This window comes from Peromyscus maniculatus, chromosome 20 (assembly GCF_049852395.1).
Source record: "Peromyscus maniculatus bairdii isolate BWxNUB_F1_BW_parent chromosome 20, HU_Pman_BW_mat_3.1, whole genome shotgun sequence".
Classification (NCBI taxonomy): Eukaryota; Metazoa; Chordata; class Mammalia; order Rodentia; family Cricetidae; genus Peromyscus; species Peromyscus maniculatus.
Window position 1 is genome coordinate 48029798 of NC_134871.1, and position 66232 is coordinate 48096029.

At 55.4% G+C, this 66232-nt stretch overlaps 2 protein-coding genes across 3 annotated transcripts; both read right to left on the minus strand.

Annotated features, from left to right (window-relative positions):
- Positions 1–11974: 11974 nt before the first annotated feature.
- On the minus strand, positions 11975–30653 carry Mfng (MFNG O-fucosylpeptide 3-beta-N-acetylglucosaminyltransferase). Of its 2 annotated transcripts, XR_013046491.1 has the most exons (9): positions 30172–30653; positions 24095–24143; positions 23707–23809; positions 21084–21237; positions 17253–17338; positions 15573–15738; positions 13487–13572; positions 12969–13329; positions 11975–12637 (listed from the first exon to the last, which is right to left on the minus strand). XR_013046491.1 is itself a non-coding variant. In XM_006979119.4 (8 exons), exons 1-8 carry the CDS (start codon positions 30424–30426, stop codon positions 12571–12573), a joined length of 966 nt encoding a protein of 321 aa, XP_006979181.1. In that variant the 5' UTR covers positions 30427–30653; the 3' UTR covers positions 11975–12570. The 2 variants fall into 2 exon arrangements, 1 of the variants encoding a protein (XP_006979181.1); XM_006979119.4 differs by lacking the exon at positions 12969–13329.
- Positions 30654–32328: 1675 nt separating this feature from the next.
- Card10 (caspase recruitment domain family member 10) lies at positions 32329–59727 on the minus strand. Its single transcript, XM_006979120.4, has 21 exons — positions 59574–59727; positions 59048–59299; positions 58289–58426; positions 56011–56336; positions 52479–52670; positions 51229–51384; positions 49918–50043; positions 48368–48559; positions 47211–47339; positions 45982–46097; positions 45111–45139; positions 44640–44763; positions 38640–38799; positions 38295–38406; positions 37628–37871; positions 37415–37484; positions 36295–36388; positions 34792–34950; positions 34563–34678; positions 34078–34190; positions 32329–33480 (listed from the first exon to the last, which is right to left on the minus strand). The coding sequence occupies exons 1-21, from the start codon at positions 59701–59703 to the stop codon at positions 33243–33245; spliced, it is 3216 nt and encodes a 1071-aa protein (XP_006979182.2). The 5' UTR covers positions 59704–59727; the 3' UTR covers positions 32329–33242.
- Between the last annotated feature and the right edge of the window lie 6505 nt (positions 59728–66232).

Consider the following 66232-nt stretch of genomic DNA (forward strand, 5'->3'; position numbering starts at 1 on the left):
CTACTTCAGTAGCCAGGAGTGTGGCTATGGGCGGCAGGCACCGGGGTAGCCAGGAGATGCCAAGTAGGGTCAAGCAAGAGGGCAGAAATAAACAGCCAGTGTGGCACGTGGACCATTGGAGGGACCAGGAAGTGTGGCATGGGCAAATGAAGGAAAACCTGCTTTTTTCTAGAGGGTGGAGTGGACGACACTAGAGGTCTAATGTGATCTGGGAAGAATGGTAATGTTCTTTTGTTCTGTGTTTGAGGATATTAGACATAATGTAGCTGGCCCATCACATCCATGATATTTAAAAGCAAGGGTTTTATGTACAAGGGGCCATCATGATAATGTAGCAACTGCACACAGACCACACAACCAGCGGAAAAATCCCATAAATGCTGTCCATGGACGAATAAACAAACAGGAAATGAACGAAGGTGCGGAGAGGACGATTACGGATGTATTTACAGAACAGTGGGGTCCACAGATAGCTAGCTGACCTATGAAGTCACTTGGTTAAATCAGTGTCCTTGATTCCCAGGGGGCTGCAGATGTGTGTCCCACGCAAAGCTCCAAGGACACAGATGCCCAATTTAGAACAGCCCTGGATTCACTTTTGAGAGAGCGAAACGTCTATCGCTGGAGGAGCCACTCTGCCTTGGTGACAAGAGACTCCTCTAAAGCCTCATGCAGAAATGGGGACAAGAGCTGACACTGTCCCAGCTCCCATGACAAAGCATGGCTGGCCTTGAACTCATGGTTCAAGTGCTGGGACCACAGGCATGTGCCCCGCCCCACCCCCAGCTGGCATAGGTTTTTGGTTTTTTTTGCTATTAGTTTATTTTGTGTGTGTGCCTGAATGCATGTATGTCTGTGTACTCCATGTATGCGGTGCCTGCAAAGGCCTGAATGGGGCGCTGTATCTCCTGGGACTGGAATTACAGATGGCTGTGAGGCACCATGTGAGTGCTGGGAATTGAACCCCAATTTCTCTAGAAGATCAACCAATGCTCTTAACCACTAAGCCATCTCTCCTGCCTCTGGTATATGTCTTTATTACCAGCAGATATAAATATTACATCAGCCACTGTGCAGAGCACAGTGCACTTGTCATACCGAGTTTATTTATAAGTTAGTTCATTCATGAGATTTTCCTCCCTGGGGGCGGGGGAGGGGGTAGGGGAAAAAAAAACCTTCCATGACTGGCTAATTACAAACATGTATTAGTGTAATGTAGTTAAATGTGGTTATGATCCGTGCATCTCTCCTAAGTGTGGTCCTGATTCACTCATAACAATTTTCTTTCTTCCTTGATTAAAGTAGGAAGAGTGTGTGGTTCTGTGTGGGTTTGGAAGAATAATTGCCACTCATGTCTTTGAGCCCACAGGTAGGACAGAGCGGGTGAGTCAGGACAGCGTTTGCTACCAGAGCTGTTCCATTATCTTGCCAGACTCTCCTGATAAGAGAAAGGGAAATTCCAGCCTTGGAGTCTCATGGCTGTAGCCCTGGGAGAGAACCGAGAAAAAAATAGGAATATTGAACTCTTTGGGAAGACTGACAGATGTTAAATTTATTTATGTGTATGTGTGTGCCGACATGAGCATGTGTGTAGCACTCGTGTACTTGAAGGTCAGAAAAGGGAGTCGGATCCCCTGGAACTGGTTTCAGGTAGTCTGTGAGCCGCCTGATGTAGACGCTTGGGACCTCTGGAAGAGCAGCAAGTGCTCTTAACTGCTGAGGCAAATCTCCAGCCTGATTCTGCCTCTTCGGGGATGGGGGCATGGGCTGAGACAGGGTTTTTTGTCTCTGTATAACAGCCCTGGCTGTCCTGGAATTCACAGAGATCCCCCTGCCTCTGCCTCCCGAGTGCCGGGATTAAAGGCATGCACCACCACTGCCTGGCTCAAGAGGATTTTAAAACATAAATAGTTTTACCACAACACCAGGTCAGGGCCGGGCGGTGGTGGCGCATGCCTTTAATCCCAGCACTCGGGAGGCAGAGCCAGGTGGATCTCTGTGAGTACAAGGCCAGCCTGGGCTACCAAGTGAGTTCCAGGAAAGGCACAAAGCTACACAGAGAAACCCTGTCTCGAAAAAACCAAAAAAAAAAAAAAAAAAAAAAAAAACCAACACCAGGTCAGAACTAGTTCTGTTGATAGCAAAGTATTCGATATCTCATATGGTCTACAAACAAATGTAATTAAGTGGCACAGGATGTCGTGATAGGCCGCTTTTGACTGGTATTAGGAAATGTCAGATCTGTGTCCCTGAGGAAGACAAAAATCTTTGGCACACTGTGAAGAACCTATGTGCTCGGCTTCATACGTCTTCTCTTCGAGGCTCAGCCTCCCTCCTCAAAACCTACCCACCAGTGTGCTCGCCTGAAATCCACAGGGCAGGAAAACTCACAGGAGCCTGGCTTGAGGGGTGCGTGATTGGAAATAACTCCATTGTTCCCCAGGAGAGAACTGATTGGCAGAAAACCAGGAACGGTGATAGGGACACCTTGGAACTGTGTAAAAGAACCAGGGCTCAGCAGCAAAGCAGGCAAAGGACCAGAAGAGACAGACATTCCTGCAGAGGAGACCCACAGACAACCAATAGCAGGAGGGCAGGTCCTCGGCGTCACTGGTCACTAGGGAAATGCCATTCCACAACCCCAGTGAGGCACTACATTGTAGCCACAAAAGGTTACACTATCAAATACACGGACATGCAAAAGGTTACTGTATCAAATACACAGCCATAAAAAGGTTACTGTATCAAATACACGGACATGCAAAAGGTTACTGTATCAAATACACGGACATGCGTAAGAGAAGGGAATGACAGTGTCAGTGGGCTGTGGAGAAATGGGTGTGGCAGTCCGTCCTGGTAATCATAGCACTGGGGAGGTAGAGACAGAAGGATCGGGAGTTCAAGGCCAGCCTCAGCAACATAAGTTTGAGGTCAGCCTGAGCTATAAAAGGTTCTAACTCAAAACTACATTTAAAAAAAAAAAAGGGAACCGTGGTGCATTTCTGGTGGGAATATAAACTGTGTGGCTGCTATAGAAAACAATATGATGGTTCCTTTCAAAACTTTAGTGCTTGGGCCAACAAGATGGCTCAGAAGGCAATGGTACTTGTCACCAAACCTGACGACCTGAGTTCAATTCCCAGGACCTACATGGTGGAAGGAGAGAACCGGACCTCACAGGCTATCTGCTAACCTCTGCATACACTTCATGGTGTGCTTACAAACATAAAAAGTGTTCTTTTAAAAAAAATAAACACAAAATTATGATATGGCCCAGCAGTTCCACTGTTGGAACTGAAAGCAGAGATGCGGGTATTTGGGAATCCACCTTTATAGCATCATTATCCACAACTGTCAAAAGATGAAGGCAGGCAGGGTGTGGTGGCTCACATATTTAACCACAGACTCAAGAGGCAGAGGCAGGCGGATCTCTGTGAGTTGGAGGCCAGCCTGGTCTCCAAAGCGAGTTCCAGGAAAGGCGCAAAGCTACACAGAGAAACCCTGTCTCGAAAAGAAAAAAAAAAAACGAAAAGAAAAAAGGAAGTAACCCAAATGTCTGTCAACAAATGAATAGTTGAACAAGACACAGTCCATACCTATAGCAGAATACCATGCTGTCATAAAAAGAAATGGACTTTTGATATATGCTCCAACATGGAGGAACTGTGCAGATATTATGCCTTAATATTATGAAAATGTTTTGGTGAGGCTGCACACTGTAAATAAAACCAATGCTGCTGAGCTGTACGCTCAAATATGATTAAAATAGCAAATTTATATGATACATATATGAATCTAATTTTCAGAAATTAATAACGGAGAAACAGAGGGTGTGGCTCAGTGATCGAGTGCATCCTGGCGTGTACAGAGCTTGAAAGCTTTAATTCTCCTGTGTCTAATCTCCCCAGAGACACAAAGCTACTCTCAATCGAGTGCTGGGTGAAGCTTAGACCCAGGGGCTAGAGATAAAGGACAGATTTCCAATGACATTTCAGGGCTTCTGGTCAGAGGACTTCAAAATAAAGCACAGAGCGTGGAGTGTTAGGTGAGCCATCCCCCACCCCCACCCCCACCCCCATCAGAGCAGAGACTTCAAGAAACTTGGGTGGGCATGATTTGGCCAGAACAAGAGGAACACAGAGAGAGGATCCTTGAGGGTTTGGGGGCTTGTTTGGATTTCAGGTCTTATATGTACATACGTACGTGGGGGGTGGTGCGCATATGCACCCATGCAGGCTGAAGGTGGACACCGAGCATCCCTCAGTCACTTTCCACCTCATTTTTTGAGACAGGGTCTCTGTCTGAACATGAAGATCTGGCTGGCTGGGCCGGTGGCAAGCAAGCCCCAGCAATTCTCCTGTCTCTGCTTCCCCTGCACTGGGATCACGTTGCAGTCCCATGCTGCTGACCCGTGGGTCTGAGGGATCAAACTCAAGTCCTCATGCTCGGACGGCAAGCCCCTACTCACTGCTGAGCCATCACCCCAGCTGTGGCTCTAGCTTTATTAGTGAGGCTTTGGAGACTCTGAAAGTAAGCACACAGTGTGCCTCTCCCAGCCCTTGCAGGGCCCTTCTGATGCTCACCTCCTTACCCAGCCCCTCGCCCTCCAAATCACTGCTTGATTTCAGCTACTCGTGACCTGTCTGTCCCTTTGGTCCTAGAGTGCCAAATGCCAAGCTCCCCCTGAGCCAGCCCAACTCAACACAGTCTCTTTCTGGTGACTACAGCAGTTCGGAACCACCCTGTTGGTGTTTGGTGGGCAAGCCTCTTCTGAGGACCCTGGGATGGGGCCACACCCACCTCCAGGCTCTGCACCTCTAGCTTCTCCCCTCCATCCTAAGGGCATGAGGACAAGATGGATCTGTGTTTGACATATGGCAGCCACCAAGGGAGTGGAAACGTCGTCCTTCTGGGGGCCAGGAGGAAGAGAGAAAAGGCCATGTCTGCCTTCCTCCCGAGGTAAAACTCACCCTTATTCAGGTATGGAAGTGAGAGGTGAGAGCAGAGGGCCCCTGGGCAGAGTCCTAGGCGCTGAGCTGAGTGGGCACTTTACTCTTAGGTGCCCTGTGGGGGTCAGAGGATGGATGTCATCATCTCCAGTTCTCAATTAGGAGACTTGATGCTAAGTAGTATGTTCAAGGCCACATGTTCCCTCAGGGCAGGTTCTGATCCTGAGTCAGGAAGCCCCTGCCTCAGAGTCCCTGTGCCTTCCTGTCCCCAGGCTGCCTCTCCTTCACACACTTCCTGAATATCTCAGCCTGAAGATATTCAAAGCCACTCTCCTTTCTACCAATCAATGAGCCAGGCTTTGGACTCGGAGAAGCAGCATCTCAATCTCTCCCATCCCTCCAGGGTCCTTGGCTACCAACAATGCCCTTGAACACAGTAGGTGCTCAAACCATGTCTGGGGGATTAATTTGTTCAGACAGGCTCAGGCATCTCGCTGTGCTGTTTGCCCAGTGTGGGGCCGCATACAAGTTATGAAAGATATCAAGGGGAGATACTTGTAATAGGGCCCCTCCCTGTGTGGAGTCAGAGCTGTCGTCCCTGCAGCAGGACTGGTGGCCTCCCCCAAAGTCATTTCTGAAGCAGAGACAAGGATGGAGTCACGTGGGGGGACCCAGGGGGCCCGTTAGGCTGGACTGTGAATATTTGCCTCACTCACACATGATCTTCCCCAGATCCAGGGAGTCTGGAAAATAGCTGTGGTGGCCGGTGAGCGGGGCTCTGTCCATAGTGCTGAACTCGCCAATGCCTCTCCTACCTTGTTTCCTCCAAGCCTTCTGAACCTTCTGGAGGCTGGGCTCCTGAGAGTCCACTATGAACCCTGAGCTTTTTTTTTTTTTTTTTTTTTTTCTAAGACAGACTCTCACATAGCTCGCATTGCTTTGAATCTACTATGTTGCCAAGGATGACTTTGAACTTCGGATCTTCCTGCCTCCACTTTCTGGGACGGCAGACAGGTACCACCACCCCCTACACACACCCCAGCTGTATGCAGTATGGAGGCTCTAACCCAGGGCCTCACGCACTCTGGGTTAGCACACTAGCAACCGGGCACTCCCAGCCACCGGAGCGCTCCATCAGGCACCTGTGGTTGGCCCTTGAACGCCTGCTTCAGAAATCACCTGGTCCTCATGCCTGCTAGGAGCCTGGCACTATGCCACCGAGTAACACTGAGGGACAGAGACGGAGTCAGTCAGCACCTGGACAGGACGGGCCTATCTCGTGAGCGTGGGCGATGCACCAGACACATCAGACTTGTTTTCTCTTACGAGCATGTGTGTGAGGGCAGGGGTGGCTGCACGCAGCTGATGCTAACACTTCTCTCTTCCTCCCGGGTCTCCGCAGCCCTGTCTCTGTGACGTACTCCACTCCCTCAGATCTCCTCTTGGCTGAAGGACCCACATCTGACACCATGTCCTACAGCAGGTGTCCGGGTTCCTGCTACCTCCACACCCCTCCTCCACGCCACCCCAGCTACATTCTATTATCACTTGCATGCCACACCATTGTCATGCTGTCCCCTCCGGGATGCGAGCTCCCTGTTCAGAGCAAGGCTTTGCACCTGGCTCCTCTGGGGAGGATCTAACACAGATTCCATCTGCCCACCCCAGGAGGTGAGCAGTAAAATCGAATTAGTGGGTGAACGGTGGAGGAGACAGGCGTGAGGTCAGGCTGTGCCCAGGGAAAGCGCCACTGGGCTACAAGGCACCTGGCACCAGTGCTCAGAACCAAAAGAAATCAGGGTGAACCTCGGGGAGACCAGGCAAGGAGCCAAATGCAGAGCAGGAGGGGCTGGCCCCAGCAAGCCTGCCTCCCCAGCAGTGGGTGTCAGGACAGATGTGCCCATGGAAAACAGATGTTCTCTGGGCCTGAATGTGGGGCAGGAGGGGGAGGGAGCTGGGGAGGGAGGAAGGGGAGGGGGAAGAGCCTCAGCTGGGAAACGGAATGTCCATAGATGTTCTTTTATTATTTAGTATTCTTTGTATTGTAGAAAGTTTCAAATGGGAGCAAATTGGGGGAGGGGAGCGACGTAATGAATCCAGCACGCTGATGCGCGGCTCCAGCCCCTCCTTGCTCTGCCATTCTTATTTTATGCCTTCCCTCAGGCCTCTTTGTAACAAAAATTCCAGACATATTCCACCCATAAATATTTCAGAATGTATCTCTCACATATTAGAACATTTCTCAAAAAAAAAACTCCATACCACTGTCTTGTGTAGAGACGTTAATGCCATCTAATGCGCAGTCCCCGCTCAAATTTCCTCATTTTCCTCAAAAGCGTCTTTTTAGGGCCCATTGATTTGAATCAAGATCAAAACCAGTTTCGAGCACTGAGTCTCTTTCGTCTCCCTCTTCTGCCCTCGTGGTTAGCTTCCCTTGTTGAAGACACCGGGTCCTCCGTCCTGTACGATTGTCCCCGTGGAGCCCTTGATGAGCTGGTCCTTATGATGCCATTTAACCCCAGGGCCAGCTGCCAAGGTGAGTGACATCTGAACAACGCTGGGACTCCTACCTGCTCAGCCAGAACACGCTTTGGCGGGATGCCAGCACTGATCAGCGGGTTCTGGTGTGGTCAGCCCGAGCCATTAGAAAGCCCTGCCCCAGCCGGGCGGTGGTGGCGCACGCCTGTAATCCCAGCACTTGGGAGGCAGAGCCAGGTGGATCTCTGTGAGTTCGAGGCCAGCCTGGGCTACAGAGTGAGATCCAGGAAGAAGAAGAAGAAGAAAGAAAGCAAGCCCTGCCCCAGCACATGCCTGTACTGGTGTCAACCCTCCAGAACCCCAAGGGATGGGGAAATCCCACTTCCTCCTTTGGCTATCCATCCCTCAGACATTCCTAGAGATCTACAAGGTGTGAGCTGCAGGGAACAGGCTGCCAGGACCCCTGAACGCTGGGACCACTTAAAGTCAAGGGTCAGCGGGCCGGGCGGTGGTGGCGCACGCCTTTAATCCCAGCACTCGGGAGGCAGAGGCAGGCGGATCTCTGTGAGTTCGAGGCCAGCCTGGGCTACCAAGTGAGTTCCAGGAAAAGGCGCAAAGCTACACAGAGAAACCCTGTCTCAAAAAACCAAAAAAAAAAAAAAAAAAAGTCAAGGGTCAGCAAACAAACCCTGAAGCGAGCCAATGCCAGCGGGAGACATGAGGCAGGGGAGACATCTTAGCTGGTCAAGTGCTGGCCTTGCAAGAACAAGGATCTGAGTTCAAACCCAGCATCCCCATAAAGAGTGGTGGCGGCATTCACTTTCATCACAGTGTCAGGAAGGCAGAGACAGGGGGCTCCCTGGGCCCCAATGGCCAGACTGTCTAGTCAAATCAATGAGTTCCAGGCCAGTGAGAGACCCTGTTACCAAAAAAAGAAAAAGGCACACACACACACATACACATTGAATGTACACATAGACACATACACACTCACACACATGCCCACACACTGAATGTACACACAGACATATACACACACACATGCACCACATGAATATACATACACATATACATATACTCACATACACCCACATGTACCACATACATATACACATACATATATACACACACATAAGTACACACATATACACACACATACACCTACATACACCTACATGCACACACATACTCATACACCACCATATACACATACATACACACATACCTATATACACTACAGACACATACATACATATCTACACATGCATGCACACACATACACATATACACACACATACACACACACCACACACACACACACACACACACACACAAGACTAAAGGGTGCAGTCCTCAGGAGCTGAGGGACTCAGAGCAAGCAGATCCTGACCTCACTGGGGACTAGGGGGACCTCTCTATGTGGGGACAGAGGAGCCCTGAGCAGTAAGAAAGGTCAGGAGCCTTCAGAGTGGCAGGCATGAGCTTGGGACCCATGGGGAGGGCAGGACCACGGCCATCTCAGTCCTCCAACCCTTCACTACTGAGAGAATGAGCTCAGCGGGGAACCACTGAGTAGCTACCCACAGGCAGCTTCCTGTGAGGGGTCCCACTTAGCTCATCTGGAGGGACATCACTGCACCCATCTCACCAAGGAGCCCAAGGAAGGCAAGAGGATGAGGCCCAGGCCTGCAGAGGCTCCCCAGCCCTCCAAGATCATCCCACACTGGGCTGGAGAGATGGCTCAGAGGTTAAGAGCACTGACTGCTCTTCCAGAGGTCCTGAGTTCAATTCCCAGCAACCACATGGTGGCTCACAACCATCTGTAATGAGATCTGGTACCCTCTTCTGGCCTGCAATCATGCATGCTGTATGCATAATAAATAAATAAATCTTTTAAAAAAAGATTATCCCATACGGAGACAACTGACACAGGCCAGCCACCTCACAAGCAGGTCTGAGCCATGCTCCCATGCCTCAGTTTCCCAATCTAAGAAATAGGAATAATGACGCCCCGGCTTCAAACAGGTGAACTTGAAGTGACCTGGTTCATGTGAAAGGCTTAGAATTGGGAGCAGGACCAGGGGCGTGGCTCAGTTGGTAGCAATGGCCTAGCGTGCACAAAGCCCTGGGTTCGACGCTGCCACACACACACACACACACACACACACACACACACACACACACACACACCAGCTTCACATAAACTGGGTGTGGTGGCACATGCCTATAAGCCCAGCAGTAGCAGAAAGTTGGAATGTTCAAGTCCATCCTCAGCTACCTAGGGAGCTTACATACAGCGGGCCGCACTACACGAGACAAAACAGAGAACTGGAGCCCGGCCAGCAGTGTGTCCTCTGCTCGGGTTTGTGTGGCTGGCGGCCTCTGTCCACAACAGGGCGACACTGAGACACCCCATCACTAGCTCCCTAAATGCTGTGTCATCCACGGGCCGGCTCATGGAAGGTGTGGGTGGTGTGGGAGGGGAACAGGATCACTTGGCCCCCTGCTGGCTCCTGGCTAGGGCTGGGGGCCGGCTGGAGAAACCCAGGCCCCTTCCAGCCCTGCCAGTCCCGGTTTGCTTTCTGTTGTGGTGATAAACACCCACATCCAAGCGACTTGTGCAAGAGAGGGCTTATTTCCGCTTACAGTTCCACCTCACACTCCATGAGGGAAGTCGGCACAGGAACTTGAGGCAGAAACCGAAGCAGAGACCATGGAGCGACATTGTTTACTGGCTAGCTCAGCTTTCTTTCTTTCTTTTTCTTTTTCTTTTTTTTTGGTTTTTCGAGACAGGGTTTCTCTGTGTAGTTTTGGCGCTTGTCCTGGATCTCGCTCTGTAGACCAGGCTGGCCTCGAACTCACAGAGATCCACCTGGCTCTGCCTCCCGAATGCTGGGATTAAAGGCGTGCGCCACCACCGCCGCCGCTGCCACCACCACCCCAGCTTGCTACTTTCTTGCCCAGGGATGGCACAGCCCACAGTGAGCTAGGCCCTGGTCTATCAATTAGCCATCCAGGAAATGCCCTACCGACATCACCACAGGCCAGTCTGATGGAGGCGGTTCTAGAGCTGAGGTTCCCTCTTCCAAGCATGTCAAGTTGACCACCGAGATTAGCCACCAAGCTGCCCCAGACCACGACCTCGACCTCCCCTCTAGCCCCCCCCCTTGTCATGGGCCACCTCGGTTGCCCAGCCCAAGGGACAGCTGCCACCCACAGCCCTCAGCTCATCCCAGCTATGAGCACCCTGCAGACTTGACTCAGCAGTCCAGGCCACAGACAGGGAGTGGGGGGGTGGGGGGCGGGGGTGGGGGAGGGGACGGAGACCTAAGGGTCAAACAAGGCTTCTACAGGAGTCTCACCCTGTCCGCTCCGGGTTCCTGCCTCTGGCCTCAAAATGTGTCCCTCAGTAGCTCGGGGGCCGAAGAGCTTGAGAACCAGCCCCGCAGATGCCAGAGGGTAAAGCCCCACTCCCCTGTCCTCCCTCCTGGCCCAGGCTCTGCTGAGTCAGCTCCCTTCCCTACCCAGCTATTCTGGGACAATGGAGGCAGCAGATGGTAGGAGCTCTCTTCTCACCACCCGACCCTCGGGATCTGAGAATAACCCGAAAACCTGCTGCAGCTTCTGAGAGGGGCCCGTGGCTGTGGACAGGGCCACTCCTCTCACCACACCCGGCTCTGGGCTACCGGGCCCTCCCTCTGCCAGCATCCCACTCACGCGCGACATCAGCCAGGATGACGGCAGCTTTGGAGGTGTGTACCAGCTCACCAGGCATGCACCAAGTCCTCTCAGAGACTGAGACACGGGCATCTGGTGGTCCCCAACATGTCAGACACAGACGTGCTGGGGGCATTCTGGTCCTTCAAGGACAGAGGACATGTCCAAAGGAGTTGTGGGCCCTGGCAGCCTAGGTCAGGGCCCCTCTAACTACCTCTCCCAGAGCCCAGGCCTGGCCCCAACTCCCAGTATCACTGGGCTGTGTGCAGGGCGAGAGCATGCTGGCCCCTCGTTCCTCATCCTCTTACGTGCCCCCTTCCCTGAAGGCCCCTACCATCCTGGTCCTCTTTATTCACACACCCAGCCTCCCTGGAGCCACAGATGTGAAAGGCCATTGTGCTGACGTGGCCTCTACTTTGGATGTCAGTTGATCCTGTCACCTTCAGCTGACACCCAAGGCAAAGCCTCAGCTCAGAGTCACCATGCTGATGTCTCAGATACCATGGGGTCTCCAGTCCATGCCCTGGGGGCAGGGAAAGGAGGCAGGCTCCCAGCTCTGCAACTCATACCCACACAGGTGCGTGCCACAGCCACAAATACATCCCCACATACACATCATACATGCATAACCTTATATTGCATCATACACACACACACACACACACACACACACACCCTCATAGTCCTCATTCACCAAGCCCTCCCTCTCCCTGTACCAGGGTCTGAGCCACACACCACATCTGACCACCAAATGTGGCCATCACCACTGATCAGAGACCTTGTTCCAGCCAGAAACACTGGCTGCCCACAGCAGGAGACTGACAGAGAGAGACTTAAATAAAGGTTTAATTTCTCACAGATCAGATGTCCGAAAGAACAGCTTTAGATGATTGTCTTGGCCTTTCTCTCATGGTGGCAAAGTAGCTTCCCAAGATCCAGCCATCACACGCACATTTCACAGTAGGAAAAATGGGTCTTGGGCTGCGAAACTTACTCCTGAGTTTCCAAAGTCCACGTCCATTGGCCAGGTGAGGAGAGCCAGGGGCAGCTGAGACCAGTCCCACAGCTACAGATCACAGCCCTGGCTTTGTCCCAGTGGTCCTGGTCCTCAAGGAATAACTGAAGCCAGAGCCAGAGGCCAGACCCCAGTCAGGGCACGTGTCACTCTCAGGAGAGTAAGGAGACTGAGCACCCCACACACAACTCAAATGCCCCCGAAGTCTCTGCAGTATGACCAGGTCCCTGGGCCCGAGACACCTTCAGCACCAACCACAGTCCAGATCCTGGCCTTTCCTGTCACCCAGAGGCCCTACCGGGGACCATCTGCCAGTGGGCACTCGACCAGGAGCCCCCAGGACCGCGTAGGAGGTGGGGGGGGGGGGTGTTCAGGCAGAAGTGTCCGTCAACCTCTGCAGCAGTTCAGAGTTCACAGTGCCACCAGCAGGGGACACCAGGGTGTGTCCGGGTAGAGGAGACAATGGAGGGATCGAAACCTGGGAAGAGGCCATCAAGGGAAGACAGTTACCCCAATCTCGCTGACCCTTGGCCACTGTGAACACTCGGCCCAGGTAGCTCTGTCACATGGGGCTATCCCATGCCTGGCAGGACAGTGATGTCCCCAGCCTCTTCCCAAAGGCTAGCAAGCACCCCCAGGATGGAGCAATCAGAACTGTCTCCAGACATGGGCAAAATCACCCCCAGTTTGAGAGCCTCTCCTTTGAGACTCCTTGAAAGCCAGAGGAGACACCGAGAGCTCCCTGGCTGAGTTCTAGAACCTTCAAGCTCACAAAAAAAAAAAAAAAAAAAAAGTTAGCATCAACTCACTGAGGCTATGGCTTGCATGCCTCTGCTGATGGGCAGCTCACTCTGTTAAAAGGCAGTGGTGGTGCACACCTTTAATCCCAGCACTTGGCAGATCTCTGAGTTCGAGGCCAGCCTGGTCTACAGAGTGAGTAGGTCAGCCAGGGCTACACAGAGAAACCCTGTCTCAAAACAAACAAACAAACAAACAAGGCCGCTCTTTTCCTCTTGGAACTTTGAATTTCTTCCCTACACTGAGTCAAATTCTATCTCCTCGAAACAAGGCTGTGCTTACCATAACCCTGGCCAGAGGGCTCTCGGAGCAGCCATGAACCCCAGTGCTACAGATGGAGAGACAGAAGCCCAGAGAGGACAAGGCATTTACCTAAGGTCACACAGAAAGCAGCCGATAAGAACGTTAACCTATTCTCTCTATTTCCAGTTCTGTGTGCTCAGCCATGACCTGTGGCACTGCTCTTCCTTCATCTTTGGGTGCCGAGGTCCGGTCCCCACCTCCACCCTGCACCTCAGCCCATACCCACCTGGAGGGGTCCTCTTCATGGGAAAAGGGGCCCGGTAACTTGATGATGTTCAGTTTCCCCTCAAAGACACCGTAGCTGAGGGTGACCTGGGGGGAGATGGAAGGGTATTTGAGGGGTGCCCATCGGGGGGGGGGGTCATAAAGGTAGTGTTTTGGGACCAGCAGAGAAGACTCTGGGCCTTCCGAGAGGCCTGATGATGGGGCCTCCTATACTGGTGGAGCCCAGCGTCTCCCCAAAGGCCCTGCAGCCCAAGGGCATGCTCTCGACTGCATCTCTTTGGCCCTGGCAGCCACGCTTACCCAGGCAGCTGGTGATTCCCTCCTCCTATGGGTTTGGACACCACACTCATCGAGAAGGGATCATTCCCCTCAGCTGAGTGCCTGGACTAGCTAGGAGATTTCCACAGCCCCATGCAGGCCTCAGCCAGTCCTGGACTGTCCCATGTCAGTAAGACACGGGACAGAGACTTTAGCTGAGAAGCGAACACACGCCATGACTAAAGGCTGATGGCTTTGTGGCCACCAGGGCTCATAATCCCTCCTCTGGCTACACCAGCTGTGTGCCACAATTAGCTTAGTTTTCTGGGCCTCAGTTTTCCCATCTGTAGAATGGGGATAATATTTGTGGTTGGCCTTCAGAGATTTTAATTATTTATATTTAGACAGGGGCTAAAACTTCTTCTGATCCTCCCGCCTCTACTTCTAAGTGCTGGGATTAAAGGTCTGCACCACCAGACCTGGTTTCTGAAGACCTAGGGATCAAACTCAGGGCTTCATGCACACTACATAAGCGCTCTAACCACTAAGCTACATCCCAGCCCTGAAGTCCCGCCCTCTGTATCTACAGCTTCTACATCATGGATTCAACCAAGCATGGGTTGAAAATATCGCAGCGACTGCATCTGTGCTGTGCACTTTTTTCCCCCACTTCTCATTTATTCCCTAAACAACACAGCATGACATTTTACTGAGTCTTTCTATCCTATTAGGAACGGAAAATAACCCAGAGCTGATTAAACGCGTGTGGAGGAGGGGTGTGGGCCCTGCCAAACACCGCAGCCCTCCACAGAAGGGACTGAAGCTGAGGGTTTGGGGGGGTCCCTGGGGTCCTGGCAGCAATTCCCGTGGGTGCTGAAGGAGGCCTGTGTGGGCACAAGGCGATGACTGGCAGACACAGACAGTGAAGGAGGCAGGGCCCTCATACTGCCAAGTGTACCAAAAAGCGATGACAGACGTTCCATTTCTGGCCATCCCAAACTTGTCCACATTCACATTTCCTGGCTTCCTAATGGGTGGACCCTACACCCTGGTTCCCTGCCTAGCCAATCTCCTCACTCCAGGTGCTGACCCAAGCTAGGCCATCAGACCATGGGGTCTTAGGGTCCGCTGAGGGTCTGTGGACTCTCTCTCCATGGTGACTACAGACCTAGGGCTGAGATCCTGCCATCCCAAGGACCCAGTCCCCTGAGGATAAGGCCAGTGAGGAGAGAATAGATGGGACAGGGGAGAACAGTCCCTTCTGAATGCCAGGTCCTGTCCCTCCTCGTTACTCGATTGCACACAAGCTTTCTGTCACGTGTACCCCAAATTCTAGGACAGAAGACCTCAGGCCCTCTGGCCAGGCAGTGGGGCTGGCAGGCAGGTCTACAAGCCAAGCCAGTCTGTCCCAAGAGCAGTTATGGCCCACCAGGCACAGGTTATTCATGTGTTCATCACTCATAATGGGCTGGGAGGACCAGTGAGCAGGACCAGGAGCCTGTGATGGAGGGGACTCCAGACAGGAGTCGGAAGGGTCACATGGCTCCTCCAGCGGGCTCCTGGGGCGGGGGGGAGGGGGGGCCAGGGGGGGAATGTGGAGGGTGGAGGATTCAGAGTGGAAAGAGAAACAAGGGGGTTCTGGGGGTGCCACCCATGCCTGTAAAGTCTCTGGAAGGGGTACGCTGCTCCCTGGGCCTCTGTTTCCCCGTCAGCCAAGTCCCGTAAGCTCAAGTTCCAGGTTGATTTCCAGTACCCCAACCTTCCCCTGGGGAGCCTTTCCCCAGCCCTCACCATCGCCCGCCCTCGGCTCGGCTCGGCAGCTGGCTCACCTGCTCCAGAAGCTGGGCAGCCCCCAGCAGCTGCAGGGTCTCCAAATGTGAGTGGAAAAGGGGACTGGGCTGCAGGTGACCCCCCAGCTTGCACTCAATGATGTAGCCCACAGTGCAGTCGTCAGGGAGCCGGATAAGAGCTGAAGTGTCCACGAAGTGGGAGCCGCTGAAGGACAGAGCTGGATGGTGGCCACTGACCCAGGCCCTGCACACCTGCGCCCCCTCCCACCGCCCAGCAGGGCCTCTGCTGGGCCAGCACACTGCACAAGGACACTGGGCAAGTCTAGAACTTGGGGAGTCTCAGGCTCCTCCCCTAAGGAATGGGTGGGCAGCAGCCCTACCTCCCCAAGGTCCTGGAAGGAAGGACTGGGTGGGGGAATGTTGAGGAGCTCTATTAAATGGATCCTTTCTTCTCCCCGTTTTCTCTCATTCATTTGTTCATGGATTCACCATTCAGCTTGACATCCCCTGGCTCCTTATACCTCACTATCAATAAGGACCTAGACGTGAGAAAGAGGTGCTTCCTGCCTGCCACAGACTGGGATACTGAGGCTGGGGCCAAGTCAGAGGGAAACGTGGTTTGGGGGAGCTGGGGAGAAAAGGTGGACTTCCCAGAGGTGGCAGCAGGTTTCCAGTGGCATCGGCAGGGAACATCTCCTGACTACCCCTCAATGTCCTTTCCCCAGCTTGCCTGGCCAGGGGTGGGGTAGGCACAGAAATCCAGGCTGAGAGCATCTCAGCTGCACATTTAGATGGGGATGGGTACCACAGAGGTGGGCAGAGCACAGTGGGGCACCCTAATCACAGAGGTGACCTTTGGTCACAGGTGCGTGCCTGCTCTGGGCTTGCTCTAGGGTCAGCATGCCCTCTGACATACTGAATCCTCTAGGAAACAATGGGCAGATAGAGACAGAAACACTCAGAGCAGCTAAGCGACCTTGAACCTGGGTAACCTAAGGCTTGTCAACCTCTCATACGGGTTCTGGGAGGGGCACTGTCCTCCTGTTATGGTCCTGAAGTACAAGCTAACTCAGGGCAGAGATCCATGCAAGCTCATGGCCACTGACACCAACCTGGGAAAAGGCCAGGGTCAGCCACTTCCAGAATGTCAGTATTCCTTCCCCCCCCACCATCCACCATGCTCCTGGGATCCCCCTCTTGTGGGGGCCTACAGGGATGTCTCAGATAAAAATGCCACCTCTTCCAGGAAGCCTTCCTCCTGTCCTCTCCTCCATCTCTGAGGGCTCCAGTGCTTAACCCGCATGACGTCAACGGTCAGAAGATAAGGATAAGGCTGCCAAGGCCCCTGACCCACAGTCAGGAGGGTGTCCACCCGGACATCTTCCCACTAAGCCCTTACAATGCCATTGGCCACTTTATTTTTCAGTTCCATTTATACACGGGGAAACGAAGGCAGAGTGTACTGAACCACACTCCCTAGAAGTTGACAGAAATGTTCCCCACAGGCCTGGGCTGCCCTGACACAACTAAATAAGAAGCCATTTGCCCTGGGTACCCTCTTGTCCCTCCTGCCTCAAAGGTCCCTCCCGTTCCCAGCCCCTCCCTCCCGCCCCCACTCCCAGGCCCCTCCCATTCCCAGCCCCACCCCCCACCCCCCACCCCCCACCCCCCACCCCCCACCCCACCCCCCACCCCACCCCCGCCCAGGCCTCTGGTTACCTGGCCCATGGCTCCATCTTCAAAGCCAGCTGGCGGCTAATGCAGAAGCCAGCACCCCCTGTGGCAAACCAGAACCGTACCAGCCTCTGGAAAGGAGATGACAGAGATGTGCAGTGAGCCCAGGGCACTCATAGGCACCAGCTAGACCACTCCTTCCCCAAACCACCATGACCCCAAAGCTCTGAGCTTCACACCTCGCTGGAGGCTGAAGCCTGGCCTTAACCTGCCCACTTCACAGCGAGGGAGCCGAGGCCCAATGCCACACAGCTAATTATGAGTGGTGAGGCCACAGGGGAATCCCAAACCCAGCCAGCGTCTGGAAGAGGAGGCATTTGGTCTGAGACATCCCTGTTGGCCCTCACAGGAGAGAGATCCTAAGGGTGATAGGTTGGCATGTGCCATTTTACCCTCTTCCTTTGAGGGGAACCCAGCACCTGCTCCCCTAGGTCACAGAGGTGGCCAGGTGCTTCTGGAATGAAGTGCAGGGCTGGTGCCCTTGACCCAGCAAAAGGCACATGACTCAGACCAGTCCACCAGAGCCCTTCCCAGAATGCTCCAGGAAGACCATAGGGGAGAGGCCCCCATACAGGGTCACTAGCCTGGGGAGCAGGACTCCCCAACACCACCGACACCAGGCCCCCAGCTCTCACTTTTCCCGCCCCCCGATTTCTGAGGCCGAGAAAGGTTTTCCACAGATGAAGAGCAGGAGGCCACTCCTGTTGACAGGCAGCCCCTTAACATCATCACCCCAGTAATGGGGAGCACCCCATCTGCTATTTTCTGACCCATCTACCACCATCCCCTCAGCCCAGGCCTCTTCCTGGCTCTCTTGTGAGGACCCCAAATTCGCCTGTGGGTTCTCTTTTTTGGAGAACTTTTCCTTTCTGCCATTTCATCTCTTGGTCTAACAATAACACACACACACACACACACACACACACACACACACACACACACACACCACATACCTTCCCTAAAGTCCACAGTTAATGCTTAATAAATGTATCTTGCATTGGGCTGTGTTTTCCCCCATGATGCTTTTGTAGAAAGATCCCTAGGCAGACAATGAGGAGGCCCAGGCCTCCATCTCCCCACTTTGCCCAGCTGCGGGACCTCAAGGGAGCCACTTCTGGGCCCTGGGCCTTAAATTGGGCCTGGGAGCCCAGCTGCCCCCGTTCCGCCACCTGACAGCCTTCCTTCCTAATCCACTTCCACAAACGTCCTTTAGAGAAGGTCCGGGGTTCCAAGAGGCAGAGTGGATGTCTCTTGAGGACCCAGCATTCAGGAAGTGCTCCATAAATGCGTGTTTTGTTGAAATTAACACGTGTGCGGCTTCCACTCCCGAGTAATTACAGCAACCGCAACATCCCTGACAGGAACTCAGCCTGAGCCATCCCTGTGCCCGGCCCTGTGTGGAGGGTTGTGCTAAGGGCCGTACCCCAAACACGGTGACCAAGACACAGAGGACTGAGGTCACCTGCCTCAGGGCACAGAGCAGGAATCGATGCCAGGTCAGAGCTCCTTTGCCTTTGCTGCCCGACCCCGAAGAACTCTGGGCTCTGCACCGGCCTGGGCACTCTGGGATTCTGGAACATTCCAAGACAGAATAGGGGGTGGGGGCATTCCCTTTGGTGGTGTATGCCAAGGAGAGCATCGTGCATGTTGTGGGTGTGCTGGTTAATTTGACACAAATTAGCGAAACCCGGGAAGAGGGACCCTCCATTGAGACAATGCCTCCATCGGATTGGCTTGCAAGCAAGTCTGTGAGGCTTTTTCTTTTCTTTTCTTTTCTTTTCTTTTCTTTTCTTTTCTTTTCTTTTCTTTTCTTTTTTCTTTTCTTTTCTTTTCTTTTCCTTTTCTTTTTGGTTTACTGAGACAGGGTTTCTCTGTGTAACAGCCCTGACTATCCTGGAACTCACTCTGTAGACCAGGCTGGCCTCAAACTCACAGAGATCCACCTGCCTCTGCCTCTTGGGTTCTGGTATTAAAGGCGTGCGCCACCACCGTCCAACTCTGAGGCATTTTCTTGCCTGATGATTGATGTGAGAGGACCACCAGCCCACTATGGGTGGTGCCAGCCCTAGGAAGTGGTCCCGGGTTATATAAGCAAGAAAATGAAGCAAGCCATGAGGAACAAGCCAGGAAGCAGCACTCCTGCATGGGTTCCTGTCTCTGTTCCCGCCTGCGTGCCTGCCTTGACTTCCCTCGATGATGGACTGCAATCCAAACACATCAGCCAAGCAGGCCCTTCCCGCCCCATGTCTCTTTTGGTGTTTATGACAGCAACAGAAAGCTGACCAGGACAGTGGGACACAGGTCTGGGTGTACCCAGTCAGGCCTTGAACTAGCCAGGCAGGATGTGGCTACAAATGAATCCCATAATATCCATCCAGTCCCCAGTCCAGGAACTCTGACAAGTGGCCCCACTTGATTCTTTGGCTCAAAACCATGAGTAAGGGCTGTTACCACCTGCTCCACAGATGAGAAACCGAGGCACAAAGAGGTTGACCAACGTCAATCAGGGTCACCAAGCCAGGAGTGACAGGACTGCCCTATGAACCCAGGGAGGCCTGCGCTGGCCTGGAGAGGGAGGGGCTCGGGCTGGATGGGAGGTCAGAGAGGGGGCTGGGGACACCCCTCGGCTCACCTGAGGTGGCACATGCATGCACACCCTGGGGCTCAGGAGGATTTAATTAGGGCTCAGCGGCTGATGAGCCACTGATAATTAAGGCTCCCGTTTCCCCAGAGCAGCAGATGGTGGCCTGGGGAGGGAGGGAAGCCCCAAGCATCAGCTCCTGCTCCAAGGAGGGCCTCCCGAGAGGGGGCCTCCTCCTTTCTGCCTTCTCCATACCCCGGGGTTACTACCCAAGCTCCAGAAACTAGTCAGACGGGGGGGGGGGGGGGGGGGACAGGGAAGAACCATGCAATTAGGGGGACACAGGCAAAACCTCGTTATTCATCTGGTGTCTGGTTGAAGCACGGCCCAGCTCTCCAGGCTTTGTTTTCTAACCTGGCCATGGTGACGTCCTCGGACTGTCACTTGGGTCTACAGTGTAGTTGATTCTGGGCCCCCCCAGCTCCCTGTGTCCATCCACACTTCAGTGGCTGGGCAGTGAAGAAGTTAGGGGGGTCTGCAGCTCTAAGCACCCACAATTTATCACCTGGCCCAGCAATAGTTGGGTATATTTCCAGCTTTGAGACAGTTTCACTCCATAGCCCAGGCTGGCCTGGGAATTCGCTATTTAATTCTGGCTGGCCTTGAACCAGTGATAGCTGCCTCAGCCTCCCCAAGTGGTGGGATTACAGGCATGCACCCCCATGGTAACGGGGACCAAAACTAGAGCTTTATACATGCTAGGCAAGCACCTTACCAACTGCACTCCAGCTCCAGCCCAGGAGTGTTTAAGATTCTATACAAATCCGGGGCTGGAGAGATGGCTCAGTGGTGAAGAGCACCGACTGCTCTTCCAGAGGACCCGGGTTCAATTCCCAGCACCCACATGGCAGCTCACAACTGTCTCTAACTCCAAGATCTGACACCCTCACATAGACATGCATGCAGGCAAAGCACCAATGCAAATAAAATAAAAATAAATTAAAAAAAAAAAAGATTCTGTACAAATTCATGGTGAAACCAGGTGCCTGGGGGCTTGGTCATGGATGGAGTCAGGAAAGCCTTCTTGCCAAACCAGAGCTCCTGGATGACCCAGGCCTGACTAAACAATCAGGTCCCGCCTCCGGGTCAGGCCCCGCCTCCGGGTCAGGCCCCGCCCCTCGTCTCAGCCCACCCCTGAGAGCAACAACCAACTGGAAGAGGAGGAAGGGACGCACCGTGCGGTTTTTTGATTGCCCCTCAGAGGCGTGGATGGGCCGGTTCAGGCTGGGCTTGCCCACGTAGATGTCACGGTCCTGCGGGAATGTTTTCAACAGCTGTAGCAGTGCCCTGGGGTTCACGTAGTTGTCATCGTCCACGTGGCAGAACCACCTGTGGGGATGGCGCCCCCCAGCAATGAGCGCGTGGAGATGCTGTGTTCCAGACCCCCACGGTCAAGAGCTAGCAGCTATAGGCTGGGTGGCTGTCAGGGTAGACTGACCGGTGAAGGATAGACAACCGGGAAGAATGGAACTCGGGGCTGTCTTTGTAGGCACTGGGTCCAGAAGTTCCAGAGTCTGACCTCGTGGATTATTCTACTCACACATTTAAGCATAGTAAAACTTGGGGGGAAAGATTTCCAAGTGACATTCATCACAACAAAGCTTTAGGCAGAGATACATCAAAACTCTCACAAAGTGGCAGAACACTCGTGACCTTTACAAGAAGAATGAATGCTAGTGGCTGATCCACAGGGCTCAGGACCGGGGCCTAGAGCAGTGGTTCTCAACCTATGGGTTGTGACCCCTCTGCAGGTTGAACAGCTCCTTCAATGGGGTCGCCTAAAGACCATCAGAAATATCAGACGTTTACGTTATGGTTCATAACCGTAGAATAATTTCAGCTATGAAGTAGCAACAAAAATAATTTTATGGTGGGGGGCGGGTGGCTACCACAACATGAGGAACTGTATTAAAGGGTCGCGGCATCAGGAAGGTTGAGAACCACTGGCCTAGAGGAAGGATCTGTGATGAGCATAAGGTGGATTCTATTGGTGGAGGATGCAAAGTACACAGGGCCTCTTTCATGGGGATGAGTTCTAGACACTGAGAGACAAAGCTGAGGATTGGGGCCTAAATGATTCTCAGGATATTGGGGGATTCAGGTGCAGGCTAGCTCCTACTAGAATAGTTTGGCCACTTTCACGGATATTCCTGGTGACCAGGGGTCATTCATGTCCTTCCGTCGAAGAAAATCAGACAATCCCGGTTTCTCCGACGCTGACTCTAAGCTGTGCTTCCTACAGGTAGCTACTAGCCAACCCCTGTGTTTGGGGTCCTCTGGGTACCCTCAGAGGAAGAGACAGCTACAGAACAGATGAAGACAGACTTCAAGGCCACGCAGCCAGGGAGTGACAGGATTTGACTCCAGGTGGTCCATCTGCTAGGTGGGAAAGGGTGAGTCAGACCCCCCGGAGGCCCCAGGATCCCTTCACTGGACCCAGGTCCCTCCATTTAGGGCGGGGGAACTTGGATGTGCATATCTGTGTATGTGCAGGTACCGAGATGTGCGTGCATCCAGAGGCCGGAAGCCAGCCTTTGGTGGTGTTCCTCCTGTTAGCATCCACCTTGCTTTTTAACAGGATCTCTCACTGGGACCAGGAGCTTAGCATGTGATGACAAGCCAGCGAGCCCCAGAACCTGCCTGTCTCCACCACCTTGCACTGGGTTTAGAAGCGTGTGCACATTCTTTTGGGGTAGGTGTTGGGGATCGAACTCGGGTCCTTGGGTTTGCACAGTGTGTACTTTACCCACTGAACCATCACCTCCCCAGCCCCGTCACTCCACACTCAATTCAAAAGGGGGCCTGAGGCCAGCGAGATGACTCAGGAGGTAAAGGCACCTGCCAGAAATATGACGGAAAGAAAGAGCTAAGTCCCAAAAGTTGTCCTCTGATATGGAGACCCACAGAGGCTTCCTAGTGAGAACTTAGGATCTGAGAATCTGGGCTTGCTTTACCTACCCAGCAGGGCTGCATAAGGGGGTGATCTGACCACGGACGTGGTTACCAGGTGTTTGGAAGGGTCTACACTTGGCTGTGCGGTGTGCTTTGATCTAGCAAGGGGGAGGTCTTTTGCCCCGCCCCTTGGCATTGTTATAAAAAGCCCTTTTCAATAAATGGGAAAGGCCATTGGGTAAGTGATCCAGGCCCTCCGGAAGCTGTTCTGTGTTTCTGTCTTTCCTTTCTTGTCTAGCTCTCTTTTTTTTTTTTTTTTTTTTTTTTGGTTTTTCGAGACAGGGTTTCTCTATGTAGCTTTGCGCCTTTCCTGGAGCTCACTTGGTAGCCCAGGCTGGCCTCGAACTCACAGAGATCCGCCTGCCTCTGCCTCCCGAGTGCTGGGATTAAAGGCATGCGCCACCACCGCCCGGCTGTCTAGCTCTCTTTCTATCTAATATGTTCTTACTCTTCTCTCCTCTTCATAAGAACCCTTGGAGAGGCGGGAGCTGGCCTCCCACACTCTGACCTTCACACAATACCACGGCACACATACACCTACACATGTATACACGCAGAGACACACACATAGATAGATAAATAAATAAATGATAAGCACACAAACGTAATTTTAAAAACCTAAGCCAGCCACGCCTTTAGTCCCAGCCCTCAGGAGGCAGAGGCAGGCAGATCTCTGTGAGTTTGAGGCCAGCCTGGTCTACATAGTAGTTCCAGGACAGCCAGAGCTACATAGTGAGTGAGACCCTGTCTCAGAAAAAAAAAAAAAAAAAAAGAACAAAAAACATTAAAGAGATGGCCTGAGGCAAAAGTCACTTGGGGGGGGGGCAATGACCTAGCAACACTCACCTGAGCCCACTGGCCAAGAAGGCATCGAACTCTGCAGCCATTTTGCAGGACAGAGCAGGATGGCTGTGCTCTGCAGAACAGTTGGTGACCACCAGGTGGGAGCCTGGAGATGGGAAGCAGTCAGGGGGCCTGCCCAGCCCCTCCCCCTAACTGGGACTCCTAAGACTGAGATGGAACTCAGAGAGCCTGGGGGGCTCATCCCCTCCCAGGAGAACCGAGGCAACAGACGGAGTGGGCCTTCTCCAGCAGCCTCTTACACCTGCTGTTCCTGGGAACAAGGTAGTCACCAAAGCCAGAGGCAGGAGACATAATTCCCGGGGACCCCAAGGCTCCATCACAGCCACCCTGTGCCCACGGTGGAGGACCACCCCCCCAGCTGAGGAGTTACCCAGTCTCTCCTGGAGGTTTTCGTCTGGGCTGTCAGTGAAGACGAACGTCTGTGGAGAGAGGGAGGCATCGGGGTAGGTTGGTGGAGGGAAGCCCGCAGCCCACCAAGGCCACACCCAGGGGGATATGTAAGAGGACACAGACCCTGCAGACGTCTGTCCTCAGACACACTGTCCTCACACACACATGCAAGTAAACTCTCCAGGACACGCAACTCCAGGGTGAACCAACCCAGCTGTGTGTGTCTGCTCTCCAGGGCCGCACATGCTTAGCCAATTCATCCCCCTTCTGCACACGATGTCACAGCCACACTTGGCCACCGTACTGATTAGGTTTTGTCAACTTGACACAAGCTAGAGCCATCTGGGAAAGCTCAACTGAGAAATTGCCTCCATCAGAATGACCTGCAAGCAAGCCTGTAAGGCATTTAGTTATTAGATATTGATGGGAGAGGGCCCAGGCCACTGTGGGTGGTCCCACCCCTGGGCAGGTAGTTCTGGATTGTATAAGAAAGCAGGCTGGGGCGGGGAGCACTCACCAACCTAAGACAGAGTGCCTGTGTGGCCTAGGCAGGTGTCTCCATGACGGGTAAGGTGACCTGCTGACGTCCCACGCAACCTAAGTCAGAATCTCGTTTTCTAGTAAAAGGGGGACCTGTAGGGTCCTGGCCCCTGTTTTGGGTAACTGTTGCCTTGCTTGCTGACCTTGACCTTGATATCCTCCCTATGCTAATTCCCTTCTGGGTTCTACCCTCCTGAATGCTTAAGGGAAGTTCCTTGTCTATGTATCCTGCATGTCTATGTATCCTGTAGCAAACGTCTGTCCTCTGGGGTTCTACCATTGTGCTGTAAGCCTGTATTTAAGACCTCCTCCCTCCTTCAATAAATGGCATTTGGCAAAAAGGAAGGAAGGAAGGAAGGAAGGAAGGAAGGAAGGAAGGAAGGAAGGAAGAAAGGAAGAAAAAAGAAAGAAAGCGGGCTGTAAACCAGGTAGTGGTGGCAGTGCACACCTTTAATCCCAGCACTCTGGAGACAGAGACAGGCGGATCTCTGAGTTTGAAGCCAGCCTGGACTACAGAGTGAGTTCCAGGGCAGCCAAGACTATACAGAGAAACTCTGTCTCAAAAAAACAAATGAAATTGAAGAAGAGGAGGAGGAGAAGAGAAATAAAGCAGACTGGGTAAGCCGTGGGGAGCAAGCCTGTAAGCAGCACCCCTCCATGACCTCCGCTCTCTGGGTTCCTGCCTTGACTTCCTGCCCTGACTTCCTTCATGATGGACTGTAACCTGTAAGCTGAAATAAACCCTTTGCTCCCCAGTTGCTTTTGGTCATGGTGTTTACCACAGCATTGAAAGCAAAGTCCCTCGAACCCTAACCCACGGGAGTGTGCAGACTGAAGGGCTTCCCCCACCCATTCCCTCACACGCCACACCATCCAACCATGAACCATCGTCCAAGTTCAGAGGCCCCTAAGCGCCTCAGAAACCTCACACGCTGGCACGATCCTGCTTTCTCAGCTTGGGTACCTCCTCCCCAGTGACCATCTCAAGATGAGGCTAAGCAGGGATTCCAACCCACAGACCTGCGCTGTGTTCTTATTTTGTTTATTTGTTGAAACGAAGTCTCACACTGTAGACCAGGCTAGCCCGGAACTCAACTATGTCACCCCAAACTGGCCTGCAACCGGTGGCGATCCTGCATTGGCTTCTCGTGTGCTGGGATTACAGGTACATCCTGGTGCCACCCCCGTAGGTGGGTGAGAATCAGTCTCTTAGTCAACCAAATACCAACTCCACACCAGACATCTTCAAACCCTCCAGAATCCGCCTGTGGGCAAGTCAGGGTCACAGCAGGCAGGCAATACGTCACGCCCACCCCAGAGCTGGCCCAGGGTATACAGAGCTTCCCTTCTGCGTAAACAACACACACTATCACAGAACATCTGGAAGGCCTTTGGCGGTGTCCCTGACCCTTGGGCTGCTCTGCCAGAATATGGAACAATTTTGCACCCCCGATGGACCCAGGCCTGTGTGACCTCCTCTATCGTCCTTCCCAGACCAGGGCTCCAGCTTCAGCGAGCTGCCTTCTGCTTTACCCACAATGTCTTGACACCACAAACCCTCCCAGACCAAAACAGCCCCTGTCTTGAGCCTCAGTTTACCTATCCGTGAAGTAGGAGAGCGAGGCAGCTGTATTCGTGGAAGACAGGGAAGTTAGGGAAGGCAGAGCGTCCAGGGAAGGCAGGCTCTACTTCTTCTATCTCACAGGGAACAGGGGCACAGGGGGCCAGAAGCCAGGGGTAGGGCACTGGGAAAGGGGGGCATGAGGGAGCCACATCGCTCCCCCAAGGCCTGTGACCACAAGCTTACTTCTGAGCCACGGTCATCCTCTGCCTTGATCCTCAAACCTACTGCCCCCTCAGGATCAGATGGATAGCACCCGTTAATGTCATTCACAACACCCTGTTTACCTTACGGTACGTGTAGTCTGGACTGAAGAGATGGCTCAGTGATTAAGAGCACTGTCTTCTCTTCCAGAGGACCCAGGTTCGACTCCCTGCACCCACATGGTAGCTCACAACCGTAACTCCAATCCTAGGGGAATTCCAGTGCCCCCTTCTGGCCTCTACGGGTACTGCATGCACATAATGCACAGACATACGTGCAGGCCCAAACACCCATATACATAAAATAAACACTTTTTTTAAAAAAGTTAAGTATGGTCAAGGAAGAGACATCTGCTCTTTGCCACCTGAAGTGACTTTACCTCAGCCCTTCCTGCCCTACCCCTGGGGCTTCTTGACTCAGAGTCCTTGACTCAGTCACCCCAACACATTACAGACACACCTTCCGCATATACTGAGCTCTTTAAATCTCAAATTGCCAACTCTAGCACCTCCCCTCAAGAGACCCTCCCTGACACCTGTCGCTACTCCAGAGGCCCTCTGCGCTCTTCTTGCATCCCACCTTCTCCTCAGTCCCTCCCAACGTGATCTGTCTGTCCCCAGTGTCCCAGCACCTGGCTCTCTCAGGGCCTTTGAGCCCTCTTCCTGGGGTCTGCTTGTGCCTGTCACATCGAGCTGGAGCCCTGGACGTTCTGGGGAGCCCAAGTGGCCTAACCTGGTATCTTCCTCTCCACCCCTCCACCACACACAGCATTACCACCTGAACCCTGGGACCCCTCTCCACACCTGCTTCTCGGCCTCCTACTGAGCCCCAGCCTCTCAAATCCCTCAGGACTGAGGCCCTAAGAAATACAAGCAAAGGCCAGCAATGGAGCTGTAGCCTAGCACTTGCCCAGCATGCTCAGGCCTTGGGTTCAATCTCTAACACTGGGGAAGAGGGGGCAACCCCCCCACACCACCACCAAAAAAAAGGCAAGAGCTAGGGTTCATCAATAGAGCAATCACCTGCACTTGCCTTGCGAGGCCCTAGATTCCATGACCAGCATCAAGAGTGAGCCCCCCCCGCCCCGCCCCTCCCCCACAGCAATTCTCTTCCCACTTGCTAGGTCTCCGAGCCTTGCAGTCCGGGTACCTGTTCCCTTCCCCTGTACCTCCTGTGGTCCGTCCATTCCTCTCACCCTCCACATTATCCTGGCTTCTGGCTTCCTCTGCTCCCAAGGCTAGTCCTGGCCCAAGCCTTCTCCTGGGCCCCCAGGCTGTCTTCCTTGGCCTCTGGCAGCCTTCTGCCCTCACCCAAGCCTCCTCACAACAGATCTCTAGAGGGAGCCAGCCGGATGGCCAAGGAGTTGGGCCCTTCCCTCCTGACCGTCTGGCAGATGTTTGCCCCCAAACGGCCACGGCCACGGGGTAGCAGAAGTCACGCAAGTTCAGAGCATGAGACCAACAGGCCTGAGGATGTTTGCTGAGGTGGGGTGGGAGGTGGGGCGGAGTTTGGGAAAGGACTGAGGTCCAGGCCCAGAGTCTGGGGCCAGAGAAGGCCCGGGAGCCCACGGGTTTGGCCCTTGGGAGCACAGGGTGGTGGGTAGGAGCAGCAGGCTGCGTTTGATTTATTGAAGCAAGAGACCCAGACAATAGTTAGTTACAGCTTCACAGGCTGGGAAACAAAGAGACTGGCAGCCTGCTGGGGCAGGGGAGGGGGTGGCCGGGGACCATCTGCTGCCGTGAAGGGGAGAGTGGGCTAAAGCCATCTCCCCCCGCCCAGCCCCCACCCCGGAGCGGGGGACCAGAGGGAGAAAGGCTCCTTGAAGCTCAAAACACACAAAACAGCCTTCCCCGCCCACCCCCTCTGCCACACAAAGGCCATACACGAGTCCCTCCAGGCACACTAAGCTGGGGCCACCTGTCACCCCATCACCTTTAACCAGCTGGGAGCCCAGCACCGGAGTTAACCAGCTGGGGCTGTTTCCAGACACATTGGTGATGTGCAAATGTGGACACTGAGAGAGCCCAGAGCCAAGATCACAGGAAGAAAGAAGCCTGGAAGTGAGGAACGGATCTCCCTGTCTTCCCATAGTCCTTCTACACCTGACCACCCTTCCAGAACCTTTTCCCTTGCTCGGTCGGGGTTCCAACACCTCACCTGCCTCCGCCTGAGCTCATTGTGGATTGGAAATCAGTATCTGCCATGCACACAGTCGGCAGGATTAAGCAGCATGACGCCTCTGACTGCAGCCCCTTAGAGAAGCTGGCAGGTGCCCCTTGACCTGGTCAGCCTCTGGGAGAACCTGGGGCATGCAGTGATGCCAATCTGTTCTGCCAGGCACCAGCACCCCAGCTGATGACCCAGAACCAGCACTCCAGTAACCCTGGCAGCTCTGATTTGGGGGGGTCCCCAGCAGAAAAGAAAAGGGCCCCGATGAGGAGTCCCACTGTGCTCTGCCCGACAGGCCCTCTGGGTGACTCTGGCCAGCCTAAGCTCATCTGCAGCCTTATTTGAGGCGAGGGCACCATCATGGTGAGCAAGACAGGAAAGCGCCAGGGACCACATGAGGCCTTGCTCCCTGGTACACACAGACGCAGCTCCATAAACAGGAAGGTCTGTGCGGAGGGCCAGCCCTGCTGGCTTCCGAGGAGGAACCATACTCTCTCCACAAGACAAAAAACTGTATAGGGTGGGGGAACAGGGCGGGGGAGGGGGGTGCACAGAACTCTATGGGAATGGAGCTCACGCCTGCACTGGACACTGTGCCAGGAAACAGGGGAGGGGGGGCATCCTTTTCAGGTACCTCCACCTCTCCTCCCTCACTGAACTGCCTCCTCTCCTCGGCCTCCCCGGCAAGGGCTCAGCCACTTCCTCCCACAGAGCCAGCAGCCACAATGAGGACGGGAGTATGTGTGTGTACAAATGCATGAGACCACTTCTGCCTCCCCTGAGGGGGTCTCCAGCGCACCCCCATCCCTGGCTTTGATTGACAGGGTCTTGAGTATGGGGAGGAGGGCTCTGCTTTCAGGAACCACACTTATGGCCCGCACTTTATTAACTTTCTTATTGTTGTGTATAGCATACATACACACACACACACACACACACACACACACACACACACACACACAGAGGTACTCCACATGACAGGCAGATCTCCACCTCACCTTGACCTCCTGCCCACTCTGCCTGAGCCACTGTCTGCCAGAGGCCGCACAGGAAACCAGGAGGCTAGACACTGCCCTCACACAGCACAGTGGGGCAGGAACTGAGAGGAAGCCTCCTTCAAGCAGGCCCCACCTCAATGTCTCCCCAGCATCCACACCACACCTCTGCTACGCGCAGCCTCATCCATGCTCAGAGCCGAGGACTCATCTGGTGGGTTGCACCTTTCCTGCGGGCTAACATCCACCGGTGACCCTGAGGCAAGTTAGGGCCAAAAATCTAGGAAAAGAGGGGGACCCACAAGGGGACGGGGGGAGGGGGGGAGCCTGGAGCAGGGTTACCACGCTGAACCCAATAGATGTAGACAAGTGAATCTGAGGAGCCCCTGGAGCGTGGGGGTGGGCATGGAGGAAGGAGCAGTAGAGAGAGACCCCAGAAGGACCCCCCAGTGGGCAGCTTCTCCCAAGACCGTTAGGAAGACCCCTGTGAGCCCCTCGGCCAGGAGCTCTCTCTGGCCCGCCTGTCACCTGTTGCCTGGTCCTGGAGACCCACGTGTCAAGTAGCAGGTCCAGGCGAGAGCGGTGGAAGGCCCAGGTAGTCTTGACTGCGATGAAGATGTCGCCCAGCTGCAGCTCCAGGGGCCCTGGGTCCGGCTGGGTCAGCCTGAGCGTGTCCTGAGCCATCCGCAGCGACAAGCTCGAGTGATACCGTAGAGACAGGAGTCCCACGCACAGGAGGGTAAAGAGGGCTCCTGCCAGGCCCCGAAAGGCCCTGAAGTGCATTGGTACAGGGGGACCCCCCAGACAGTTCAGCCCCTGACTCCCCAACCAGTCAGTCTGGGGTGGGAGGCTGGTCAGGCGGAGGCCCTGGTGTGGGCAAAAGTCGGGCAGGCATCGGGGGCAGGCACTGACGGGGAAGGAGGAAGCTGAGTCTCCAGACCCAGAGGCTGAGCCACCACGGTCCCGCCAGCCGGCAGAGGCCACCAGCCCGCCACCTGCTCCTGCGCCCTCCCTCCCGCCCTCCCTCCGGGCGGGGCCGCTTGGCTCCTGGCCCCGCCCCTGCTTCAGCCCGAGGGGCGGGGCCAGGCCTGGGAAGCCCCAGAGGCGGCTGCAGGGAGTCACCCACTCCAGACGGGGCCCAGCTCTGCCTGCTGCGGCTGCAGCCACACCAGATCCCCCACGAGGTGGGAAGAAGCCCCTCAGCCTTCCCACGCTCACAGCCACGCTCACGCTCTGGCTCCTACAATACCCACTATTGCAGAGTCCACAGAGTCCTAGTCGACCCAGCCTCGGGTCCTGGCTCCCTCCCTCCCGTCTACCCTCGCCATCACCCACCACACATCAGGCCTCTATGTACCACAGGACTGCGCCCACCCTACCACGATCCCTAGCAATCACTTCTTGCTTTCTCTGAATCTTTACCCAAACGTTATTTCCGCCATGCGGCTTTCCCCGTCCTCTTTATTTAAACAGCCCTCCTTCCCTTGGGGAAGCCTAGACCCCCTTCCTTCTCTTCCTGTCTTCCAGCTGCCCAGTGTATTTTACATATTTATTGTCTTGCTGGTCAGACTGCTGGGGCAGGGAGTTTCTTGTCTTTTGTTGACCATCCAGAGCCCTGTACAGTGCCTGGCACAGGCTAGGCAACTATATCAATACTTGTTAATTAAGCACAGGAAAGGGCTTGGTGGCTGTGAATGGATCTAGGCCCGGACCAGGACCATGAGGCAAGCTTTTTGTCAGCCCCAGCCTTTCCCCTTCACAGCCCGCCTCCTCAAAACGGTGCCACCAGGGAAAAGCATAGGCTTGGTGCTGGGTTCAGATCCCCGACAGGGCCACTACCTGGCTTTACGGCATCAGGCAAGATCGTTCTATCGTTTATCAAGGATAGAGACCTGGCAAGATGGTTCAGTGGGTAAGGGCGCTTGCCACCAAGCCTCTGGACCCGAGTTCAGTTCCCAGGTCCATGCACACAGATGCCCACTCCTGAAAGTTGTCCTCTGACCTCCACACAGGTGTGCATTACCACGGCAAATTCCTTAAAGGAAGGAATCTCAGGGCAGGTGAGAAGGCTCGGCAGGTAAATTAGCTAACTGACAAGGCTGGTGACCCAGGTTTGATCCCCAGGACCCACAGGATGAAAGCAGAGAACCGACTCCTGAAAGCTGTACACACGCTCGGCACTCTCCCTCCCGCGGGCACACACCATAAACATCTTGTAAGTGAAATCCTAGCCCCCAAAGCCAAGGGGCACCTCTTCCAGTCAGTCTGCCTGGACTGCTCCCGCTGGGGGTGACCATCCTCCTTCCTGGGGCGGAGGGGGGGGGGCTGTCTCGGGGACATCCACACACCCACGATGTGTTCTGGGTCTCCCGAACAGACTCCTGAAGCCACTCCTACCCCGCTGGCTTCCGTGACCTGCACCAGAGGACACTCTGCGGACGAAGCAAGGCAGGGCTGAGGCCCCCCACCCGGCACTGTGACAGGTAAGGTGACGCCTGCACAGATGGCAGCATCTCTGGGAGGAGTCACGGGAAATGTGACCCTGGCCACAGACCGAGCAAGCTGGCAGGGACCTGAAAAGGTGGAATTTGCCAGTGCTGAGGATGGAGACAAAGAGGTGGGGGGGGGGGGGGAGTGGAGCAGGGGCCCCAGGCCAGGGATGGAAGCAAGCAGGAGGCCACCAACTTCTATGACAAACTTTAATGACTCATTCTGTGCAGCTTGAGTGAAAGGCCCTGGGGGTCACCCCCAAGCCAAACATTCGGGCGGCCTAGCAGCACCGCCACCCCGGCCTCCTCGAGGCAGGTGGGGAACAGGAAACCAGCCAAGAGAACATATCCTGGTGTGCTGCAGAGAACACACATTTGTTAGTGCCCAGTGTCACGGGGAGAGTGTGATGTACACACACACACACACACACACACACACACACACACACACACACACGGAGAGATGACGCACACAAGGAGACGTAAGGGTTCAAGCTGACCAGGGCAGCCATGGTATCCGCATGACAGCACACACGAGAACAGCCAGTGAACTGTGGGGGCCACACGATGGTGGCAAGGCAGGCTGAGGACCCCGGGGACCTTGTGCACCCAGGTGGAGAGACAGCATCAGAGGTCCATGAGGACATGAGTGTGCAAAGTTAGACAACAGTGTGAGAACTCTATTCCAAGGTGAGTGTGTAGGGAGAGGGCCCAGGCACACACGAAGACCCACAAACGGAAATGTTGGGGGTAAACAGGGGGACGCAGGAGTCGGTGAGGAGACAGAGCAGCAAGTCAGGGGCAGGCACAAGGTCTGCCCCGGGGGCAAAGGTCTGCCCTGCCGGCCTCCACAGCCTGTGCAAAGCCAATGGCTGAATCTGGCAAGAACCCAGGACTATCGTCCCACACTGGAGAGTCCATGGGACAAGGAAGGCCCCAAATGGGGAGGTCTGACTCCACCACAGACACAGGATCGCGTCAGTCTCTCTAGCACAGGCGGAAGCCCAGGCCTAAGTGGAGAGTGTCCGGGCACCGGATGGGGGAGGCCCAGGCATCTGATGGAAGAGGTCTGGAGAGTGGCTGGAAGAGTCCCGGGCACAGGCTGGGTCCTCAGGCCTCACTGCTGCTGCCGCTGCCTCCTCGGCTGCTGCCTCGCTCCACCCACACGAGGCGAGCCTGTTCCTGCAAGATGCGGCCACGCACCACCTTGGCCAGCTCCTCCGCGTGGCCCCAGGCATGGGCAGGCACCTGTACCCAGGAACACGGCAGTCCCCAGAGCCACTGTTCTGAGCCCCGGCACTGACGAAGCAGCTCTGAATCCCGCCAACCTGGCCGGCCCAGCAGGCCCCTGCAGAGGAAGGTGGCGATCAGAGCAGGCTGCACAGGCACACGCACAATGCATATGTGATACATGCAGATGATGCATATTATTTGTGCGCACATATGACAAACAGCACACATAACACACACCAATACACACTGACTGATACACAATACACACATACAACTACAATACACACAATACCTCAAAAGCACAATATACATATGGCACATGATATGGATGTATATAATACATAATTGTATGAGGTTTACACATGACACATGATAATGCATGATACACAGACAAGATACATATACAATGCATGAACACATAATACACACCCAGAACATATACACATGATACACATGACACATATACCACACACGTATGATGTATGCATTACCTATGAGACACACAGTACATATACCTATGATACATACATGCACATGATACACAAAATATGGACCTACCTGTGTTACAGACCTAACCCTCTCTAAAGATAAATACCCACAACACACATACACGATACAAGCATGCACACACTGATGGACAGACAGATGGACAGTCAGAAACAGAGGCTTCCATGGGGTGGGGGTGGGGCACACACACATGGCCACCACTCACCTGATCTCACGGACATTCTTCTCAGTCACCTCCACATGGATGACGATGGGGTAGACCTCACTCTGCACCAACTCCCGCACGCCCCGGGCACCCAGCTCCAACAGACAGTGCTTCTTCTCGGACAGACAGACAGCTTACTCCTGGGACCACCTCCCCGGCCGCACCCACCCTGTCACCACCACCCAGGACAAAGTCCTGCTTCATCAGCAAAGAACCCAAGCAGACTGGAGACCCAGGCTCGAGAGGGGCCTGGATCTCAGCGGTCACACCCCACGGCCACCTCCCCCAGCCCCAGTCAGCAAGCAGGACAGTGGAAGTTCAGAAACAAGGAGCGTCCGGTAAGAAATACTAGTCCACACCTCAGGGTGACCCCAGGAGCCACGGTCCCAACCCAACCCGCACAGGGAAGACACCGAGGAGCCCAGGAGATGGCCCAGATGCTGGTTCTGGGTCCCAAGTGCCAACCTAGCCCCTCCAGTACCTACCTTCCCAACAGACTCTTGGATGGTCCGGATCCTGTTGCCCAGCCCAGGGGTGGCAGGCCAGGCCTTGGGAGCTCCAGGAGCTGAGGATGCGCCCTGTTCCTCTCCAGAGAAGCTTTCTACGGAGAACAAGGACATGCTGGACGAGGGACCACAGGCTTGGCTGTCCAATGCCACCCAGTGTCCCTTCAGCCCACGCCAATCCACCTACCCACCCTAGTGGTAGACTCACCTGCGGGGCACACTTGGAAATCCAGCCTGGAGTTGGGCAGATCCAGCAGATTGCGGATGAGCCGGGGTGCCAGGCACTCTGGCAGGAGCACCACAGGCCGCAGGGCAGACACTAGTAGAGGCCGCACCAGGCTGTAGGGTTTAAGGCTTCGCTCTGGCTCTGCAGAGGGGGCGGGGCGTGGATGAGATGAGGGCTCCACAGGATAGATACTTAAAACCACCGTCATCCTCTGCTACCTAGTTTCCCTTCCTGAGTCCTGTTGTGCTCAGACAGACACACAGACACAGAGAGAGAGAGAGAGAGAGAGAGAGAGAGAGAGAGAGAGAGAGAGAGAGAGAGAGAGAGAGAGAGAGAGAGAGAGAGAGAGAGAGAAGCTGGACTCGAGCAGAAGGCATCTTTCTGATCCTGTCTCAGATCTGCCCCCTACAGGCCACTCCCCACTCAGCACTTAGGGAGAGGCTTCCAGCCGCCAACCAGATCTTGTGACTCCCTGCTTTCAATGCACAGCTGACTTCCCAACATCCCAGGGCAAAGGGCACATCCTCCCAGCGGTGACAAAAGAATTGCCTGAGGGCCTGGGGAGAACACAGCATCGGCCCGGGTGCGTGCAACGCCGGAGCTTTCCCCTGTCGCCCAAAGCCATGCACCTGCCACCAGTCTGCCCACTGGCCACCCCAAGCGCACCTTCCTAGGTCCCCAGCACACGCTCCAGGGCACCTCACTCTTTTGTTTGTTTGTTTGTTTTCCGAGACAGGGTTTCTCTGTGTAGCTTTGAGCCTCTCCTAGATCTCGCTCTGTAGCCCAGGCTGGCCTCGAACTCACAGAGATCCCCCTGCCTCTGCCTCCCGATTAAAGGCTGGGATTAAAGGCTGGGATTAAAGGCGTGCGCCACCACCGCCCGGCAGGGCACCTCACTCTTAACTACGCTCACTGTTTCACCTGACAGACAGGAAACCCCCTGAGCAAGGAAGGGGTTGCTGAGTCTCCTGGACTTCAGCCCGGCTCTCCACACCCATCTCCTGTCCCATCATCCTCCAAAGTCACAACCCACACTGTGTTCAGGTGACTCTGCATGAGCCATGCCTTCTGTCAGGGGTAGGCTCCCCGCTCGCCTTGGAGGCTCTGGTAGAAAGGGCCTCTGACTCCCTGGTTTCCCTCAGAAGTGCCACTTCCTCATCTGGCTCCTCCCCAAGTCCCTGCCGGTGTGGTAGATGGTGCTGGTATTAACCCTCATCAGAGGTACGAGCACAGGTGCACACGTGCACACACACACACACACACACACACACACACGCGCGCGCACACACACGTACATGCACACACATGTACATGCGCACACACGTACACACGCACACACCAGCACCTGCCAACAGGCTACCTCCAATCCATCCCACCATCAGGGAGCCTTGTCCCTCAAGACGGTCCCACTTCTAAACCAGCAGCTGCCCAGAGGCACCCTGGGCACGTGAGTAGTGGAAATGCTCCCCATGCGCTCAGATTCACCTGAGCAGGGCTCTGCCAGCAGCTGTTCCGCTGAGTCTCCTGCAGCGCCCCCTGCAGGCTTGGGCCTCACCAGCCCCAGGGCGCGCTTCTTCAGCTGGGAGCACAAGAAGGAAGATCATCATCACACAAAGTACAATCCATCCTAAGGGGGGGGAGGCGCCCATCCCACGGGGGAATGCCCATTCCAAGGGGGACACCCATCCCACGGGGGAATGCCCATCCCAAGGGGGACACCCATCCCACGGGGGAATGCCCATCCCAAGGGGGACACCCATCCTAAGGAGGATGCCCATCCCACAGGGGAATGCCCATCCCAAGGGGGACGCCCATCCTAAGGAGGATGCCCATCCCATAGGGGACACCCATCCCACAGGGGACACCCATCCCATGGGGGGGACACCCATCCCAAGGGGACGCCCATCCCAAGAAGGACACCCATCCCAAAGGGGGCATCCTGACACTGCTGTCCTGGCTCAATTGGTCCATGCGAAACTCTCCCCCCAAGCCCAGCCCAGCCCAGCCCCCAGCAGCCTCTCCTCCAATGAACTAGCAGCAAGACCTTGGGTAGGAACGTCAATGACACCCACACTATTTAGCTCAAGCCTGATAACTATGGGGGGCGAGCACTGGTCCCAGATACGTGGGGACTCATGGCCACTGCTTGCTGTCCAGGAGGCAGGACATGGCTAGCATGTCCTCTGGTAGCCGAAGAAGCAGCCACGTGACTGCAGGCTCTTCACAGTCTGCCTGATATACACACCCCCTGCCAACTCTCCAGCAATGGGGTCTCCCGGGGACCTAATCAGGGAAACATTTTTGCTGTGGGCACAGTGGTGCCCCAGTCTAGGGACTGAGAATATGGCTGTTCTCGGGTGCCCACGGTGTAATAGCCACAGGGCACATTCCATTACATTTCATCTCTCCACCACCCTGCATGAGGAAACTAATGTTCTCGGTTCCCCCGGTGTCTAGTAGATCAATTAAATCCTAAATCAGAAAGCGGGTCTCCCCTTCTCTCTCCTCAGGATGACAGAATACTCAGCCTGCCCCTCCCTCTGGACTCCCCCCACCCCCATTGGTCCGTCTCCAATGCCTCTCCCTGCCCACCATCTCTGCTTACATTGCTTCGAGGACTTCGGTGCCTGCTGGAGAGCAGGCATTTTTCCTGGACTTCCAGAAGCTGTTGTGCTCTGTAGGGGGAAGTTGAGTCACACACTTTGGAAGAAACGCAAGCCCCAACTTCTCCTCCTCCAACTCATCCCGCCCCAGGGGAAAGAGGGCTACGTCCCCGTACCAGATCCCATGGGCTGCCACCCTAGGCCGCCAGGATCACCTCTGATAATTGGGCACAGTGCCCTTGTCCAGGTCCCGCAAGGTGAGGGGGTCGACCCGAGTGCAGAACCATTCCTGCCTCCGCTTGTATGCCGGGTCCACCAGCCGCAGGATCTCTTGGGCTTTGACGCAAAGGGCGTGGGGATCTGCCCGCTCAGGCAGGGAGAGGTTGGCTCGAATGTAGAAGGGCTCTGTACCCGATCCCTTTGCCCAGGCATCCAGGGCCTCGTGGAAGGACTGGCAGGCTGGGTTTGGGCAGGACAGGGAGGACACGGGAGGTCAGGGAGCCCAGCGACCGGCTTCGAGGGACCTCACTGGCCAGCGATACGGCCCTCGGTAGGGCTGCAAGGACCTCCTTCAAGTGAGGAGCTTAGGTGAAGAAGAGGGTTTGCTCGAAGCTGCCTAGTCCCTAGCAAATGGCGCCAGGACTCAAAGCCAGGCCTCTGGATTCTTAATGCAGTGTTCTGTTCGCAGTTAGTGCCTATCAAACACAGAGGAAGGACACAGGAACACACACAAAAAAGAGGCCACCGCCCTGCTGGGCACCGGGACGTGGGCTTCTGCATCTGCGTCTGGGCCCTTCTCTGCCTACCCCCATCCTAGACTGAAGGAGCCCTGACTGGCTGGGTCTCATGAGCTCACCAGGTCCACCCACAGGCCAGGCTTACCCTTTGAGTCCAGCAGGAAGGGGAGTGTAGAGCCCTGGTTCCAGGGCAAGGTCCTCTGCTGGGCCTCAGCTTCCAGGCCTGCCCCCTCCAGGCCAGTGCCTTCTGCTCTAGGCTGAATAACCCGGGCAGTGAACGATGTTAGGGATGTAACTCTGTCAAGATGCTGTCATCCTGTCCCACCTCCCACTCTACCCAAACAGATTTTATTCACGGCAGGCTGAGGGCAGAGCAACGACTACTTCAGCCAGCCCCCAGGAGCCCCACCCATGGATGCCCCTTCCCCAACCAACGCCCACCCTTGTTAAAGCAGGGCACTCGTGCCCAGTTCAGGGAGAGGGACCTCACCTCTTTCTGTTCGGTCCTGGCTGAACCAGGCCCAGACAGTACCCTTCGCACCACGGCCCCAGACCCTCTGTCCCCAAGGACTGGCAGGCTATCTGGACTCCTATCCTGGGGCTCCAGGCCCCCAGAAGGACTCCAACCGGATACTCGGATGGCCAGAGACCTTAACGGGGAGGAAGACGGGAATAAGAGTCCAGTCAGGCCAAGCGGTGGTGGTGCACGCCTTTAATCCCAGCACTCGGGAGGCAGAGGTAGGCGGATCTTTGTGAGTTCGAGGCCAGCCTGGGCTACCAAGTGAGTCCCAGGAAAGGTGCAAAGCTACACAGAAAAACCCTGTCTCAAAAAAAAAAGAGTCCAGTGCACCTGGAAAGCTGCCATGATCCTGCTGCCTGAAACAGGCCACGGGTCTCACCCAGGGCCAGTGCCCCTAGAGCGCCCTCACCTGCAACATCCTTTCCCCAGCCTGGTCACACTGCGGCTGCTTCAAAGCTCAACTCAGACACAGCCTCTCCTCCCATCACCCTGAAGAAAGACACACCCACCCACCCAACCCCACCCCTACCCCGGCTTCAAGTCTACCCCACTAGCGCCAGCGCCCCTGCCCCCCAGGCCAGGTTTCACATTTTCTCCCCAGAACCCTTCAGATGTCCCCAGACATCTGTGAAATCCAGCCTATGCCCCAACACCCAGGCCGATGTCTTGACACACTGAGGATGGAGCAAGCAAAGGTTGTCCAAGGAGAGAGGCGCCATTAGAATCTAATCTGGAAGCAGCTGCAGGAGGAGCAGAGGATAGGAAGAGGTTTCAGGGAAAGATCCACCGGGGTCACTGCTCGGTAAGGAACAGGGGTACAGTGACAGACCGAGAGGAGTCGGGCTCCAGGGTGATGGGAAGCTTGGGGCACAGATCACGGGATTTACAGACGGTTCAATGCCAACAGCCACACCAGAGGCAGCAGGAAATGGCAGGCGCCACACGTACCTCCCAGCAGCACCCTAGCTTAGTACCTCGATTACCAACTTAGAATCCCGAGCAATGGCTCCCAGGAAAGCCAGCTGGAACCAGCCAACTGTCTGAGCCACAGGAAGGCATCTGTCTGCCCTACACCCTGATGCAGCGGGGGGGCCCTGACTGTGAAGCCAAAGAGATGCTGGGGTCCCCCACGGTGGCAGAGTCCTGCCCACCCCGGGTGAAAACTACTGGGGCCCAGCGGCCAATCTCAGACAAACTGACCCCAAGTCTCTCCCATGAGCCCAGGGCTAGGCTAGCTGCAGAGGGGCACCCTCTCTTTCAGCAGAGCCTACCCTACCCGACAGCAGTCACACTGCCCCCTGCAGGTGGCACCTGTCCCCTCAGTCAAGCCAGAAAGCCAGGCCCAGGGGGCCTGCCCTGCTTCATGGAGGCCATGTGGACAGACCGAGGCAGAATGGGGAACTCTGAGACTCGTCCAGTTAGAGCAGAATATTCAGAAGACTCCACTAAATATGTCCAACTCATGGCACACAGGCCACCCCGACAGCACTCAGTGCAACCCAACACACAATCATAAATGACTTAAAACATGAGATTTTTTTTTTGTGTGTGACCTAGATGCACAGAGTGAAAACCGCATAAATGACAACCTCATGTTGAGATGTCCAAAGTCTGGACACGCCTGCACTAAACCTTACCTAAACCATGTCCTGAACTCGCAAGAATGAACCTGCTGCTTGTCCATAAAGCGAGGATGACCGTGGCCACCCTCTGCCCCTGTGGGTGTGGGGGTCAAGGCAAGCAGCTGTGAAGCCACCCTGGGCTGAGGAATTCCCCAGACGAGACTTGATTAATTCTGTTCTCAGCAGAACTGGATACAAAACGCAATCCTGACTCCTCTCAAGTAAATTGGACCATACTCCATCTCTCTTAAGGCAGGGTCTCATGTACCCCAGGCTGGCTCTCTATGTAGCTGAGGATGACCCTGAACTTCCGTTCCTCCTGCCTCGGCCTCCCGAGTGCTGGGATGACAGATGAGCATCACCATATCCCGTGTATCCAGTTCACGCTAGGCAAGTACTCTATCAATGGAGCCACACCCCCAAGCCTGGACCACTGTCTCATGGGCCGTTGATTTCAGGTCCTTCCCAGGCTTTTCTTACCAAGCCGTGAGGACAGAAAAGCAGAGAGAGGAAAGTGCCATAGAGAGAAACAGTATGGCCTGACTAATGCCTGCAACCCACCCCTCAACCCTAACTCGTCCCGACGTGTCCAGCCATGAGTGGAAATGTAGCGCGCTCTCAGCACAATTCCAGCATCTGTGTCCTTAAGGGGCATGCTGAAGAAACGCTGGCCAGGCTGATGAAATGACTCAGAAGGTAAAGGTGCCTGCTGTCAAGTCTGGTGGCCTGAGTTCCATTTCTGAGAGCCACATGATGAGAGAGAGAGAGAGAGAGACAGAGACAGAGACAGAGACAGAGACAGAGAGAGACAGACAGAGAGACAGAGAGACAGAGAGAGAGAGAGAGAGAATCAAATCCCACAAATCCCACAAGTTGTCCTCGAACCTCCACACTTGCTCTATGGCACACACACATACACAATCACACACACACACATACACAATCACACACACACACACACACATATACACACGCACATACACCGACCCACACACATACATGCACATGCACACACATATACACACATAATAAACGAACAAAATACAATTTAAGAAAAACACTTGGGCAACTTCCTGTCATCAGGTGGGACTGAGGACAATCCCATCAGCCCAATGTCCCCAGCTGTTGCAAAGGCACAGACTACAGTCGTTATTCGTCACTGCGTCAGAACAGCTCCTCTCAGATTCCTCCCGTGCCTCCGTGGACCCCACGACCTAAAGACTCAGCTCTGGCACCCCCCTCCTCGGGAGCACTGTAGACAACTACCCCTCTCAGGGTCACCGAAGGACCCTGTGGCTCCTCTGAGCCTCCACGAGCAAGCAGCCTGCTCTGAGCACTTGCCGGAGTTCTGGGAATGGCCTAGGGCTGGGTGGGGACAGTGTGCAGAGACCCCCTTGTTTGGGACCTTGGCAGATTCAGAGGAGGGGAGAGAGCAGGACGGACTAGCTGACCCTGAGCCTGTCTGAGACTAAGGCACCGGGGCTGAGAGGGCCTCCCAGGCGCAGCCCTGTCTTGTCAGAGAACCGGCCCTTTCTACCAGCCATGAGTGGCAATGGGCCCTGTGGCCTGTGAGGGTCCCTGTCCCAGGGCACCGGGGGAAGATCTCCAGGCTGTGTATGCAACTGATCTGCATCAGTGAGGGATCTGGGATGCTGAAGGCTTCTGACAACCCTCCGGGAGGTCGCAATGGCGCTACCATGGTAGGGACGCGGGAAACGTGAGGTACAAAGAAGTTACCACTTACCAAGGGCGGCACCAGCAGTGGGTAGGGGACGTGGACAAAGACGTTGTTAGAACTTTCTCTGCATGGTCAGAAGGTTCTAGAGATCTCTAGGACCACATGAGTGAGTATAGACCGGTGCAGGGTTCTGCTGAGAGACAGCAGACCGACGTTCTCCAACGTTCTCCCAGTCCCCAGCTCTCACACCATTCTTGGACTCCTCCTCACCCCCTCCCCCACACCGCCATCCATCCACTCACCTTCTAGCTCTACTCCACCCAGGCCTACCCTGTCCCCTAACCGAGGAGTGGAGAGAGGTCGGAGGGGGTGGCAGAGTTGGCACCTAAAAAGGCTCAGAATTATGTGCGTGGCACCCAACAGGTGCATCTGACAGACGGCAGGTGTGCCCAAACCACAGCCTCCAGTGGCTTTGCATTTAGAACCGTTCCTGGCTGGGTTCCTGGCTGGGGAGGTAGTTCAGTAAGTGAGGCGCTTGCCGCAGAAGCTCAGGACCTGGCTTTGGGTGCCCAGTACCCATGTGAAAGCCAGGTACAGCGCCTGTAACATCGGCGCCGGAGAAGCAGAGAATGAAGGCCGTCTAGCCAAAACAGGGAACCCCAGGGGCAGGGAATTAAGGTAGACAGCTATGTGGGACTAATGTCAACTCTGGCCTCCACACCTGCACACACAAGCCAGCACACTTGTGCACGCATACCCTCCCACATACTACTACACAGACATGTTTGCTTGCGCGCGCACACACACACACACACACACACACACACACACACAGCCATATGGGCTCTGCAAAGCCTTAGCACTAGCTAGAATACCCAAGAGTGAACCAGGTACTATTTAAATCAGGAACCTTGAAGAAAAAGGGAAAAAAAAAAAAAAAGGACTCGAGACCTGCATCGCCCAGATTGAGGCCTAGGATGTTAAGTGGCCTGCACAGGCTCCCAGGGTAGCATTAAACAGCAAGATTTGAACCCAAGCCTCTGGGTGCAAAGCCAGCTCTTCCCCAAGTGGGTCACCCCGGCCTGATGTTAGGGGAGGCCCTGTCCCCTTCCCCTTTCAGCCACCTCTGCGCCCAGCCCGATATGGGCTCTTCCTCCAACTCCTTCCCCAGAACAGCAGGGGCAGCAGGGGTGACCCCGGTGATTACAGCCCAAGCCCAGGAGGGGTGAGCCAGAGCCTTGCTCCCGGTTCTGCATCCTGGAGTCCCCTGGAACACAGCCAGGACCCCGCTGCAAGCCGGGCTGGAGGAAGGGCCACCGCAGGCAGGAAGGGAGGCACCTCCGCCCCTTCCCCTAGAAGCACATCCTGCACAGGCCGAGACAATGTCACACTGGGCTCCAGGATTGGGATTGCAAGAGGAGCAGGGGTGGGGGCAGATGGGTGGGGTGCTGGAGGCCTGGCCAAGCTGCCTCTAGGAGGCAGGAGGCCTCCGGTCCTGCTCTGGCCTCATCTGTTTGACTGGACATTCATTCCCCTGCCCCAACCCCATCTCACACTGGCTAGCATTCAGTGGTTCCTAAGGCCTTCCTAAAACCCAAGTGTGATGGGGTCCCTGAAGATGGCCCTGGTACTTTTCAGCTCCACGGTCTTAAGCAAATTCACTAATGCCTCTGAATTTTATATTTTATGAAACTGGGACACAACATGTAAACCGGACAGGGATGGCACACGCCTTTAATCCCAGCAACTCAGGAGGCAGAGGCAAGTGAGTTCAAGGCCAGCCTGGTCTACACAGCAAGTTCCAGGACAGCCAAGGCTACAAAGAGAAACCCTGTCTCTGAAAAAACTAAAACAAAACAAAACAAGAACCCCACCTAGTCCCAGGAGCAAAGCAGCAGGCTAGCAGCTGCCTTGGCATTGAACAGCAGCCGACCCCTCCCAGGCATCCAATTCACACAAGCAAAAACCCACATGTCCCTGGCCTGAGTCACGGAGCCCACTGGGACTCATCTGGCCTGAACTTTCACCTTCCTTCCCCGCTCCTACCCCGTCACGGACTCCAGGCCCTTCCCGGGCTAACCTTTCTTACTTTCTCCAGCAGCTCTGAGTTCAAAGGTCATGTGGCACTGGGGAGGTTGGGGGGGGCTCCTTCCCCCATGGACTGAGTGGGTCACTGTCAGGGCATCCTGCCCTTAATGTTTTGTAACTTCTGTTTGGGGTTTTGTGGCCACAGCAGCGACAGGGGTTCCTGTGGTGGCCCCAGCCCTGGCAGCGGCCATTTGTAAGTGGCTCAGCGGGATACCGCTTGCCCACAAAGCGCTCAGGGCAGGGATGCCTAGTCAGGAGGAAGCTGGCGTGAGGGTGGCATGGGCAGCCTGTCACTGTGCCTGTCAGAACTCCGTTCACAGGAGCCAGAAATTCCCTGACACCCACGCGCGCGTGGGAGAGATCACTGTTGCCTTTAGTCGGCGAGGAAACTGAGGCCCAGGGACCCGTGGGGCTCACACAGCACAGGATCTGAACCCCAAGGCTGCCGCTGTTGGAAGACCTGACTGTTTCACAGAGGCCTGAAGTAGAGGTGTGCCCTGCTGCCTCCCTGCAGAGCCTGGACCGGCTGCAAACACGGGGTGACATCCAAACCCTTCTCCACCATCCTGAAGAACTGCATACCTATTGAGAAGGTCCAGGCCACAGCCCCGGGCCAGGAGGCCCTCCGGCTTTCCCAAAGGCCACACGCTGTCAGATGAGGATGATGAAGAGAGGCCAGGGGACCAGGGCTTAAGGGTCACACTCCCTAGGAAGGAAGAGGGACGTCAGGAGTTTTAGAAAATGGGGTCAGCTGAAGGCGATGAAAGGGGCCTTGGCAGGCGAGTGGCCCCAGGAGCCCAGAGCTGGGTCAGGGCCACAGGGTGAGCCCTCCAGTTTCCTAGAGGAGGAAGGGGTGGGAAGGAAATGAGGGGCCCCCACATGGCACACCCAGACGCAGGTGTGCAAGCCAGACCCGAATCCGCGGGCGTCTCCCATGCAGCCTCTCTGCCTGGACAGGGGCAGGGACAGGCCAAGGGGAAGGGAACACACAGGATCCAGGCCAGTGGCAAGGAACTCCCCAAAGTGAGCCTCCCCGAGGGCCCTGGGAGTTACCTGTGATGTCGGACATGCTGCTGAAAGACCTGAAGGGAGAGAGACCAGGGTGGCAGCTGAGACCTGTGACACTCTGCCTTTCCTCCTGTCTCATTCCCCCAGAAAACACTGACCAGGCCCCAGGCCCAGGCCCCCCAGGTTACCCAGCCCCCTAAAGCCACAAGGCAAGGGATGTTAATCGCTTTGATCCACAGCTGGCTTGTCCTTCCATACCACTTCCCCTGACCTTTCACCCTGCCATTGTCCTCCCCTGCTACCTTTAGCCCTGGGCTCCTACTTTCTGAGTTAGAGCCCCCCCTTCCCTCACACCCACCCTGTGAGAGCAGGTCACTTCACAACAAGCCCGTGGGCACCACAGCCTCCCCCAGCCTAGCCTCCCATCAGGAGGCCACTTAGAGGGGGAAGGTGGTGATGGGAAGGACCAGGAGACAGGAAATCCCACATCCTGCGCTGGCCATGACGGATGTGGCCTGAGCTTTCTGACCTGCTTGCTACTGCTGCTGACTGAAGCTGGGGCCTGGCCTTCTTGCTTTGAGTACCTGGGCCCTGGAAACCTTCTCTGCACCCCCAACCTGAGCCAACTGGGTTTCTAAGGTTGAGAATCTGAGCTCTCGGGCTGCCTGCGGTGACTTCCTCACCGGGCTGCAGCTGAGCGCTCTCTGCCCTTTGACCTTACCCTGACCTGACTTGGTTCCTCTTTGGACCTCATTGTTTCTAGAGCCCTGACCGATCCAGCCAGTCAAGCCAGGGGACTGTTGGTCCTGACTGACTCCGGCTGTCTGTCGAACTCCAAGGATGTGGCTGTTCGGGACCCAGCAACCCTTCTTCATGGGGGGGTGGGGGGGGGCTCCTGCTGCCTCCAGCAGGTTACCTCTTAGGGGGCTCCGGGTCCTCCTCACGCTGCCTGCGGAGAATGGAGCCCGCGCTGGGTGGAAAGGGCAAGATGGACAGCCGGTTGATCTCCTTCTCGCTGTCTGTGGCTTCCTCCTGCAACCCCGGGATAAAGCCTGTCACCTCCAGCCCAGCCATCCCGGCCCTCAGCTCACAGAGAAGGCCCAGGGCCCAGGACGAAAGGAAAGGCATAAAAGACTGCAGTGTATGAAGGCTCCCCGCACCTGCGCGCTCTGGGAGAAGCTTAGCCAGAGAAGTCTCTGCTGAGCAAATGTGGGAACCTGAGCTGGATCCTCAGCTCAAAAAAAAAGCCAGGGATAACAGCACACACTTGTAACCCCAGGGATGGGGAGGCAAGGATGAGAGGATCCCTGTGGGTTGCTAGTCACCTAGCCTATTCAGACAGCTTCAGGTCCCAGGGAGAAAGTCAGTCTCAAAAACAAAAACAAACAACAACAACAAAAAACCCAACAAAGTAGAGCCAGAGAGATTGCTTGATGGTTAAGACCTTCTATTGCCCTCAGAGGACCTAAGTTCATTTCCAGCACCCACAGTGGACTTTCACAACTACCTGTAATTGTAGCTCCAAAGGGACCAGACATCTTTGGCTTCAGAGGGTACCCATATTTGCGCACACACACACACACACACACACACACACACAGATATGCACCCATACATATAATTAATATAAAAATAATAAAATAATTGAAAGAAACAACAGGGTGGACAGCTCCTGAAGAATGACTCCCCCCCCCTCCCCCCAAGGTTGACCTCCGATCTCCACACGCATACACACTCCTGTACCTGCACACACATGGACATGCAGAAACAGCTGCACATAGAAACACACATGGAGCCGGGCGGTGGTGGTGCACGCCTTTAATCCCAGCACTTGGGAGGCAGAGCCAGGTGGATCTCTGTGAGTTCGAGGCCAGCCTGGGCTACCAAGTGAGTTCCAGGAAAGGCACAAAGCTACACAGAGAAACCCTGTCTCGAAAAACCAAAAAAAGAAAAAAAAAAAAAAAGAAAAAGAAAAAAAAAAGAAACACACATGGTTCTCAGCCTCCCTGGGCCTCGACGACGACGACGACGACGACGTGCTTGTCTGTGGCATGCAATGGTTGGCAAAGTGGAGACAGTGTGCACGTTGGAAATACAGGAAAGTCCCACCCAGGCTTCCCTTGTTTGAGGTGGGTGGCAGCTTACCGAGGTATGGGCCTCAGATCCCCCGGCTTCTCCTGTAGCTTCGGGGGGGCCTCCCACTGGGGATGGGAACTCGCTGAGGCTCCAAGTGCTGCTGAGGTTGGAGCACAAGGAATGGGAAGAGGCGCAGGCCTGCCAGAGGGTGAGGAAGGGAGGAGGTGAGCATGAGCCCAGGCTGGCCAGGGTCAGTACTGCATACCGGCCACAGGCTAGGCAGAGGGAAGATCCAGGCACAGGGTGCCAGATCTGGGCCTTCATGGTGCCCATGCCACAAAATGGGAGACTACAGCCAGCAGAGGAACAAAATCACCCCAGAGGCGAGGGCTAGAGAAGGAACATGCCCTGGGCACAGAGCACAGCAGAGGCCCCGCCTTGCCTGGCATATCCACACTCTCTAGGCAAAGTGGGATTTGAGCTGAGGACTCAGGATATGGGAATTACTAATAGGTACCGTTGGAAAGGAAGATCTGGGCAGACGCATGCGCAAAGGTCCCTGAGGCAGGACCATGACAGAGTCTAGGATTTGCAATACTGAGGCCCATAGGACCAGACAAGGGGGTGGAGAGGCCCAGCCCTAACGGGCCTGGGGGCAGAACTGGTCTGTTTTTAGCTCAGCGTGAAAGCCACCAAGGTTCTGACACATAAGAGATCACATACTCATGCATCTTCCCTCTACCCCTCCAGGCCCATGAGCTCATCACAAGCGACCAAAAACAGGAAACAGCAGAGCTCCTGGCCGAGCCCAAGGGTCACTGTCTGATTTCCCAAGGGTCCAGGCCCTGTATCAATGCCACCTGACTGTGTGATCTCCGCAGACCCCTGACCCTCTCTGGGCCCCCGTTTAACAGCTGCTCTCTCGTGGAACTTCAAGGCCTATGCTGGACTAGCCTAGCTGCCCCTGAGGGTTCTGCTCACAGGCCCTCCCGCATCCAGGCTTGCAGTCAGCTCATATATGATCCAGCGTCCCCCAGAGCAGTGGCAGAAACCTAGAGGTCAGCCCACAACCGCTCGGCTGCAAGCTATTGCTAATCTCAACCACGTTCCCGCCCGGCCGGGGTCCCCCTACTCAAGACCTCCATGTTCCCAGCCCCGGCCGAGAGGTTCCTCAAGTCCACAGCACCCCGGCCCCAGGGCACTACTCTACTTCTGCCCCCACTCACCTTAAGACAGGAGCCCCCCTGGGACCGCTGCAACTGGGCCTCCAGCATGGCCTTGGCGCCCTCCAGGCTGGTGACGGTAGTGAGCAGCTCATCCCGCTCCGCCTCTAGTCCCCGCACCTGCTTGCGGTACTGATCCTTCTCGATGAGGCTCTGAGAATACTGTAACTGGATCCGGTCTCGACTCTGGATGGCCTGGAGAGAGCAGGGTAGCCAGCCTCTGAGGGAGGCACGCTGGCTCAGTGGGCTGGACAGGACAAGAATGGCACTGTCGCCTGTGGGCACTTCTTTTATTGGGGGGGGAGGGGCTGTGCTCAGCATCAGCTCTTTTCGTCTACACACAGACCGACTCAGAGGACTGATCGCGGGCCTCACTTACAGGGGAAGAAACACCACCACCAGGGCTACAGGATAGCTCTAACCGGAAAGGCCAGAGTCCTGGAACATCACACCCCTCGGTTGAAAATGCTTCCGAGCCGGGCGGTGGCAGCACATGCCTTTGATCCCAACACTTGGGATGTGGATCTCTTGAGTTTGGGGTCAGCCTGGTCTACAGCCAGGGCTACCCAGAAAAAACCCTGTCTCAAAAAATTTTTAAAAAATGCTTCCAAGAGACCCCACTGTGTACCTAACTTTAACCACAGCACAGGAGCCACGAGTCTAACCCAGCCTAGTGCTCTTTCCTCCCGTGAGGATGAAGTCCCTGAGAGCTAGCCCCAGGCCCAGACTTGCCCGCACTGCTTCTCAGGGGGGAGCTAAAAGCAGAGGCCGGGGGGCTGAGAATAGCCTGATGGCCCCAAAGCACCAGACTCACAATGCCAGGGATGACACCCCAAACCTACGTTCCCAGGGGATTCAGAGGACCATCCTAACAGGTGTGGCGGGACAAAAGCCTCCCGGCCTGCCCACAGGGGGGGCCCTCCCACACAGTGGACAGGGGCATAAAGGAACTGGTCTGAAGTCCTCAGCTGCCCTGCCGCCTTCACGGGAGACAGGCCTGGGTGACGCCCAGGAACACAAAGCCAAAACCTTGGGGAATTTCTCCATCAGCAAATATTTGCAGGTCCCTCCTCCAGGCTGAGAACTGAGATGCAGGAGGATCTTGGAGGGCAGGGGGAGCTCGGGGTCTAGGGCAGATCTCTCAAGTGCTCATAGGAAAAGGGCAGCGATCCTGGCTGCAATGCAAGAACCCCTGGGTGACTTCCCAAGGGAATGGCCCCTGCTCCAGTGCCGCCTGCCTGTGATCATCGGCAAGGCTGGCCCTCTTTGGGCCCTGCGCAATGAGAGGATTGGAGCAGAGTCTCTGGGGGACTGTGCGGCCCATACTGGACCAGCGGGCATCCGAGGCCCACGCTTCACCATCCAGCACACTCACAGGCTTGCCTGGGTACGTGGGAAGATGCTTACCTGTCTCCCTGGCCTGCCAACTTCATCTCAGTGCCCTTATAATGTCTCTTCCTGCAGTGCCCATCCTGCCTCTGCTTCCTCCTTCTCCTCCCTAAACCAGAACCAGCGATGGGACGAGGGATGCCACACGGCAGGCCGCAGCTCACCTGGTCCCGCTCTTTCTCAATCTCCTCCAGCTGGGCCAGCACCGTGGCCATGCGGTGCTTATAGAGGTCACAGTCCTTCAGCAGCGTCCGGTGTTTGAGCCGCAGATCCTCCATCTCTTGCAGGTACTGTGGGCAAGGCAAGGGGGCCAGGCTCAGAACCCCAAAAACCCAGGAACAAGCGCCCACCTCTCCCATGGGACATCCTCAGCCATCGCCTTTGTCTTGCTGGGCCTCAACTGCCTACGTCATAAAACGGGCTTGATAATCCCAAAGCACCCTCCATGCCACGGTCTCGCATGGAAACTTCGGCCCACGACCCCCTTACCCTTCTCAGCTTCTTTCCCAGCATGACCTTGGGCAGGTGGGCAGGTGTGCACCCTGTGCACCCGCCTGCTAGAAACACCCTCTTCAGAAGTGCGAGCCTTGGTTTATTTTTTATTTTATTTTTAAGCATGTGTATATGTTAGGGGGGGGGGTATGTGCACATGAGTGCAGATGTTGACAGAGGGCAACCAACAGATCCCCTGGTACCGCTTAGGAGCAACCAGACATAGTTGCTCAGAACCGAACTTGGGTCCAAACCCAAGTGCTTTTGTTTGCTAGGCAAGCACTCTACCACTGAGCTAGATCCCCAAATCCTGTGGGATGTTTTTTTGGGTTTTTTTTTTTTTTTTTAAGATTTATTTCTTCATTTTAGGTAGTCTTAGACGTGTTTTCTAATGGACCTGCAATGCATAAAAAGGCCCTACACAAGGGTGAATGAGTGTGCATGGATGAGCCATGCCTGCTGAAGATGCCAAAGGAAGGCTACCGGGATACACCTGCTGTGGGATGTCTTTCTGTACGCTGTGAGTATGTATGTGTGGCTCAGATTGGTTGATAAATAAAGCCGCACTGGCCTATGGCAAGGCAGCTTAGAGGCAGGTGGGAAATCCAAGCAGAGACATGGAGAGAAGAAAGGAGAGGAGAGGAGAGAGAGAGATGCCAGCTGCCGCCTGAGGAACAGCAAGATGCCAGCAGACCAGTAATGCCACGGTCACATGGCAACTTATAGATCAATAGAAATGGGTTAAGTTGTAAGAGCTAGCTAGCTAGCAAGAAGCCTGCCATAGGCCATACAATTGGCAATTAATATTAAGCCTCCGAATGATTATTTTATAAGCGGCCGAGGGACCACAGGGCCGGGTGGGACCTGAGAACACTTATGGCTGCATACACTGCCAATGCCTGCCAGTATCCCACGCCTAGAGCAGGGCATGAGCAGACAGTGGGGGAGCAGGGTGGGGGTGAGAGGCGGGCAGTAGTCCCTACCTTGTCCCGGAGTTCCTCAGCCCACTGTAGCTCGCCTTGGACAGCGTGCAGCTTCTGACACAGCTCCTGCCTGCTGTCCTGGGCCTCTCTCCAATCATGCTCCAGGATGTCCAGCAGGATGCGCTCAGAGCCTGCAGCCTCTGGCCGGCTCACCTCCTGCAGGGTAAAGTCAGGGGCCACCTCAACCCCTGGGCCTCCAAGCCGCCCCCCTGGGGCATACAGAGACACACAGCCCTCAACCCTCCAAATCAGCCAAGCCTGCTGCTACCCCAGGCTTGGCACCTAGACCTCGGTTTCTGCATGTGGAGATCGGTGTGGCCCCTGGGGCCCCACTGTCTTCCAGAAGACATGTTCGGCTCAGGGAGGAGAGTGGATGAAGGTGTATTCTGAGCTCAGTCAGGACCATGATCACAAACAAATCCCTACCCCACTCGCACTTGCTCTGACCCCCTCCCCCCCACACACACACATCTAGCACTATTCCCAAGACCTCTCCCCACCCCTTGGACTACAGGCTTTCAAGGGGCTGGTCCTGAATCCAAGATCCAGACCCTAGGCCCACATCTAGTGAAGCACCCCCAATCCCACAAAATAAACAATGTTCTTTCCACTTTCCCTGTGGGACAGTGGTAAGTCCACGCTGCCGCTGACACCAAGGACACCGAGCCAGTCCTGGGGCCACCCAAACCTAGGGACTGTCTCAGCCACTTCAGGGTCCGAGACTCCTTCACAAATTCCTGAAGAGCCAGGAGTGGTGGTACAGGTCTCTAATCCCAGCCCTCAGGAGGCAGATGCAGAAGGATTACCACAAATTTGAGGCCAGCCTGGGCTACATAACCATTTCCTAGATCAGCCGGGACTAGAGTGAACCAGGTCAAAACAAAATGATCATAACGAAAGGAGAAAGTAGGACTGGAGTGTAGGTCCAGGCCCTGGGCTTGATCCCTAACACCCCATCTTAAAGAGAAACTGGACCCCTCTCTCTAGGAAAACGCTCACATACATACACTCAGGAGTGCAATTTTACGGGGTTCTGAGACCCCTAGGGATTGGCTACAGACCCCAGACTGAGCCCCCAGAGAGTGCAGTATGCTGAGGCCCAGGCCCTAGAGCTTCAGGTGAGAAGTGAGCGTGGCTTGCGTCGACGGCCCTCAGGCTCTGGGGCTGACTTTCTCAGCCTCTGGCGTCAGGAGAGTGAGCAGCAGACGCCGACTTCTGGCTGACCCACAGGCCCAGCACCAGGGTCCTACCTGCTGAAGACCCTCCTGGAGCTCCTGCAGGGAGGCCGTCAGCCTCTGATTCTCCGCCCGAAGCTCGGAGAGCAGATCCGCACCATCTGGCTCCTTCTCCTTGTCGTCGGCCCCAGGCAGTGGCCCCCTGGCCCTCCGCAGCAGCACACACTCCTCCTCCAGCCGGCTGACCTTGAGCTTGAGCTGATCCACCTGAGGCCCAAGACGTGAGTCAGCCTGGAAGGGACCCACGGGGAACTACCCCAAGGTGTCCCCGGGTCCCTGAGAAGCCTAAGCAGGGGGTCTGCCTGAGACTCAGTTCTGAAGAGGAGCCAGGCTGGGCAAATGTGGAAGTAATAGGGAGAAGGAAAGGGGGAGAGCCTTGGAAAGATGTCTGCCTAACACATAATTTGGCCAGTGCTGATGTGATGGAGGAGGAGGGCTACATGAGAATGGAAGGGAGACAGGGCCTGGTCCCAGCTCTGCCTTGAGCAAGCCAACGCCTCTGGTTGGGCCTGCCTGGGTCTCCTTATCTCCACCAGAAGGAGGAGAAGGAAGTGATGAGCCTGAGGGCCTGAGCCAGCCCAGCAGCCAAGGATGCCCCTCCATCCCAGAGCCTACCCACCCAGCCCCCAGCACACACAGGGGAGTTGGGGGGAACCTCGGAAAATTCTTCACCAAGGAACTATGTGGGGTGTGCATGCCCATAATCTCAGCAGTCAGGAGGCTGAAGCAGGAGGGTTGCCAAGAAGTTAAGGCCAGCCTGGGCTAATATTAAATTCTAAATCAGCCCGAGCTACCTAGTGAGACCCTGTCTTTAAACAAAGGGAAGAAAGAAAACCCTTACAGAGAGGTTTTCTCCAAAAGATCAGCTTGCTGGTTTGTGCCCAACACCCCCACCTCCAGGTGTAGGCGTCGGTACTGACCACCCATACTGTGCCCCTCTAAGAATGTCCCTCCTCTCCTCCCAGCCTCAGCTTTATCATCAGCACAATGGGCCCCTCCCCTCCCCCTGCCTCCTGGAGCGGTTCAGAACTGAGGCAGACAATGACCGGGCTGTGAGGCAACCACAAGTGAGACCCAGCCATTGTGGAGCTTCAGAAAGAAAAGCCCAGGGCCCTGGCCCGTCACCAGCTCAGTGTGGGACGCCAGAGCCTGGCCTGGGAGCTGGATGGGGGTGGGCGGCTGATGAAGCCTGGCCCAAGGTCCAACACGCATGGTCAGTTTGCTGGAGTACAGTGTTCTTGGCCAGGGATGTTTGCCAAATGCATGTGGCGTCTGGGGTGGCCAAGCAGAGGGAAGAGGAGCAGCAGGTGCTGACCATCAGTGAGGTCACTGAGGGGGGGACAGAGCACAGTGACCTCTGGGGATGCTCTCAAGAGAACCAATGCCTGGTGTCCTGGTCTAGAAAATGATTGCTGGTCCTCCGGGCTCGGCGCCCAGAACAGCACATCCATACACACCCCAGTCTGTGGCTGGGTCAGCAGCTCCTCAAATTAACAGTCCACTCCTCCTCCGCAGACTCAGAAAGTCTTGACCCCCCCACATTCCTTTCCACTCACAAAACATGCTTTGTGACCCAGCGGAGAAAGACAGCTGGTTCCAGGGGCTAGCCTGGCCACGCCCTTCCCAGCAAACCGCAACTGCACACCCAGGTTCCTGCCTGACCCGCGCGCGCCCGCGCCCGCGGAGGCAGCGGGCAGCGGGCTTCCCTGGTGAGCTCAGAGCACAGGTCGCCAGCCAAGCCCCAGGAAACCCGGATGCCTTTAATCCCGCTGTACAAACTCTTGAGCACGAAATTACAGCGTTCACTCCTTAAATTTATGTTGCTTGGAAATAACAGCTCATTAACTTTGCACCCTATAAAACACAGTATTAAATCAGCCACCACAAACACCTGTCCAGGGTAGGAGGAGGCCAAGCTGGGGAGCCACCCCGTCGGCTGTGCTGAGAACCTCCACCTGCGAGTCCTCTTTAAATTCTAAGACAGGAAAAGCTCCCAGACATGCAGGTGGATGGGGGGCGGGCTCTCTATTCACCTCTTCTCCTCACTCTCTACCCACTAACTGCAACAGCAGCCACTGAAGCAGATGGTCCCACCCATGAGCAAAGGCACCTCTTCCTCTGCATCTTTTCCAGCCGCTCCCGCAGCCCGGCAGTGCCTCTCCCCATGACTGGACACACACAGGACATTCCCCCAGTCACGCAGGTGCCTTCGGCTCCCGTCGGCAAGCACACCACCTCCACCTCAAGTGGGGACAGCAGCCTCAGGACTCTCATCCGGGCTCCCCTCCCCCCAAACACGGAGCCAGTCGGCATGTACAAACCCAGACAGTGTACCCCGAGTCCCACATGCTGTTCACGACGCCTCCCAACCCAGTCCGCATGTCATCACCACCAACACTAAAGCCAGGCTTTTGGGGGAGGGTCTCCGTAAACTACTTTCTGGAGGAGGCCTGCTGTGTGCCACTGCCACAGGAAGCCTCTGATCCATATAGCTTCTCGGCGCTTGGGACAGCACATGGCCGCCATCAAACAGGGCAGCAGAAACTCCATTTGGAGTCTCGAGAATGGAGGAGAGAAAGTGAAGGGCTCCCTCCATCCCTCGGCCTTTGAGAGACCCTCAGTCCATGAGAGGGATCCAATGGAGAGGACCCAGTGGGAGTTCACCGGCCAGAAACAGGCAGAACGGCATCATCCCCAGGAGGAGGCCTGCTGGGGTACCAGGCAGATGCAGTTCATACCTAGGCGCTGAGACCTTGGACAAGTCCCTCTACCACGGTGAGCCCCAGCATCCATACTGGGGTAAGGAACCTGAGCAATCGTCCGTTGGTGTGGACACCACGAAGCCACGCATGGGACCCACGCTGGGTGACCGTGATGCCTGACAGGGCACAAGCGAACGTCGCCTGCCTCTGACATTCCAAGCCCTAACCTCACTGAATCCTTACGGCCCAAAGTTTCATTACCTTGGTTGGCACTACGGACAGTCTGAGCTGCACAAATCTGCTGTGGGGCTATCGGGGGCGTGGTGGGACGCGCGGCAGCATCCGTGGCCTCTACTTACTAAATGCTCATGTCACCGACCTAGGTGTGACAACCAAAGCCGTTCCCAGAGTGGAAGGGTTTGTCCTCGCCTGGCACGCACAAAGTTCCTAGCACTATGCACGAGGTAAACAAGACACCTGCATCCTAGCATTTGGGAGGTGGAGGCAGGAGGATCAGAAGTTCAAGGCTATCCTCAACTACATGTCAAGCTTGAGGCCAACTCAGGATACTTCAGACCCTGTCACAAATTAATAATAATAATAATAAATAAAATAAAACTTATTCCCAGAATGGTCATATGCTTTGTGGGGTGTGTCTCTCTGTGTACATAACCAGTCATAACATAATGAAACATGAACACAGGGCAGCCAAAGAACTAATTCTCAGTCAAAAATTGGGTCGATGGTGACTCTGAAACACACATCGATGACCACGCTGCCATCTTTTTGTTGATGTTCAAACATCTCCCTTCTCTCCCGGACCCCACCGTCTCCCCAGGGCCTACCGCGAGCTGCAGGTCCCGGCTGCGCAGCACGGCGGAGTTCTTCTCCTCGCTGAGCTGAGCCAGGCGCATGGCGATCATGTAGTTCTCATCCTTCAGCCGCAGCAGCTCCAGGCTGCCCGCCTCCCAGTCCTCCCGCAGCCGCTGGCAGCGCTCCTGCGCCTGCTGCTGCTCCCGCAGCCGCTGCTCCAGCCCGGCCCGCTCCTCCTCCAGGGCCCGGCCCCGCGCCTGCAGCTGCTGCTCTCGCTGCAACTGGTTCTTCCGAGCATCCCGAAGCCTCCGCACCTCGGTCATCAAGAACTGGGTCAGGCCCTCGGGCCCCTCCTCATCTGCCAGGACAGGAAAAAGAAGATTCAGGAGGGTCTGAATAAAATCCAGGGAGGTAAGCCACGCGGTGGGGGCGCACACCTTTAATCCCAGCACTCGGGAGGCAGAGGCAGGTGGATCTCTGTGAGTTCGAGGCCAGCCTGGTCTACAGAGTAAGTTCCAGGATAGCCAAGGCACATAGAGAAACCCTGTCCCAAATAAATAAATAAGTAAATAAAGGAGGAAAAAACTATAATGGGACTCAAAGCCATAATATATAAAGAGTTCCCACAAAACAACAAGAAAAGCAAACAACTAAATAAAAACAGGAGAAAAAAACTAAACACATGTTCCAGTCCACAGCAATAACAGTAACACCTGTCACTAATGTTTGTTGGCTTCATTCTTTCTGTTTAAATTTTTTTATTTATAATCATTGGTGTTTTGCCTGCATGTATGTCTGTGTAAGAATGTCAGGTATCCTGGAACTGGAGTTACAGACAGTTGTGAGCTGCCGTGTGGGTGCTGGGAATTGAACCCGGGTCCTCTGGAAGAGCAGCCAGTGCTCTTAACCACTGAGTCATCTCTCCAGCCCGGTTTCATTCTTTATACTAGACACTGTGTCAACTTATTTAAACCTCACGGCACTATAAAATAAATATCACCGCCGCCAGCTGTGGTAGGAAATATAAAATAAATATCACCACCGGCTGTGGTGGGAAATATAAAATAAATATCACCTCTCTACCCACCTTGCTTACTCCTCTTCACTAAATAGTAAACGATGAACTATATCACTTACGAAGACACAAGCCTTTCTGGGGTGGTGGTGGTGCACGCCTTTAGTCCCAACACTTGGTGGGCAGAGGCAGGTGTTCAAGGCCAGCCTGGTCTACAGACTGAGTTCCAGGATGGCCAGGGCTACACAGAGAAACCCTGTCTCAAAGAGGAAAACAAAAACCAGAAGGTACAAACCTGAAACATGATTTTTACATATCTGTTTGGCAAAATGTTTCAAGACCATGCTGGGGATTCATAAAAGTATAACAAAGGGGACCCTCACGGTCGGTCGGGGAGGAAGGTCATAAAACACTTAAAATATAGACATTCTTTGAGAAACGCCACTTCAGAAACTCTCCCCAGTTCAGAGCAGAACTGCACAGAGCTGTCCACAGAAGGACAGAATGTTACAAAACCAAAAACAACCCGGTTGTCCGCCGGCCATGGATTCTACAAACGAGCTATATGACAGCTTCACAAATACACGTTTCTTAATGCTGTCACTTCAAACAAGTGGGATCAGCCATAGATCCTGAACAAGACAGGCAGGCCAAGTCCGAGTTAACTGCTCGGACAAGGAGCCTTGCCAACTGTCCCACCAAACAAACAAAAAAAAAAAAGACAGGAGGTCTGGATGTGCAGTCAGGGCTGGCTTGCAGCTCATTATGTAGCCTAGGCTAGCCTTGAACTTGGTCTTGCCTCTGCCTCCTGAGTGTTATTAGAGACCAACACCGCCACACTGGGCTTTATTACATTTATTTATTTGGGAGTGGGGGAGAGTATGCATGTGGAGGTAAAAAAAAAAAAAAAAAAAAAAAAAAAAACTTCCAGGAGTTGGAGGTTCTCACCTTCCACCATGTGGGTCCTGGTGACTGAACTCAGGTGGCCAGGCTTGCTGGCTTGTGTCACTACCCACTAAGCCACCTCATTGACTCTTGAATGTGTCTGTGAGAAACTAAGCTGTGTGTGCAAGCCATCCCATTCGGGAAGATTCTCAGGGAGAAAGAGTCATGCTAAGCACATGGACTCTGAACTCTGGATCCAGCCTACCCTCCACCTATGGTGGGTGGCCTGAGTAAACTTCTCCAGGCTCTGCCTCAGTTTCTCTATCGGTCCAACGGGTATTGCGGGAGTAGGCCCTGATGTGGCTAGGGTTAAGGAAGCTCTGGCCTGGCTGTGCGGCGAGGGTGCTTACCAAGGATCATGGAGCAGCGCTGGGCGGGTTCCTGGCCAGTGAGCAGTGTGAAGTGTTCTGGGTAATAGAACTCCAGGGCTTCCAGGAAGGCTTCGAAGCCCCTCTTGCCTCGGCAGCGCAAGATGTCTATGAGGCGCCCTGAGGGTACAGGTTGCCGCAAAGGTTGCAGGCGGGGTCAGGCGGAGGGCTTCCCCGGCGCCCCCTGCTCTCCGACACCACAACGCTCCAGGGCCCACGTTCCCCAGATTTTTGGCCTGTGACACACACAAGGGCCTGTTCCAACACATCAGGGAGCAAAACTCAGTCTGCCCTGGCTAGAAAAAAAAGCACCTTCCCCCACAGCACCTGCAGCAGGTCCCCAGAACCCCTACACACACACACACACACACACACACACACACACACACACACACACACACGCCCGGGGGGCATCGATGTCTGTCTTTCCCAAGCATTTAAAATGCCCTTGCGGGCTTAAAGGTTCCCTGAGACCCCCGCTCCCTTGCCAGCTCTGGTCCAAAGACACCCAGTGGGAGAGGAGTCTCAGAAAATTAAGGTCGGACTTCAGCTCTTAAGGAAAACTGATTCTCTAAGTGAGTGCGTGGCCACACAAATGGGGCAGAGAGAACCAGAGAGAGGTCAAAGAGCACAGGAAAGATCCCACAGGGTTCGCCATCCGCACCGGCCACCACGTCCAGCGGTCTGTCTGGAGTGGGCCCAGGAAACCCCTGGCGGCGGCGGCGGCGGCGGCGGGCTCACCGGTGCGGTTGGCACGGCACGGGAAACGGTATGTGCTGAGCACCTCCTCCTCGTCCTGCTCGTCCAGGACGCGGCACTGGCGCAGATACGGCGTGAGCTTGGCCGGGTTCAGGGCGCGCGTCAACCGGTGCCGGACACCCTCGATCCGCTCCCAGAGCGCGTCCTCCTCGGCCTCTGATCCCGAGCCGGCCCCCGCCTCCTCGTCGGCCTCGCCCGCGTCCGCCCGGCCCTGCATGGCCGCGTCCTCCGAGTCTGCGGGCAACAGGCACGGTGGGCACGGAGCCACCGCGGCCGTCGCACCTGGGCGTCGCCCGCGGGTCCCCGCGCTGCCCCGATCGGTCCTCCCGGGTCCCCATGCTGTCCTCCCGGATCCCTTAACTGTCCCGCCCGCGTCCTCCCGGATCCCCGCACGGCTCCGCCCGTGTCCCCCAGCTGTCCGGCCAGCGTCCTTTCGGGTCCTCACGCTGTCCCGCCCGTGTCCCTCCCTATCCACGCTCCGTCCCGCCTTCGTCCACCCCGCACTCACCGCGGGCGCCGCAACTACCCTGGGCTGCGGGCTCGGTGCTCGGCCGACGGCTCCGGCGGCGCCACGGGGCGGTGCCCTCGGGGTCCTTGGCCCCGCCCCCGGTCCCGCGTCCGCCCGGGCCTCCCCACATCGCCCGCGCCCCGCCGCGCTCCGGCCGTGCTCCCGGCCGCTCTCTCCGGGCCGGCCGCGCCTCCCCACCCCCCCACCCCACCCCGCTTCCTGTTTCCCGCCGGCTCTCCCGGCCTGTCCTGGCGGGGTCCCCGCGGCCCGCCCACACCTGCCCGGCCCCCGACGGGGCGGGGCCGCCACACGCACGCTCACACAACACACACACACCCCGCGCGCCCCCGCCGCACACACCTTGTCCCGGCCACGCGCCGCGCCGACAGCTGTCGGCACCCACCCCATCCCCGACGCCAGGGTGCAGCTGGCCACCCGGAGCCCTGGACACGACAAGTGTCCGCTGCGCTGGCCACACACGTCCTGCGGCAAACAGGTCACATTCACCCAGCGGGTTCTGGGTTCAGATCTCACACACAGGACCCTTTCACACTCACTTCAACCTGCATGGTGTATGTCCACTCTTCCTGGAGCCACATACCTGCGCATAACCCCCTTGTCTATTTCTCAGGAAATAGCTGTAAAGTGTGGGGACAGGGCCTCAGAAGTCGGCAGAACTTCCACACTTGTCCATTTTCTGGGATAATAGCCTTACAGTGTCGGGCGGGACTTCAACCAGGGACAGGACACTCACATGACTCCCCCTCCCCCAAACACCCTATGCCCAAACATTTGCAAGACCCTGATCTGCCGTGAGCCTCTGTAGTTCAGTGCTGGAATCATTGCATCCTGTTCCCAGCTGGGCCTCTTATCTGCCAGTGGCCTGGACAAGGGCTTGCCCCTCCCCAGTCTCAGTGTTCCCAAACACATTGCCAAGAGCTCAGGACAGCCTGTGTGGGCAGCTGCGGGGGGAGGGGGGTCATGGGCACCTTTCCAAAGATGGGAGTCAGTCCCTGCAGACATCCACACTGCACCTCCCTTCCTGGGTGAAGGTGATGGTACATGGGGACCAGGATGCTTGCATTTCTCAATGGCTGTTCCTCCAGACTGTGGTCCAAGAGGTGCCTGAGGAGGGCTTTGTGGTTAAAGATAAGCCGCCTCAAAACTCCCCTCCACCCTGGAGACTAGTGCTCACTCCCACAATAAGGTCTGTCTGCACTCACATGAAAAACTGCTCTCGGGGCACTGGAAAGTGCCCTCAGGGTAGGGGGGGAGCAGGGTTGAGAGGACACAGAAGGCGCTGGAAAGATGTATGAGTCCCCAAAACCCACCCATACCTTCTGAATTAGATGCATCGCTCGCCCAAGGAAACAAGGTTCAACCGCAGAGGCCCTGAACAAATAGTCCTGCCTTAAAGAAACTAGTTTACCTACATAACCTAGTTCCTCCCCAGCCTTAAGGAACCGCAGACTGTCCTTGACTTGGTTTTGTCTGGAGGATCACCTTTTCGCTTTCAGAAGAACGCCTTTAGAAGGACTGAATTCTAGTGCCAACCTACACATTAACAAAGCAGGAAGCAGAGGCCCAGAGAGGGCAAGAATGTGCCCCACAGTGAGGTAGCGCCGGATCCGGCCGGGCCCCTCTCCTCTCCCGAGGCTCAGTGTCCAGGTTCACACTAGGCTGTACCTCTCCTCTGCAGGCCGTGGACACCCTGGCTCTATGCTCCCCACAGCAGGCATTGTCTCCTCCCCATAGTGAATATTTTCACTTGGCAAGGATAATGGGAAGGAAGCCTGGAAAATGAGTCTTGGGTTAATTATTGTCTCATCAGAGGCATGAGCAGGGCCAAGGATTAGGCACTGAAACTGAGTCCGCTTGTAAGCCGACAGGGCAAAGCGTGGGGGTCACTGGGGTCAGATCGGGTCCCAGAGCCTGGTCCTGAAGAAGCTGTAGAGGTCCTGAAACACCCTACATGTGCACACACGGTCACATGCGTACTCACAGGCACACACTTGGTTTCACAGACACATTGGCATGGACACACAGATATGTTCACTATTCACAGACATACCAACACGCATACACAGGATCACACACACACCATGTGCATGGTTGCACACACATTCACAGGCACACACACACACACACACACACATCTACACACATTTACAATGTCACACTCACATGGACACACACGATAACACAGGCACACTCAAAGGCACATGCACAATTTCACACACCTTACAGATACATCTGCACAGTTGTACACATGAACACATGGTTACGCATAATCATATACACACAATTATGAAGACACCACAATTCTGCGCACATACATGGTTACACACAATTGTATACACATACACACTCACGTGCACACACACAGGCACACATACACACTTGCCTGTGTGGGTATGGAGCCAGGCAGCAGACCCTCAGCACCATGCCCACATCTCCATAGTCAGCAGATGCCCCTGCTGGGTCCGCTGTCCCCAGGTGTCCCCAGCATGGTGGGTGGATGGATACCATTAAGCATCCCTCCAATACTGTCTTCTTGTGACTTCTCCCTGTCACCATGCCCAGAAAGCAAGGCTGTTGCAGGGAGACAGAGGGCAGAGCCCCTGTGCCGGCACACCTTGGTCCCCAGGCTCCTGACCAGGAGAAGAGCAGGCCCGGTTCCCTGGGGACTGACATCGGGCCTCAGCCGTGAGTGTGAGTCCTCCCTGAGCAGGGATAGATGGTGTGTGTGAGCTGAGGCACCTCCCTCTTCAAAGTCAGTTCTCTTCCCAACTCATCAAGGAGCACATACATTCTCAGGTTCAAACACCTCCACATCCTATCACCTCTGGCCCCTCCACCCCCCACCCCCACCCCCGCCCCAACTCTGAGTCACAGTGTGTTTCCCACTGAGCGGCCAGATGGATTGTTCTTCATTTTGTTGCTGAGATGAGATCTCACTAGACTGCCCACTCTAGCCTCAAAAGCCCTGGCTCAAGTAATCCTCCTGCCTCAGCATCCAAGTAGCTGGGACTACAAACTCACAACATCCTTTCTAAACAGACGTCTCTCGGGTTTAAACCTTCCCAGTTTTTCCACCACACTGGAAGATGGAAATGCCCTGGACCTGCCAGCGATGGGTACTCCCCACCATCCCCACTCACCCACAGGCCCCGATCTGGTCCTGCCAGCTCTTTATCTCGGCTTTCCCTCTACCTAGAATGTGTGGCCCTCTGCTCCTAGCCTGATCTTCCGTCTGGCGCTACAGAGCTGAGGTCAAACGTCACCCTCCTGCAGGCAAAGACGTCATTCCGCCTCTCTGGCCATTGATGCTTTCTCTACACCCATCTCCCTGGGACTACCCTGCTTACCTGTTAGTAGGAGTGGGCTAGAATGTTCCAAATTCGAGGATGAGGACTAAGACAGAAGGGAGAGGAAATAGAGGGGACAAGAGCCAGGGACGGAGCACAGGCTGGTAGGGCACCAACAGGGTGCCCAACCTTCACTTTTGTCAGGCGTGGGGCTGTGTAACCAATGTCTTCCCCAGGCCAGCCATGGAGTGTGCGGAGGTTGGGACACACCCCCCCCTTTTTTCTCCCCACTTTTCAGGGCTGCCTGGGCGCTAACACTTTCTCCTTCTTCTCGGAAGACCTCTGATGGCATCCCAGGAATTCAGGTCTCCTGGAGAGCTGGGGACATCGGAAGAGGAGAGAGTGACAGACAAAAAGACAGACAAGACAGACAGAAGAGGGAGTGGTGTGGGTGTGGATGAGGTGGCCCTGTCCCCACATCCCTTCCCCCACTTGGCCATGCCCAGCAACTTGGCATCAGGGAACAGAAATGATGACTCACCCTAGTTTCAACCAGAGATCTGTGCCCACCTGGCCTTGGGTGGGGTGTGAGGCCGGAGGTAAGGCTGAGCTGGGAGATAGGGACAAATGGGGAAATGGCCTAAGACCGGAGAGAAGAGCTAGACAGCTGTGGGCAGACAAGATACTGAGGCTAGACCAGCCATCCCTTCCCCAGGCTGTACCACCCAGCTTCGGGGTCCTATGTGTGCCTCCTCTTCCCCCAAGGTGGTTAGAAGAGATGTTCAATAAAGCAAGCTTGTAGCAGAGAGGAGACTGAAGATGGGGGGGGGGGGGGAGCCAGTGTATCGTCTCTATGCAGGGTGTGCCCTGCCTACAAGAGGAGGTGGCCAGGAACACAGCCTGGGGCCCAGAATTCCAGAGAAAGGCCCTGGACAGTCTGGCTGAGTCAGCTGGAAAGGGAGGGGTGGAAGAAGAAATGTGGGGACCTGCCACTGAGTCACTGCCCCCAGGGGCTGGCAGGGATCCTGCCTGCCCCACCTGGTGTCACGAAGGTCCCGATTCCAATTCCAGCCCCCACCTCCTCTTTGTGACCTGGGCTGAACAAGAGACAACAATGACTGTATCTGGTGACTCCAAGGTAGGGCTCAGCACAAAATCAGTGACCATTTTTATACACCAACACATTCTGTATGTGCCCTGTGCAGAGCTACCTTAGGGCCTCCCGATCTGCTACATGAACCACCGGCCAGGGACCTCCCTCCTGTCACTTGCTGAGAAGTCACAGGTTTCCTGAGGCTGCATCCACCGGCTACTGTGGAGCTAGAGTGTGTGTGTTGGTGTGTGGCTGTGACCTCTCCTCCTGTCTCGCCTGTCTGTGCCCCACACCATTTGATGGCCTGCAGACCCTGAGAGGAAGGCCCTCCCTCTTCAGCCACTGCTGAAGAAACCCTCACCTCTGCCCAGGGGCATCCAAAAGCCCAGCTGAGGAGGAGGTGAGAGAGAAGGGTGGAGCAGGCCGAAGGAACAGCCAGAGCGAAGTCCTAAGGTCTCCCCTAACGCGTCCCAGGCTTCCTGCTCGCTCTAACTTGGCCCGTCACAAGCCATGGGTCCTCCTTGCCTTCATCCTCATGATTCACGGCATCCCACCGGCCCCTGCCCCTGAAGGAGATGCTGAAAGAACCACCCCTGCCAGGAAGGCTAGTGAATACATTCTCCTGGTGTTCACAGGGGAAGTCGCTTGAGGGTGTGTGACACAGATGGGTTCAGCAGCTGATCCTGTGCCGAGTCCCCAACTCTCCATGTCACCAACCTGGGTGCGGACCAGGTGCTGCCCAAGGTAAGGAATAAGGCCTGGGGCAGAGCCATAATCCCAGCCAGGCCCAGCCTTCACTGCACCAGGCTCCTGGTAGAATGAGCGCCCTGGAGTGGAAGAGAAAGACTGGGCTCAAACCCCTGTGTGTGTTCCTGGAATCCGGGGGGGGGGGGGGGTTCGCTTCTCCTTTTGTGGCCTCCTCTCCCCTGCCTGTGTATCAAATCCCCTGGAGCTGCAGCTGAAGGCAATAGCGAGCCACCCAGGCGAGAGCTGGGAACCAAACCCGGGTCCTCTGCCATAGCCACAAGTGCCCTTAACCAGCCAGTCCAGTCCCTGTTTTTTATTTTGTTTGGGGGGACAGGGTACAGTTTCTAAGCAAGGCTGCCCTTACACTTGCTGCGATCCTCCTGCCTCAGCCTCCCAAGTGCCGAGATTACAAATATACATTATGATGCCCAGAGGTTTTAGTTTGGGTTTTTTTTTGTTTTCCCTGAATATTTCCAATCTGAGATTGATGGATTCCGTGGATTAGAACCTGGGGGTAGGAAAGGCTCACTGTATAATGTGGTAACTTCCAAGTCCGTACCTGGGGACCACCCAGGACACTGGCAATGCAAATGGCCTCCGGCTACACTCGTCCACCCAGGCTCCCTGCAGAAGCCTCCAGCCGTTCTGATTGCTCTGCCTGTCCTGTTCTTCCCACCCCCTCCTCATCTCTGGCTCCCATGTCCCCCCTCCTCACTTCTCACCGCACACTCGTCCCCTCTCCCCATTAGGAAGAGAGGGGACTGCTCAGCTATGTCTCCTTCTGCATCCCTCGTCCTCTCGGATGCTCTCATCAAAGCCTGCCGACTCTCTTCTGTATCCACCGGATACCTTCCCCAGAGAATGTAAGCCTCTGATGGTCAAGATGGAGCCCACCTCCCCCACCACGGCTTCCCTGCAGCTGGGCTCAGAACCAGGCACACAGCTTGTCCCAGAGACGTGGGCAATGCTAGCGGACTAGTAAGTGGGTGAGTGAATGTGATGGGCAACTGCTGGCCTCCAGCTGAGCCCAGCTCACCATGTAGAAAAAGAATGAACAAATGAATGGATATCATTAAGTCACCAGTGAATGGGACTCTGGAGATCAGAGGACAAGCCCCCCCCCCCCCCCCGCCCCCCAGACCTGGGACAACAATTACTGCCAACATTCCAGAGGGCCCTTGTGGCCGGGGCAGTCTGAGTACTTCCCGAAATGCAATCCCTTTTAGTCCCCGTGTGAAAAATCCACCGTGACTACCCAAACTGTATATATCAGGAATCTGAGGCTGAGTCACAAGTACCCTGCCCAGTGACCCACCTGGGAAGTAGGTAGTCTGGGACCTGCTCCTGCCACCGCTAGGCGCTGCACGCTGAAGGCTTCCTGGAGGAGGCGTGGCAACATCTGGCCTGGAAGAGCGGCCAGATTGCCACAGCCTGGAAGGGAGGCATTTCTGTAATGGGGAAGTGGGCACGCTGGGGTGGCTGGAGAGGTGGAGGGGCCCTGAGGAAGAAGG

What these genes read in the sequence shown, in the direction of transcription:
- Card10 (XM_006979120.4), bottom strand. Translation starts at nt 59,703, where the DNA reads ATGTGGGGAGGCCCGGGCGGACGCGGGACCGGGGGCGGGGCCAAGGAC. An exon ending in GGCCTGGACCTTCTCAATAG is followed by an intron (nt 38,800 to 44,639) that starts GTATGCAGTTCT and finishes CTCCCCGTTAAG; the next exon opens with GTCTCTGGCCATCCGAGTAT. An exon ending in CCAGGACCGAACAGAAAGAG is followed by an intron (nt 38,407 to 38,639) that starts GTGAGGTCCCTC and finishes CGGGTTATTCAG; the next exon opens with CCTAGAGCAGAAGGCACTGG.
- Mfng (XM_006979119.4), bottom strand. Translation starts at nt 30,426, where the DNA reads ATGCACTTCAGGGCCTTTCGGGGCCTGGCAGGAGCCCTCTTTACCCTC. An exon ending in TCTCCAGGACCAGGCAACAG is followed by an intron (nt 24,144 to 30,171) that starts GTGACAGGCGGG and finishes CTCTCTCCACAG; the next exon opens with ACGTTCGTCTTCACTGACAG. An exon ending in GGCAATCAAAAAACCGCACG is followed by an intron (nt 17,339 to 21,083) that starts GTGCGTCCCTTC and finishes TCTCCTTTCCAG; the next exon opens with AGGCTGGTACGGTTCTGGTT.